At 32.3% G+C, this 62,130-nt stretch overlaps 4 protein-coding genes and 1 non-coding gene across 10 annotated transcripts; 3 read left to right on the plus strand and 2 right to left on the minus strand.

The window, feature by feature from the left end:
• Positions 1 to 31,594: 31,594 nt before the first annotated feature.
• LOC107855695 (uncharacterized protein OsI_027940) lies at positions 31,595 to 35,832 on the plus strand. Its single transcript, XM_016700707.2, has 6 exons — positions 31,595 to 31,752; positions 32,854 to 33,040; positions 33,303 to 33,462; positions 33,555 to 33,592; positions 33,682 to 33,823; positions 35,374 to 35,832. The coding sequence occupies exons 1-6, from the start codon at positions 31,748 to 31,750 to the stop codon at positions 35,469 to 35,471; spliced, it is 630 nt and encodes a 209-aa protein (XP_016556193.2). The 5' UTR covers positions 31,595 to 31,747; the 3' UTR covers positions 35,472 to 35,832.
• Positions 35,833 to 37,153: 1,321 nt separating this feature from the next.
• On the plus strand, positions 37,154 to 42,127 carry LOC107855699 (WD repeat-containing protein GTS1). 2 transcript variants are annotated; one of them, XM_016700711.2, is made up of 8 exons: positions 37,154 to 37,482; positions 38,141 to 38,348; positions 38,439 to 38,534; positions 39,389 to 39,463; positions 40,171 to 40,281; positions 40,845 to 40,936; positions 41,103 to 41,187; positions 41,507 to 42,127. In XM_016700711.2, the coding sequence occupies exons 1-8, from the start codon at positions 37,355 to 37,357 to the stop codon at positions 41,858 to 41,860; spliced, it is 1,149 nt and encodes a 382-aa protein (XP_016556197.1). In that variant the 5' UTR covers positions 37,154 to 37,354; the 3' UTR covers positions 41,861 to 42,127. The 2 variants fall into 2 exon arrangements, with proteins under 2 accessions (XP_016556197.1, XP_047265215.1); XM_047409259.1 differs by having other exon boundaries at positions 37,173 to 37,482; positions 40,171 to 40,275.
• Positions 42,128 to 42,467: 340 nt separating this feature from the next.
• LOC107855694 (DNA mismatch repair protein PMS1) lies at positions 42,468 to 52,681 on the minus strand. Of its 3 annotated transcripts, XM_016700705.2 has the most exons (11): positions 52,110 to 52,681; positions 50,413 to 50,736; positions 48,273 to 49,508; positions 47,824 to 48,098; positions 47,609 to 47,735; positions 46,538 to 46,606; positions 46,067 to 46,140; positions 44,866 to 44,931; positions 43,712 to 43,815; positions 43,155 to 43,336; positions 42,468 to 42,797 (listed from the first exon to the last, which is right to left on the minus strand). In XM_016700705.2, the coding sequence occupies exons 1-11, from the start codon at positions 52,347 to 52,349 to the stop codon at positions 42,672 to 42,674; spliced, it is 2,823 nt and encodes a 940-aa protein (XP_016556191.1). In that variant the 5' UTR covers positions 52,350 to 52,681; the 3' UTR covers positions 42,468 to 42,671. The 3 variants fall into 3 exon arrangements, with proteins under 3 accessions (XP_016556191.1, XP_016556192.1, XP_047265214.1); XM_016700706.2 differs by lacking the exon at positions 44,866 to 44,931; XM_047409258.1 differs by lacking the exons at positions 42,468 to 42,797; positions 43,155 to 43,336; positions 46,067 to 46,140.
• Positions 52,563 to 52,636, plus strand: TRNAV-AAC. Its single transcript has one exon. It is a non-coding gene; the product is annotated as a tRNA-Val (tRNA).
• A 1,105-nt stretch (positions 52,682 to 53,786) lies between the features above and the next one.
• On the minus strand, positions 53,787 to 59,214 carry LOC107855698 (thiamine pyrophosphokinase 2). Of its 3 annotated transcripts, XM_016700709.2 has the most exons (7): positions 59,006 to 59,214; positions 58,568 to 58,815; positions 58,337 to 58,433; positions 56,751 to 56,823; positions 55,719 to 55,817; positions 54,545 to 54,794; positions 53,787 to 54,313 (listed from the first exon to the last, which is right to left on the minus strand). In XM_016700709.2, exons 2-7 carry the CDS (start codon positions 58,716 to 58,718, stop codon positions 54,195 to 54,197), a joined length of 789 nt encoding a protein of 262 aa, XP_016556195.1. In that variant the 5' UTR covers positions 58,719 to 58,815; positions 59,006 to 59,214; the 3' UTR covers positions 53,787 to 54,194. The 3 variants fall into 3 exon arrangements, with proteins under 3 accessions (XP_016556195.1, XP_047265216.1, XP_016556196.1); XM_047409260.1 differs by having other exon boundaries at positions 58,568 to 59,161; XM_016700710.2 differs by lacking the exon at positions 59,006 to 59,214 and having other exon boundaries at positions 58,337 to 58,438; positions 58,568 to 58,710.
• Positions 59,215 to 62,130: the final 2,916 nt, after the last annotated feature.

The following is a 62,130-nucleotide window of genomic DNA, read 5'->3' on the forward strand; positions in this document are numbered from 1 at the left end:
GTTAATGTATAAATGGCTTATATGTCTACTTATGAACTGTCGAAGGATGATGAATTCTAGATACATGTTGAAATCTCAAGGGATCACATCTAATTATTCATTTATTATTTCGTTATTACTATTTGTACATTTCTTCTCTACCAATAAATTCGTAGTTGTGCTTGCCTTATTTTTGAACAGGAATGTATGCTATGGTTGTTGGATTGTATTGTGTCCAGAAAGGAAGCATCCCCTTAAATAAGGTAAAAAAAAAAAGATAAATCTTACTTCAGTCATGTCAATTTAAGATTTTTATTGTGTTCACTTACTTTAGTGTAGTTGAACGTTTTGGTTTGAGCTTGTTTTGGCTGTTGTATCATTGAGTACGTCAAATTAATCAACCTTATAAAATGTTTGCTGAATGTTGTTTTTCGAGTGTTGGTTGCTCAGATACCAATCAATATTTTTCATCTCGTCTAAATTCATCTCCACTCTACTATGAAAGAAAGTTCTGCATTTGGTGTAATGCTCCTGAGTTTCCGAGTCCTTAGTCTGATGTCTAATACTGAAATTCATCATATGCTTGATAACCAAGTTATGCAAAACTGAATATTCTTCTTTATTGAAAAGTTCAGCATAAATAAATTTGTCATAATCATCCGATGATGTTATGTTTTATCCTTGTTTCAGTATTAACAGAATATGAATGTGTGGTAGGCCTCTTTTTTGAAATTCAATCACATAAACATATGCTGCAACAAACCCAAATATTTTTTTCTTGAAGATTTGATCTTTTAAATCTTGCAACTTTGATATGAAAACTCTAGTCACCAAGTCAGGTCAGTCTTGAGCAAGTTGTCCTCCTGTCAAATTCTCTTGGATCTCTGGCCAATCGGGATTACATGTCATTGTAATAAATAAATCTAGCTTTCCAAAATGTTGAACCAAAGTCATTGCATCCATATATCTACGACGCATATCCCTAGGTCCTCCGACAACGATGCAAGAAGTATTACTCTTTGACCAACTTTTAAGCCTCTACTTTCTCTAGCCATAGTACTATCAACTATGCCTTGTAATATTTTCTTCTAAAATTTGATTGCTCAAACCTAAAATATTTAAATCAAGTAGTTTCCAGCTTGATGTACATATCAACCACAAATTATTGAAATAATTGTTCACACAAAAGTATTATCGTGTTTTCTCCACTGCATTTTTGCAGCTTATAACAGTAGTACTCTGTACAAGAGACACAATTTTTAGCTCCACGTCATACACCTATAAAATATTTATAAATATATTGATATGAGAGTTGTAACTATACAATTCTAAGGTCAATTGTAATTTTGTTTTTAAACTTTTCCGTGCTCCTCATTGTGAAACACTTCATTAGCGGACACAAATGTAGGAATATTCTGGTTAAGGCCTGCAACTTCAGTTCCATGCTTATCTTTATTTGTTTTATGTTGTTTTCATATTCCTTGGTGCCAACCTAGTTTACCACTTGAAAAAGCAAAGGATATTATAGTGGGTCGTAACAATCGTGATAATATTTAACTCTATGAATATTGTCTGAATGTTCATGAACAATAATCTCTCGATCAAATGGTACATTAGGATTGTTTCCGTCTATCCAAATGGCTGCAACTTGATCTACTGATGGTTTGTTGTAGACACGTTAATATAGTTTAGCAGTAGAAGCAATTTGGATTACTAAATCCTTAAAGTTTGAATGATCATAAGGATTGCCATTCATTATCTATTTAATTATTGCGACAACTTTCTTAGATAAATTAATTTTTTTGACTTTCAAAATTCTATTACGTGACTCATTTTCTGTGTCAAAAAAATACATCTAAAAATAACATGAATTATTATCATGGGGTATTAATGAGAGGAGATAATGATATTTTTGATCCTTTGCTCAACTTGCCAGATCATTGTCAAGTTTACCACCAAAAGAAGTGAATTCAGATATGTTGTTATATGCTCTAATGTGTCTTTGAAATTCTTCTGCTACTTTAGATTTAGAGAAGAATAAATCATATAATTAAATTGGAACGTCAGTATTTGCAAGTTTTATTGATTCACAGTCGCAACAAAATGTTGGAGGTTTCATGAAACCTCATAGCATGACAGTTTGTGCATTTAAAAATATTTTTCAAATTTGAATACACGATATTAATGATATGTAGTCAATTTCACCAAAATTTGTTTTGAAAAATATTAGAAATGTTAATAGATAATAGATGTAGCACAAATATAATGCAAGTAACTTTAATTGATAAATTAGTATTGCATTACCTTCAATTTCACACCTTTATGATAGAGCCTTTAGGAATCAATGTATTCAGTGTCTTTTTGTTGGCCTTGTTTCTTTAATATCCATATCTTGTATAGACTGAATCCTCTTGTTAGCTTTAAAAAAAATCAATACTGCATTCAGTTTACTTAAAAATTGGAGCGTCAACGTTAAATTTGAGTCTCTGTGAAAGAGAATGAATGAAGAAAATTCAGGATGCTAGTTATGCAGCTTCTTTTCTACTAAAACTTATGAAGAGAATACAACTAGCATGATCAATATGCTTTACTGGAGTTACAATCGTACTGTAGGGGTTTCGATGATGCAAACAAAAATATTCCATAATAAAATAGCATATGCTATGTTTAGCCTGCTCTATTTACTAAATTCTAACCCTTAATATTCGTCTACTAAAATATTTTATTTTTCTGGTTGCAGTCTAATATGAGAATTTTGGTTACTGGTGGAGCTGAATTTATTGGTTCTCACCTAGTCGACAAACTGATGGAGAATGAGAAGAATGAGGTAACTTGTTGTTCTAACTTTCAATCATCTAAAGGCTCATCGGTATCTTCTAGCTTATAATCAAACTTATATATTGTCTATCAAGACTTTACAAAGTGCTCAGTGATTAATTCAGGTTTCTTCGCTTAAAATGGATGACTACATAGTGTGATGACTAACTTCTAACTGTGCTTCTTTGCTTCATATCTTTGACATATTTTTCCTACCTACTATTCAATTAATATGAAAAAAATGCATAGTTGTTGAGCTTTAATATTTCATGATGTGCTGATCAAAGTCATGGTTGATCTTTCTTCTTTCTCTTTCAAAATTCATATGAGTCAGTGTAAAAGAAATGGTTTCCTAAAAAGGGTCAAATTGAAAGAAGGTAAAGGATGCAATATGTATGAGTTCTTGGAGGTCAATAAAATGGCTATAAATTTTCACTTTACACCCGAGAAGAGTTTTCAGCAGTCAAATATTCATGTCCATGATTTGCTCACATTTTAGGAGGACAGTTATAATGTAAGATATTTTTGAAACTTGATTCATCTGTTCATACATGTGTATTCGTGCCTTAATGTAACTTTATGAAAAAAATACTTTCAACAGATTAGTCACAAGATTAATAGATTAACTCATGGAGAATACTTTCTAGGTGTTGTCAATCCTCTTGATGCGTACATCACTTTTGCTAGTCTATACTTTGTTCTCTCGTGTCTTTATATGATGGATATACGAGGACATTCGTAAATCTTGACTATTCCTCTTTTGTTTTCAATGCAAATTGCAGTGTGACATGGATACAAAAACACCCTATGACATGTATCAGTATTTTATCAAGGTTGACATTTTTTCATGCGATGACCCTCATAGTTTTCCTTTCTTCCCTGTTTCTGCTATTTACATGAAGTTCAGTGAGTCTGAAATTTTTACTTGATTTAGTATTTTCTGGCTTACTTGCCATAGAGTGGTCAGGGATAATCACAATGCCAATGGTAGACATGTTCGAAACATATGCCTCTTTGTTTTTATCATCTATGAGTTTGGCCTATATCTTAATTGTCTAAATTTTGATTTATGGGCTACGCAGAAAAATCTGTTTACACTTTCACATCCACGTAAAGACAATGACACCACAAGGAATTCCCAGATATCAAAGGAGGATTGCCAACACTAATGTCAAACTACCCCAAAATAATGATGGATTATCTCAGAGAGTGCAAGCTTTAAGTTATTAGAGTGACGATGGTAATTATCCAAGTGATCATGGAGTATCTCAGGGATTACAACCTATTAAGACAGATCATGATGTTGATATCTTTATAAAGATGAAGACAATACACAAAAAAATTTAGCATTAATAGGCTTCTAAATTTGAATGCACGCATCAAGCAAATCAAGCAAAGTGATGCGGGTCGGTTTATCCAATTTTATGTGAATTTTTTGTGAAACATGATATATTTTTTTATCTTTTCTGATCATTCTAAACAACTTGTTTTTAATTTGTCGTATGTTAGAGGGAGCTAAGTCTACTAATTTTTATTTGTTTTTTGTATCTGGTGAAAATTATATTAAAGAAGATTTAAATTATAAGTGGGTACCTAAATTTTCTGGTTCATCAAAATTGCTTATTTCAACATCTAAATTTGTTGTAATTGTAATGATATATTTATTATGCATTCGAATGACTTTATTAACTGTGACTTGATCTATATAGAAAAAACAATAAAATTGTTTATTAAAGTGATAAAAAATAATTTAAAAAATTATGTATCAATTAATTTAATAGTTACCTTGTGCCATGTGCTTAGTGAATAATAACCTGCGATACAGAATAAGCAATTAAAAATTATTGTAAATAAGTGAAAATAAATATTATACAGCTAGATCAAATTATAGACAAATCAACTAACCAATATTATTTGTTATGCCAGCAAAATTTGCTTAGTGTTTAGAATATGAAAAATCTAAAGAATGAATAAGTATCTTGACTTTGACTATCCGTTCTTAACCTTAACGATCATTAACTATCTAGATTAAAAAAATATGGAGGTTCTACTTCCTAGAGAACAAAACATCACTAATTCTTTTCCACTTTGATTCTTTTATGAGATAATGTGTCATCAGCATTTTCATTTTTTCTAGTCTCCTTGACTGAATTCTTTGAGTTGACTTCTTCATCTACTATGTCAGTCGTAACAATCTTTTTAACTTATTGGACTTCTTCTGCAATGAAACGTCTGTCCGCTCGATCATCTTCACTTCTTGCATTGATTTTGATAAGAAATGTGTACATTTTTCACTTATTAGCATCAAGTTACGATAAAATGAGGATTTCTTTTTCTGTATCATTAAAAAGGATGTATTAGTTAGCAAAGGATAATCTGTTGAATTCAAAATAAAGTAGCCAATTGTAATACTTAATAAGTGTTAAAGGATAGTTTAATATGACCTTTTCCAAAATTGATTGCCTATACGTTGTAACATCGCAACCAATCAAGTATTTTACAGCCTCAAACAATGTAACAGAACAACATTCATTCTCAGTTAAGACATCAAATTTTAGAAGAAATCTACGAAGTCATAAAAAAAAAAATATTCATATTATTTTTTTAATTTGGGTGAAAAATAATTTGATAGTTGTTATGTGTGTTACCTATCCTTGTAAGTAATTTTTTCGTGGGGCAGCGAGGACATTTTGCAATATTATCATTAATTTTAACTTTTTTATAGCAGTTAGTGCAATCATCATAGTAGAGGTCATCACCATTCGCTATAGCTACGATAGTTGCAGTAAATTTATCATATTTAACCTAAAAAAAAATAAAATTTAGGTGTCATATTAAGGTAACAACTAAACAATTTCTTGTCATAGTTGAAAATAGTATCCCTTTATCACAGGATAAATAATCTGCAATTTTACCAATTATCATTTCTTTGATCCTTTCAATTTATTTACTTGGCAATAGAGTAATATCGTTGTGAGTTTTTTTCTGAAAAAAGACATGTGCGTTTGTTAGTTAGTATATTATAACAACAATAGTTTACTGTTATTTGTTTACATAAATATGAAAACACATATTACTATTGTTGGAGAAATATTGCTTTTTCAAATGTGGGGTCTATCCACATACTACTGATATAGGTAGAAGATAGCCCAAAATTTTCTGCAACGTAAAATGCTAGGCGCAAGAAAAAGAGACAGAATTTACTATAAACACCATAACTGCTAAGATAGTACCTTAGTATAATGTAGTCCTTACATCACAAAATGCTACGATAAAATTTTTTGTAGATAACTTTTCTAGCAGCGCATCTTCTGTATCTAAGAATTTTCCCCATAATGTGATAGTTTTTCAATCATACCTTTATTTTTTAATTATAAAAATAAAGTTAAATTATTAAATTGATAATGCAGTTGATGTATTAAACGAAGACTTCCTCTTCATGAAGCTTTTTAAAAAACTAAGTTCCTCTTCATGAAGCTTTTTAAAAAATTAAGTTCAACGTACTCCTCATTCATAAGTACCATCTCTCTTCGGATTATGCCTTTTGTGAAGAGTTTAGAACTTATGAAGATGCCAAATATATCTGCAAAGATTATTAAGTATGCATGATTAGATACATAATAGTAAAAGATCGAATTTACAGGGAATGTTATTAGTTTATGAAAGCTAAAAAAATTACCTAAAATTATTTTCTTGGTATGTAATCTTTTACCATTGAATGAAATGAATTTGTTCGAAAAAGAAAGTATAGAAAAGGGATTGTGACATTCCTGAACTATAGTGGGGTTTAAGAATCCAAGTTCAATTTTCTTATTGACTGATTGAAAATTAGGATCAGCTCTATCAATGCGACTATTTGTGATATAACAAATTTTGGATTGCTTCAATGAATGTCTAAACGTTTCAATATCTTCATTAAAAAGCGTAACATTAACTTTTGTACCCTGAAAAAAATATAATTTAATGACTAAAGAAGACACGAAAAATTATAAAACATGAATGTACAAAAGAATAACAATTTTATAATTTGAAGACAATAATTCTTATCCAGCCTTACAATTACTTATATGCGGATAACATTGCTGCAACGGAGAAGTAAATATGAAAAAATATAACGTATCCATGCAGACAGGACAATTTCAAGGTAAGAAATTTTTCTTTTGCCAACTTTTGAAATAAATTTTAGCCTTACAACTCTCTTACGATTACGCATATGCAGTATTATTGTTGCAATGGAGAAGCAACTATTAAAAATTATAGTAAAACATGAAAGGTACTGAAGTTGCATATTAGCTGCAAATTGTGAATAGTGCTAAAGATGGAACCTCTTGGTACATGGGTTTTCAGTTTTTTTAATATTTTTTGGATTCATGCACAAAATAACACACTCATACAGGCAGAACAATTTCAAGGTAAATTTTTTTTTTTTTGCCAATTTTTGAAATAAATTTTAGCCTTACTACTCTCTTATGATTACCTATATGCAGATATTATTATTGCAACGGAGAAGTAATATTTCATATTATAAAATTTGAAAGGTACTAAAGTTAAATATTATTAGTAATTCTTTCTCTATCGTATTCTTTGATTTTACTATTACCTATTTTTCTTTATTTTATATATCGTACTATTTTTAGTTTTTGTTGTTCTTTTCTTCCTTATTTTATAGGATCTATGAAAAAAGTTTAATATTACCTCCTCGTTAACTGATATCACCATTTTTCGGAAGCCACCTCCATTCTTAAACGCTTTCTTTGGCCTGTTTTTGATGACCAAGACTTTGATCATTCAGATACACTTGTTTGGCTTCAAGGTGTTGATTCCCACAATTTCGATAATAGAATCCATTGTATGATAATCTTTAAGAAATCATTCTGAAAGTTAGAAGGACAAGAATGTATAATTTAATAGCAGAGGTAAATTTGTGAGATGAAAAGAATTATACCTGAATATATGAATTTTACTGGTATGTGGATAGATGAAGAAGGTTAGTTATGAGCAATAGAAATTTTAAAAATATTCAACAAATAGGACACATGAAGGTAATAACAGAATCGAATGAAAGTTAAATAGATTAATCAACTATAGACTAATGAAGACTTCAATCTAAGTAGATTAATGCACACCAGGATCAACTGAAAGTTAAATACATTAATAAATTATACACTAATGAACACTTCGATCTAAGTAGATTAATGCACACCTCAAGCTAAGTTAACTAAGTAATTAAAGCTGACATAGCAAATAACATTATCTTCAAATTAATTTAAGTTGGCATAGCAAGTAATATTATCTTCAAATTAACAATGAAAAAAAAAAAAAAGATGTTGTGAAGACAAAATTTGAAAATAAAATTGTCGAAGCAGTTGCTGGAAACAATGGAAAACAATGAATAATAAAAAAATCACAACCGTTTAAATAGAAGGAAAGAATGTACTAATCAAATAGAAGATGAAATAATATTTGTACAAATCAAATAGGAGACGAAATAATATTTATGAAAAAAGTTGGCAAAGGCGGTGATTTTTTGTGAAAAACGTTGAGAGAACCTTGAAAAAAAAGACGACTTTTATAAATTTGGACAAAAAATATTAGATAGTAGGACAGGAATTTGAAAAAAGTCAAATTCAAATTTGGACAAAAATTTTGGAACCTTGGATAAAGATGGTTGTTACATATTTGGACATAAATTATTGGATGATTTAATTATAGAAAATAATTGCTATATTTAATTGTAGGAAAAGCTTAAATAACTTTTCTAAGGTCTTCATACTTTTAATATATTATAGATATAGATTATAGATAAAGCCATATTTTAAATGATTTTTAATTTTTTGTGTCTCAATTTATGATATTGGTATATAGGATTCTACAGATAAATGATGTATTCTTATAGTTGTTTTTAGTGTATGAAAATAGTATAGTACATAATATAATATCCATGAATTATTTAATAAATTGCATTGAAATCAACTTATATACTCATTTCATACTTAAGTAATATTTTTTTTTGAGTTTTCAATGTATTAAATTTATATAAAAATTGGTATGAAGTTTCGCAAATGTCACATTTGTATTGAATGAGTTTTATGAATATGACAATCAAAAAGAAAAATTGTATTGTATGGTACATAATTTTTTTAATGTATGCAATGGATATTGCATGAAACACTATCACCATACATATTGAAAAAAATAATTGATAAATGTTTGATATCAAATAATTTTTTGTTGTAATAAAAAAATAATCAGTATTAGTTGTGGTTGATATTGGTGTTTGCTTTCTGACAGAAGAAGATGGAGTCAATTTCAGCTGAAGAAAGAGTATAAGTGGTGAAATCAACGCATAACAAGAATATATACTAAAATTCAAGTACAAAAATTCAATAAATGGAACGAAATTGAATCCTTAAAGATAAAATTGTTTGATACATATCAAAGTTGATACTCAAATAATACCCCAAAGGAAGATATTTATTTATGAAGATGATTTTAAAAAAAAAAAGTATAATTAAGATAAAATGTGTGATATTGACCAAAAAAATACTATTTTAATAAAGTCGTTTTAGGAAAACTGTGAGACCTTTTTTAAAAATGTAACAATAATAAAAAATGAAGATATAATAATGTCCATAGGCAAAATGCATGATTATTCCCCTATTCTATCATCATATTTCCAATCACACTTTTCTTTAAAGGGTCTTGTTACCCTCCTAAGCTTTTGGCAAAATGCATAACTACCCTCTATTCTATCATCATTTTTTCAATTACATACCTTTTCTTTAAGAATGTCTTATTACCCTTAATTTTTTTTTCGTAATTATTTTCATCTTTTATTTTGAGTTGGACAAAAAATACAGTTATAATAAATGAATTACATACACGTGTGTCAATAAAATGACCCCACCCCATTTTTTTTTATTTTATTATTATCTAGTCTTTAAAAATTAAAAGAAAGAGAAACAATATATATTTTTCAAATTTCTATATTTATTCACTTTCTCTTTCGATGGAAGTCATATTTGCAGAAGAAGTCAATCAGTCCTAATCATTTGAGGTTAATTTCTCCTAATAATCACCGTCAATAGAGTGAAAATGAATATGTTGCTTTAAAGTTCAATCACTTGAATGTCTTTGATTTCACTCTAACACTATAACTAGGACTTATTTGAAGATACTGAATTGCTTTTAACTTATGATTTGTGTATTTCTTGCTGGCAATAACGTGAAACAGAAACTAATGTTAGAGTTGTTGTTGTTGTTGTGATTCAATTGTACATCTTATAGTTGTTTTCTAATAAGAAATTGCACATTTTAGAGTTGTTAAGAGTATTATAATATTTTTGAAAGTACAACTTGTGATTTGACCCTTTTTCGAATTTTATGCATAGCAAAAATTTTAGTGCACGAGACTGTCTTTTTTAGGTCTTAAGATTATTACTTTCAAATCTGAGTAGTTGATTTTTTGTTTTGAAAAGACGTGTTGCAGGATAATTCAATTAATATCGTTCATAGTGATGGTAGTAAATTTTACTCTCAATAAGAGTAGTCTGAAAAAACACATTCAAGAAGTTTCAGAGCTCTTTGAAAATGATCAAAAATTGTTTGAAAGGTTTTGAAGTGACACGGACTAATTAAAAGCTTTCTTTTTGGATCTTACGCACTAAGAGGTTTTTTTTTACGCTTTTATCCAACTTAACATAAAAGGTGAAAATAATTACGAAAAAAATTAGGGGGTAATAGGACCTTCTTAAAAAAAATGTGTAATTGAAAAAATGATGATAAAATAGGAAGGTTGTTATGCATTTTGCCAAATAGGGGTAATAGGACATTCTCAAAGAAAAGATGTGTAATTGAAAATATGATGATAGGAGAGGAGCGTAGTCATGCATTTTTTCTTGTCCATATTTTACTCCTTCCATAATTATCAATACACTCGTGACATCTGACTCGTGCTAAACCCGAGCCCAAATTAATATTAAAAAATAAACTTATAGATATTTTAAATTTTTTCTCATTAATTTTTTTGATTTTTGTAACGTCAGTATGATACTTTTTAAGGAGTTCTAAAATAGTATAGTACAAAATGGTACTGGAAGTTAAAATATTAGACTTTAGAAAATATCAAAACAAATGCATGCATAAAAGTTCTAGTTTCTATCTTCCTGAAATCTTTTGAGATTCTAATATACGATGATTTAAATTGAGTGTTTATCATAAATTATTTGGAGATCAAATTATATTTTCATAAACTATAGCCTCTTTTTAAGTATTTTTAGAATATATACAAAATTAATATTTTATTGTTCATCTTTTAATATGGTCATTTATTAGGTAAATTTTATGTTAAAAATATGCGCACATAAAATTAGATTACTATCATATTATGTATAATATATTTTTCGACTGAAATAAAATGATTATAATCAACATTTTTGATACATTTTAAAAGTATTTAACAATGATATGATTTAAATGGAGTTATTCTTTTAATTTAAATTTTAATTTTATCTAAAGTGAAATCTTTGTTAATTATTTATGTTTGTCTGTATGTACGACATAAAATTATAGGTAGAATTAAAATAAAATAAACTTTACTTATTAACCTACAGCTAAAAACTTAAATTACAAATGAAAAATTATAACTAACATAAACAAATAATATTATCAGAAAATATTTTAATTCAACAATTAAGTTTGTCTCAAGATAGAAATTGAACAATGGAATAATCATTTGTGTCTATAATAAATTCTTAAGATAAAATATGATTTGAAACAAGTTTAATAATTTTTTCTCATAAAATAAAAACTCAAATATGCATGAATATACTTTGTGCGAGTCTCTATCACCTTTTTCATTTTCACTGACATGTAAAAGATCTTAAAGTTCTTAAAATTTACTAAAATTTGTGTTACTTTATGAAGTAATAAAAACTCCAATTAAGGGTAAAAGAGATCAAAATAATCATGTGAGGATCATTTAGTTTTAGTTGATCCTCTTTCTAAAAATATTTGTTTCAATTTAGTTGTCTCTTTGATGAAATGAAGAGGATTTTATTATGTTGTTTCAATAATATCCTTATCATTAAATGACTAAACAACATGTGTATACACAAATTTATAATTTTAAAGTATAATTAATAAGACTACTTTAATAAAATAAATTATTAATAAATATTTTCTTAAGGGGTGTATTAAATTAACAAGGATCAACTATTTTAAAATGAAAGAAGTATTTTAAAATAGCAAAAGGCAAAACATGAGATTCAATTTAATCCCTAGAAAGAACAAAACACTATAAATACACACACCCAAAGGCCTACACAAAGAAAAGAAATGATGTACTACAGACGCCTTTAGTTGCCACGTGTACCACATCACAATATCATTTATGTCCCAATGAGGACAATGTCATTAGGAGATTCTCCCTTATTATTATACTAGTGTGGTGGGCTCGAGCCAAGTCCAGGCCCAAGAAAGATTCAAAAACTGTACCAGAATGAAGTGTACAGTATCAACACTCAAAACTTCTAAAAGCACTTGCGTCCTATAAGTTTCGCTGATCTTACATAATGAACACTGAAACTGTAGTAAATGAGATAAATTTTATGCATACATGTCCATAAAGTAATTTGGAGGAAAACTAACATAAAGGATAGTTCTATTAAGAAGTTTCTATTTTCCACTTAAGGACAGTTCCATACTAAAGATAGGTTGTTCAAATGGGACATTAATACAGATCAGTCTTGTTCATTATGTAAAGTAGCTGCAGAGAATATGTCTCACTTGTTTTCTAACTATTCAGATTTCCAAATTACTGATGCAAAAATACTTTTATGTGGAGTGTTATTACCAGTAGTATTTCTATTAATTACAATTGTCTTTGAAAATGTATAAAGCTAAAGATGGTATGTGGAGAGTGTTTTTGTGAGCAAACAAATTCTCTTTGAGCTTATGCAATCATTTCTCTTAGAACTTATGTAATGTTTGTTATTTTTAATATATCAAATTAACCAGTGAGTAAGAAAAAAATATCAACAGAACTAATTCTTATATTATTAATCTCAATATTACTAATCATACACCCTACCAAACCATCTTAATTGTAAATATATATGGAATGATAGTTATTTGACTATCAAAGTATTATATCGAAAGACACAAAAACGAACTTCTAATTCTATAAGGTCGGGAAGGTTGGTGATGATAGAAATAAAAATTATACTCCACCAAACAACACTTTTTCTGTTGATAAACAAACTTAAACATGGACTTAAAATCATTATCTGTTGAAAAATATCATACATCAAATTATTGAATATTTCAGTGTCCCTGCCAGGCTACCACTACATATTCTCTAGGGAGGGTAGAGTATGCGCAAACCTGACCTCTACCTCAGAAGTAGAGCAGCTATTTCTGATAAAAGAACCCACATCACTAAGTCCCCCAAAACAATTGAGTCAATTATCAAACACCTTTTTTAGTTCATCCTAAAAAATAATCATCCATATCAAAGTTGTAATTAAACATGACCAAAAAACTGAATTTTTTTGCAATTTTAAGAAGAAAAAACATCACCAACAACAACAAGAAAATACCTCGAGTAGTCCCACAAAGTGGGGTTTAGGGAGGGTAGAGTATACGCATTATATATGCAAATGAAATGATGAAGAGTGTGGTCAGGCAACATTAACTCTCAAACATGCAAAACAAGAAAATTGATAGCTATTGTAACTTTCAATAGGAAAAAAAAATAGAATGTAGATACCGTCGCTACAATATTGTGGAAACAATAGCAGTGAAAAGGTTCATTAAGTACAAACTGTGGAAAACAGTTTCAATTGAAATCGTTTTGGTTATACAAAAGGGAAGCTGAATACCTTGCAAATGCTTCCGGATGAAAACAATCAACAAAAGCAAAGAGAATGGAATAATTTGTTCAATCGACCGGGTAGCTTGTTGTGTATCATATCTTTGATAAGAAGACTCTCTATTATTAACACCAACACCATCTGCAGATAATTGTACTCCATGCTTTCCAATTATAAAGATGTCATGTCTAATTTTTTCTAGAATATAATATTAGATCACAACCTAAATTTTTGAGTGAAATGGTAGCCAAGATCATATACAGAGAGATCTTTTATATTTCCAAAATCACAATTAGGCGTCTTCTTACATTTTCAAACACCAACTTATAGCTAGCATCAATTTGTACACATTGTAAAAAATGATCAATCAACTAACTTGAATCTGTTGATCAGAGTTCACATAGCATCTTTAACCTAAAGGTCTATTTCATTTTTTTACTATATAGACCTTTTCGGTGGATTCTATTTCATTCAATAGAATGCACTCTTATCACTAAGAGCTATGTTGCTCGGACTCTTCAAAAATGTCAAATAGGCATGTGTCGGCTACTCTGAAAGTAGCGCATCTTGAAGAATTCGACACACCTTGTTTTTAAGTACAAATTGTAGGAAGTTTACATATCTCAAGAGCTAGTAATATAATTTAAACCAATACATACTAACTATGTTTTCAGGAACTAAGTTAGATTATAATATAGGATTATCAAGTTGTGCGTTGCTAGATAAAAACAAATTTACAATGCGCAAGGCTACTCAACTATCAAGTTGTGCACTACTGGACAAAAATAAATTTACAATGCACAAGACTACAGTGCACTACTAGACAAAAATAAATTTATAATGCATAATACTATAGGACTCTGAAGTTTTGCGCTACTGGACAAAAATACATTTACAATGCGCAAGTTTAAGGCTAAACGTTGAAAACACCAATAGTACTGTATATTATAACTATTAAGTATTGATCCATAAGCATCTGGTCCATCAAAAGCTTAGCATGTAGAAGCCAACAAAAGACATATATACAAGGCAGGCACATAGACGAGCGACCTGTGATAAGAAGGTGAATTTATTATTAGTATCAAATGTAAATAAGTAAAATAGATAGAAGAAAAAATTGATTTCAATCCAATTTTAAAAGGTGATGTTAAAGTTTACTAACCTTTACTTTATCTTAGCTGGAGTGTTTGGCTTAGTACCCCCCTTTTTTGCTAGAAGAGACATTCTTTTTTTATGGAGTTGTGCGCTCAAGCTATTGTTTCTTTCTAGATGAGGTACTTCCAATAGTTGGCTTTTTTGGTTCATCTGGCGATGATGCATTGTCAAGTTCTATTTACTGCTTTCTCCAACATCTAAAGAAACTAATGATGTTGGTAACTGAAGAGCATCATGCTTCTTTACACATGATGAAACGAATAGTTTCGCTAGTGCATCATCAGAATTCCTACAGTATGAATTTCTCAACTGTATTTTAAATACTTTATTGGCAAGATCTTGCTGGGTACATTGGAGGGGCAATGGATCTTTCTACAGTTAAAAAGAATGTCATCAAGTTCTAAGATATCAGTTGAAGTAAGAATTTAACTGAATTATAATTTTTTTTTGTACCTTTATGTTAATTATGTCATAGATTTGTTCAGCTCTCATTGAAAAAAAATTCTCCCCAAGTTCACCAAGTAATGTTGCAGTTGTTGATCCACTTCCATCTGTCATTTGAACTTGAAAATGACACCTGTCATATAAAGTCAACAATCAAGATACAAGAGAAGAATTAGTTGTTTAAAAATAATTACCTTCACAACACAAAAGAGTAATCTTTATGACGACATGTGGGTGGCACGTATGTGTCATGTATGTGCCATGTAGGCAATGCAAAGTAGAAAGAGAAAACAGAGTGATCAGCAAACTGAACAGAAGATTGAGATAGATGTCCAAAGAGAAGTATGCTATGACGACCACTACTTTCATATGATTCAAACACCGACTTTGCAACTTCAGATTGAGTAGATACATACTTAAAAATGCTTGTGTTTGTTGTCCGTCTTCATGCCAAAAGGAACAGGGCAAGGAATAAATTCTTCATCAATTTTTCCCATGTGATCTTACAATTCCTAACACCTAATTTCTCACTGGAATTTTTATTGATAGCTGTAATTTACATACTATCATAGAGACTCAGCCTTTACGAAATTACATTTATGGAGGTGAAATGTACATATACTCTAGACATAATTAAAAGTAGTTACTGCACACTAATAAGGTGAGTGAATGAGATGAGCATTAAAAATAGGGTGTCATAAGTCATAACTGAAAAGAAAAGAAGCAAAATAAAAAAAAGTAAGAAGAAAGAAAAGTAAAAATACAGACAAATCATGAAGGAAAGTTGGAGTTAGCTTAAAGTTTGGTTTCCACATTACCCTCTATTTTAATTATTCTTGTATGATTTTTTTTTGTTAATTTATTATGGCTAACTAACTAATTTGTCAGTGAAAGTCACGAAGTAGATTCGAGTATCAAAGCAAGTGAGCATTGCACATCAAAAGCACACTCTACCTTACTAACTCCATATACTCTTTTAGACTCAAAAGAAAGTAGTAGTAGACGAAAAGATGTAACTATAAATTAGTAAGACAAACTTCCTAGATTCCATTGGCTTTCAAGCAAACCCTTCATTTTTTGTGTATACCGTTTTATTTAACGAGTTGTTAAGTTGATTTACAATAAGAAGTAGCTATTTTGTAACAAAATAAGTTAAATTTGAAAAATTAAGTAATCTCATGTGATGGAGTAAAGAAATGTATCTTGAGTTTAACTCAATCTCAAGAGCTAGTTCAAGAGGTGAGGATTAATATCCAGACTATATTAAAAAAATACTCATCCTTAAAAGGTAATGTGAGACTCTTCACACCTTCTTATACCCAAGAATTATTATTTAGTGTGTGAGCAATTTAATATAATGCAAATGAAAATTGAAATGGGTATCACTCATCCTTTAAAGAGATTATGTTTCCTGATAAAGTAGTTGAGAAGGGGCAGAGTAGTAAAGGGGCTCTGATCTCACAGCAACTTACTATTTTTGTCTAGATGAAGTTAGTTTCTTAGATTGTTAGGCACTTCAATAATATTTAGGGAAAAGGGAAAAATAAAATGGGTTATTTTGGCTCAAAACTAAAAGACGGGCAAAATTGTCCTATTTCCAATAGTTGAAGGCCAAAATAAGATCATTTTTCTTGTTGTGAAGCAACTGTTAATAATATGACCCTTCTCCCTGAAATTTATAAACAGAAAGAACAAAAGACATTCTTACTGGAGAGTAGAGTTGATATGATAGCCATAAATAAAGCATAGAGTGATCAAGAAAATCGCACTAAAAGTAGTTATTGGTAGATGAGAAGTATCTGTATGGATGCTACGGAATCCTAGACATTGTTGACGCAAGTGCATGAATAATACATTTATTATTTGGGAAAAGTTTATGCCACTAACAAGACTTTATACTTCATTGGTGTATATGGCATGCTCTAAAGACCAACAAGCCAGGTAAAGTTATGGTAAAACAGCCACCCAGCTGTTCTGATCACAGTCAGCAAAAGCCTAAACACCCAAGAGTGATATAGTAAAATTATTATCCTATTTTTAATAGTTGAAGGCCAAAATCAGATCATTTTTCTTATTTTAAAGCAACTGTTAATAATATGACCCTTCTCCCTAAAATTTATAAACAAAAAGAACATAAGACGTTCTTACTGGAGAATAGAGTTGATATGATAGCCATAAATGAAGCATAGAGTGATCAAGAAAACCACATTAAAAGTAGTTGTTGGTGGCTGGGAAGTATTTGTATGGATGCTACGGAATCCTAGACATTGTTGACGCAAGTGCAGGAATAATACATTTATTGTTCTGGGAGAGTTTAGGCCACTAACAAGACTTTATACTTCACTGGTGTATATGGCATGCTTTAAAGACCAACAAGCCAGCTAAAGTTGTGCTCAAACAGCCACCCAGCTGTTCTGATCACAGTCAGTACAAGCCCAAAGACCTAAGAGTGATATAGTAAAATTACTATTGAAGCAGCGAAATAAACAAGTCTTAAACACTCAAAAACGTAGGTTTCAAGCAATCCATCAACGGAGACAAATGCCCGAAATTGAGGATTATCCATAGTCAATGAATAAAAAATTACAGAGACGGCTAATGTAACCACAAAGGACAATACACTTGTAGGCTGGAATTCAATTGGCACACACAATATCATGTCACATAAAACCGCTTCATAATTAATCAATGTAGGAGTTCAATTGACCTCAAGAGTGGTTTTGATTTTACATAGGCAAACTTTTCAATGAAATCACAATACACTTGCAGGCTGGAATTCATTCAACACACACAACACCATGTCACATAGAAGCACCACACAATTAATCATGAGAAGTTCGTTATACCTGGGTGTTAACATGGTATGTTTTTGACAATTACCACAGTCAATACCCTTTATTATCTTTGTTCTGACAATGTTCTTACATTTTGGACACATTAACTCATAAAATGTCTGCTCTTCATCATCCAAGAATGATATTTTACCTTCAACGTAAAAGGATTGCATTCTGCAACTTGTGAATACACAGAATTTATCAATATTGTAGAATTGTATCTTGTTGTCAAAGATATCCCTGTGTCATAAAGTTATAAGTTAAGAAAAATTAATATTTTTAAAAAACATACATATAATAGGAAAAATTAAAATTTTGTTCATACCAGCATATGAAGATCGTGTAATTCATTTTGCTAGAATTACGGGATGATTTTTAATTTGTGCAGCTAGCTCACTTCCATCAATCTCAGCAAAATATTCCCATAAAGTGAAAATACAATGGTGCATGTTGTAAGGAATAAATAATTAGTAATACAATGATGCAAAATTTTAATAAGTTAGATTCAATAAGCATGACATTTTAATCTTGTTGTGATATTAATAGAAAATCAGCTAGTCTAGATATCGAAACTCGAATGTTAATTAACTTACTTTGCATCCATGATAACGATTTATCGACATTTATTTCCATGGATGCCAGCAAACTTAATAGCACCATAACTCACAACAACAATGAGCACATCTGTTTATAGAAATATTTTAGATAATATTTTATGAAATTACATCTGAGCATAGCTTAAAATATATGTAAAGTATTGCTTACCAAATTCTACATGCCATGGTTCTTACTTTAAATTTGCCAAAGATATTGTGTTTAATGTTGTTGGAGCTAACAATGGTGGATCATCTGTGTTGTCTTCTTTGATTTATTCAAGAACAGTGAATCTGTCTACAACCCACTCAAATGTATTGACAGGAAGTTCATAGGAAAGTGGTGCTCTAACTTTTACAGTTGATATCAGGTATGTGCTGAAAGCAGTGAGCTTGTTTTGATATTTATCTATGTCAACCCCATACAAAATAATCGCAATTTTTTCTTCCTACATTTGCAAATGTTAAATTATTCAGTAGTCTAAATTAAAAAATAATGGGATATCCTATAATAGATCGACTACAAACATGTTAATAGAAGGTAAAAAAAATGAAAGTAAAAAATACAGTACAAATAGTAAGGTGAAAAATTTAAGGAGTACATTGAATAAAAAATTACCGTCTCATCTTGTGCAATTGCGATTTGAAATCGTGTTCACCCGTCCTTACTCTTTCTTTCTCTTTCTTTTTCAATAAGTTGGACTTTACAAATCCACTCTTTTATTTGTGGAGTTATCCTACTAATATTAAGTCTATATTTCATATCCTGTAATAGATACCGCACAAGAGAAAAAGAGGAAAAATAAAGATATTGTTAGTATTATATTGAACAATAAAAATAAATAAAGGAAAAATTAAACAAGAAAAGGATAAAGCAATACATGTTTGTGTTATGTTATGTTTGCAAAATAGCTTTTTGAATGATTTCATCATAAACTATATTGTATGTTGAGTGATCGTCATGATTAGCAGCTATTGGGGGTCAAATCAATATTTTTACACATTTTGAATCTTTTTCTCTTGATAAAGCAACATAAAGTTGACCATGTGAAAAGACAGGCTCGCGCAGATAAATTCCAACCAAATCTAATGTTTGACCTTGTGCTTTATTAATGGTCATAGCAAAACATTATCGTATAGAAAATTGGGTCTTTTTAAAAGGAACAGGCATTTTTTCATCTTGATATGCTATTAACGGTATTCTTGAAGTAAAGACATGTGTATCTTTGAAGTCACCGGATGAGATCTTAGCACTTATAACATGTGTTTAAAAGTTACAACAAGTTAATCATGTACCATTACATAAGCCCTCGCATGGATTTAAATTTCTTAATAATATTATTAGATAATTCTTTTTCAAAGACAACTTATATGGTGGCAAACCAGCAGGATTAAGAGTATGTAATAAGTTCTCAAATTGTGCTTGATCATTAGGTTCAACGGTTTCATTAATACCAATGAATGTTTTTGATGGTCCTGTAAATTTAGTGATAAGCATGTCATTTATTTCATTTACAAAATTATTTTTTGTTGTCAAAATGACGAGTGAATCTGTGGAAGATGATGTTGACAAAAATGTGTACATATTAGGATATGTCATTGTAAATAATTTATCTAATGATTGTTTTTCAGTTGTGAAGGGAATAATAAAACATTTTGAAATTTCAATCTTATTTGCAGAATTAACTTTTTCCTGTTCATTTTCTATTCTCATTAAATAATCACAGAATAAAGGATCTGCTTTTGCTCGCATATTTTTGGACAAGTGTAATCTTTTAAGTTCTTCCCAAATGTCCAAATATAATAAACTTTTATTGATGAAATCTTCTTTTTTCCATTTTTAACGACAGGAAGCGTTTGTCTAAAATTACCTCAAAAAATGATCACTTTTCCACCAAAACGTATATTTGTATTCATAAGATTTTTTAGTAGCAAGTCAAAAGCTTCAATTATTTTTTTTTGGTCATTGACACTTCGTCTCAGACAATCAATTTTGCATCTCTAATTAAGCATGCAAATGCACTTTTTTTTTTGCTAATATTGCAACTAAAAGTATCATCAACATTGATAGGAATTTTAAAGCATGAATGTGCAACCAGGAAGAATTGAAGCAGCAACACCAGAAATAGATGTCGCCAATGCTATATAACCTTTCAATCGTATAGTTGCAAGTAAAGCACGATTTAAGAATGTTTTTCCTGTTCCTCCTGGGCCATCAATAAAAAATGCCCCGGCTCTATGTGATAATATTCTCTCCACAATAGTGTTATACGCCTTAAATTCATCTTTATATAGCTTTTTATATAGTAAATTATCTTCTTCACTAACAATGATTGTTCTCTCAAAATAAACTTCCTTTGCTTCTTTTGCTGTTTTGGAAGGCTTAATTATTTCTTGCACAAGATTATATTCATTTAAGTCGGCTCTCATAGAATGTAATATGTCATTAATATAATTCAAAACTTGAAATTGAATATCTTTTCTTTCAATATTTGGTATTAGGGTTCACTGGATTACAATATACTAATAATGTTGTAAACAAACGCCTTAAACTATGTGACATTTGATAACTTGTTGCTTCTAACATGCATCCAATCAAATCGTTATTAGAATGTAAAAGACCTTGTTTTTCAATAGATTCTCTAAAAGTACTACATAGTTGTCCTTCAACAGTTTGTAAATCTTTATAAGATTTTGGACCTCTAACATTCATTAGCAATAATATTAGGTAATAGTGTTCTTCTTTTGTAGGATGACACGTTACAACACGTCCAATTGTACGTCTTTCTTTTCGACGTGACCACATTTTTGCTTTGGCAGATCATACAAAATATTTGGGAAATTCATGATACAACAAATTAAGCTCTATAACATCTTCATTAGCACTATTCATATGAAAGAATTCAGTTAGCATGGTTCTTCTGATCATCGAATTATTTAAAATCGAGTGTATATTAGCATTGCTTCTAAATGAAACAAATTGTTGTCCTTCAAGATGAAATTGAAGGAAACATACACTTGGTGACATTTCACAAATTGAAAAATCAAACAAGCGCCATGTAACTTCTGGTGGTGATACCCATCTAGCGGATTGATATTCTTTTATTTCATCTATTTCTATATTTTTCTCATTAGCATGAACAAAAAAAGCAATTTTATCATGTCCTTTAAAAATATATTTATAAAGATACTTAACAACTTTAATGTCAGAGCACACCTCAACATTCAAATGGCAATCAAATTTTTCAACCAAAAATGGATTGTATGGAACAACCTAAGAATTGTTCAAGTAGTATCCTCTTGTATTTCGTCTTTTATAAATTGGATAAGAATCAACTCCTTTCAAGGTATGATTTGTGAAACTTTTGGATAGTTGAATTTGCAATAACCATATTTCTTCATGCAAGGACTTGTAGGATTAAGATTGCCACAAGGACCATGCATCATGTGTTTAAGAATATGTGAATATAGATATGGTTCTGCATCTATGTCAGGTATTTCAACATTAATAATATTATCATAAGCTTCCGGTGTTAGAAGCTTGTGTTCAGCAGTTAGTATAATAAGAAAATGAGCATGAGGTAAGCCTCACTTTTGAAACTCTACAGTATACATAAAGGTTGCGACTTTTTCAAAAATAGTTCATTTAAGGATATCTATTTTTAGCTCTTCAATTTTTGTTCTAAACACTCTACTAATAAGATCAGGTCTATTTTGTGCTTCATCCACATATGCTAAATATTCCTTTATTTCAGGCCAAGATGGGTTACACGTCATGGTTATAAATAAATCAGGATTATCAAAATTTTGAACTAATACAATAGCATCCATGTATCGTTGACGCATATCTCTGGGCCCACCAATAAAAGAATTTGAAAGAAATCTTCTTTTTCCAATATTAGAAGCATCTCTTTCACCCAATCTCAAAATATCAATAACTCCTTGCAATACATCCATTCTAAACAAATCTTGATTACCTGAATAAAAATTCAATCGTTGAGTTTCAAGTTTTATATATTCATCAACAGTATATTATTAAAATATTCTTTCCGTGTGTAAAATTTTATCTCCTTCATCATCTCTCATTTGTTGCTTATAACAATAATATTCACGAACAGATACTGTATTTCATTTTTGCTTTCCTTTATCTAGAATATCATGTTCTATTTCAAGATATCCGTCGAGAGAACAAACATTTTGTATATTTAGTATCTCATAAATTTCAAAAGTTTTAGGATATCTAGAAACATTTTTTATTCCGCAAACTTTTTTAATACCACAATACCACTTTGACCATATGAAAATAACAGTGGATACTGTAAGGCATCATAGCATCCGTAATAATAATTTACGCTTCTTGTACAATTACTGCAAGTATATATTTAAATATGAGGTGCCCGAATAGCATTTCCATCATTCTCCTCTACCCACACTGCAACCCGAATAGCATTCCCATCATTCTTCTAAGTTAGAAATGTTTAACAAAGATCGAAGAAAAATAGAATATGAATTATTTGATAATATATCCATTAGTTTCTTCACTACTGATTCATGAACTTTGTTGGAACAAGTCATCCTATATGCTAGCTCGTTATTATTATCATAGAAGTAAAATTATAGATTTTTTGGTTTTTCATTTTGTGGATACAAATCATTTATAAAATGATTCATTTGTCCTTGAACTTTGAATGTATATACACCACAATCTCTTTTAGCCAATTTTTTATCATACTTTGCACCAAGTGATGTAAATGCAAATAGATTATTATGTGTCCTTATGTATGTTCGAAAGTGTAAGGATTCTTCATTTTCTCCAAAATATAAATTTCGTAATTTCATTGGTATTTTATGTGAAGTCAACTTGACAGTACCGTTGACACGACAAAATTCAGGTGGTTCATATTGAAATATCTTTGCAGAACAAAATTTACAGTTTGATACTTTTTTGAGTGAAACATAATTTGATTGAGGATATTGATCAAATACATTTGAAGTTGAGCCTAGAATAAAAAAAATCAATATCAACCAACACCTATAAACCATTGGTATAACTAAAATAAGACTATGTACTTGCCTTTTTCATATGTGTATGGTACCATTTCAATCGGTCGGGAGGAAGTATTTTTAAAAAATCGACGTCTCTTTGATTCTTGATATTTAGATTTGCGGTGCACCAATAAAACTTGTTTTTCTTCACTTGTCAAGTTATTATATTTTTCACGTCGCTTGATGTTTCTATTTATTATTGAAAGAGATCGTTTACTTTTTTCACGATCCATCAGAATTTATTGTTTCAATAGATGTCGGTCAAATTATGTTCAAACTATATTCTGTCGCCATATGAGAAACACAGTAATATATAAGAATAAAATATATATCATAGGACACACTTGTGATAAACGCTACTTCACATAGAAAAAAATAAATTATGCTAAAAACTTATATACTTACATGTACAATGTTAAATCCTTCTCTGAATGCCTTTGCTATTTCTTTCATTTTGTTCCTCCAAAAGCAATAGTAAAATAACTTATATCAAATTTAGTAGTCAAACACCCAACAGAAAAAACAAAAATTCTATCACATTTACAAATTCAATTTGTACGAATAATACTCCAAACAACAAAAGCCAATACATCCCTAACTAGATTCTCAAAATTGTTCATATACTCACAGAAATCACCAAACACGATTAAAATTTATACAAAACAAGCATAAAAATAGTATTGGTTCAGTTAACATGTGAATTAATTGACGATACTTTTACAATTAAATTATCAGGAGAGTACTTAGACCGCATCTTTGAAAGCATCTAAAAAGGAGGAAAAACCAACAGAAGAGTCTCTATGATATGAGATATGATATATGATACATCGAGTGTGATGGCACACGAAGCAGCATATAGGTGCATGTAGATACTTTAGTTTTAATAAGCTCTTTGAATGATATGTACAAATACTTATCCTATGCCATACCTGTTAGACACTGCTATATCAAACAAACAGTCTATGCGATAGAATAGATGATACAATTAGACCAAATTCATTCTTTCAAACAAGATAGTGCTCACACTGTTAAATTCGGTGTACAAATCATTAAATCTAGAGTATTTAATACATATTTCTTCTCATATCATGTCCTTTATTGTTTTGGCTTCTAATTCGATTATCATGTAATTCAGCTAGTGAGCCTCTAAAAACTAAATATTTCATGATATATATTCCTATTTTAGCCTAGGGTCTATCAAAAACAACCTCTCTATCCTGCAGGGGTAAGATTTACAGACACACCACCCTCCTCAAATTCCCACCCACTTGTGGAATTCCATTGCACATGTTGTAATTGCAGCTAGATCCTTGAGTGACATTCGATCCAATTAGCATGAAGAACTCTGTTATCTAGTAATCAACATTCAGTAAGAGAGGAAAAAAAAAGATCATAGAAGGAGAATGACTGAAAATTCTTATTTAGTCTCATGATCAATATGGTTACAGTCATACAGTTACATACTACTCAACTTGAACTTAGTCTATTATAACTAACTACTCGAAGGCTGTAACTAATAACCTGAATACATAGACAAAGACTTAAGCCCTTTTTCCTTCCAACTCTTTTAACTAAATCTTTATTCTCAACAGCTAATTAACTAATTGTCGTTAAAGGCTTACTGGGAATTTGTATTGCAGCTAATGTATATTTAACACCGCTAAAGATCTTTATAGTTATAGTGAAGTTGAATTCTAACATCCATCTCGATCATAAAATAGCCTTATAATGCAAAGAGGATACCAGTAATTTGCATTTTTATGTTAAATTCTTTAAATTGTTCTCTACGAGTAGCTTTATCAGTACTCAAATACACAAAAATGTATCAATAAGGCATAGCTTTTGACACAGATATGCAATAGAAACGGCCACAAGACATAGATTTTACATGACTGTTCTGATAACTAAGAAGGTTAAGAAAACCCCAAATTTCAGTAATTTTCAGGTTTGAGGATTGTTAGGAACTTTGGTTCAGTAATACAACAACAAATTAGGAACTTGGCAGAATTATCAAACGGAGCTAAGAACTTGGTGATTCTGAACGAATAATTTTTCCAAAGTACAAAAGAACTTTACAATCACAAAATTCTCAACAACTTGACTAAAAAAGAAGAATTAACCGGTGTGTAAATTATTTGATTGTATACTCAAACAACAATTAGCACCTCATGATTCAAGATTTAGAATTTAAAAATAAATAATTTTTAATCATCAATTTACACACAAAAAAAATACCTCAGCAAGATAAACAAAACTGATAAGGAAAATACAACTTCAAAGCTCTGAAAGAAGTAACCATCAAACTATTTGGAGCTTTATTTATAGAGAGTAAATCACCGACTTTTTATGATAATTTGATGAGTCATGCTTAATTATGACTTATTTCTGATTTACTGTGATGAGTCATGCTAGTAAGTACAAGATATTTCAGATTTACAGGATGAATCATGCTAGAAAGTACAAGATAAGATAAGAATAGAAATACATATTTGTAATGATCTTTGAAAAATTTTTGTGAGTAATTTCCATGAATAGTCACTCATGTTTTGACAATTGCCTACAAATATCACTTTTATTTCTTTTAGGACAAGAATATCACCCAAATATTCCTATTTTCCTCAAAAAATACTTAACACTTTAAAAACCTCATTCTCTCCTACTTGGCATGCCATGTTGTTAAAATCTTTTATTTTCTTAATTATAAATCTATTTAATTCTTCATTTCATTTATTCAAACCCACTTCTTATAAACAACAAGAAAAATTTAAATTACGTAATATTTTATTTTTTAAAAAAGAATTTGCAAAAGAATTTACCGGTAATCTAATTTTCTACAAATTTTTCAACCAAAATAATTTGATGAAAAAACTAAAAAAATTTCTATAAAACAAAATTTGAAGGAGAAAATCTTAGAATTTTTTTTGGCAAGTAAAATTCAATAAAAAAAATCTTAAAAGTAATTATCACCTGAAAAATTTAATTCTTATGTAGATCACCTGCAAAATTTTAAGCAAGACCTTTTTGATAAAAGGATGATTAAAAAATAAATTCTTTTACCGGATTTTTCTCAAGTAAATTTCATAAACAAATCAAGTAGATCCGCAAAGTTAACGAAGACAAAAATTTTATAAAATAGAAATTTTTTATTTTTTATTTTTATTATACTATATTTTATCTTATTATATAAATAAACACCAATTTATATCCTTTCTCATACTAAACTCACAAAAAGCAAGCGATTTTTGGTTGGGTACTATTTTAAAGATTCATTTATAATATTAGATTATTTTTTTAATATTTTTTTTGAAAAATAATTTATTTCATGACTAAATAATTTTTCATTCCTTCAAAATAGTTCATTTAATACATATATGAAAATCTGAAAGTCATCATTTTCATTTCTTTTACATTTTAAGAATCTTTTGTTTATGAAATAAATAACAAAAAAAATATTAAATTAGTACCAATTTATATAAATACCTTGAGTTTTAAAAATATTATTATTAAGTGATAAAATAAAGAAATTTTAAAAACTTTGAAAAGTACCAAATAAAATAATTCAATCCTTTAGTTTTATGTATACACTTGGACACATCAACTACTTCATTGATGAGTAATGTGCATTGCATTACCAAAGAAATTATTTTCCTTTAAGTTGTGTGATTATCTAATATTTTTATCATGTGATGTAATTTTTCTTATATCGAATAAAGAATAAATATAATTTATTTTTTATTTTTGTAAAAAAGATAAAATAAATATAAAATTTAAAGTATATAATTAAATTATTCTTCAATAATAAATATATCATGTGTATTTATTTTTTTAAAAGAAATAAGATCAAATTTTAGTTAAATAAGTTTGATAAGTTAAATAGATCTATTTCTTGTATCTTATATATAAAAAAGAAATTTTAATGACATGTCATGCAAACTAGGAGAGAAGAAATATTTTTGAAGTGTTAAGTATTTTTTGAGAAAAATAGGGGTAGTTGAGTGATATTCTTGTCCTCAAAGAAACAAAAGTGATATTTGTAGACAATTATGATAACATGGATAACTATCGATGGAAATTACTCAAATTTTGTAGACCGTAAAATGATAGGCAATAGTTTCAGAAGGAAGGTTTCGGAAAGAAGGGTGAATAATGTAGAAAATTCTTTGAACTAAAATAATATTTTAATACTAAAAGCTTTATAGATTAAAAAATAAAAGAGAAAACAAAAAGCAGTGCACACACGTGATTGGACTTCATGGGGCTCACAATTAATTGCAAATACGTAGAGTGTCATCTTTAAAATTTTCATGAATTCATTAATCCTTTTACTATTCATAGGGCCCATAACTAATTGCGCATATGTAGTGTGAGGACGACCAAACTTGATTATCCTCCCTTATAATATGTAGTAAAGTAGTAATTTATTTAGGAGATATTGAATGCTAAAAAAAAGAATTATTTTTTTTAAAATATTTTTTCAATTTTTTTTAATAAAATAAATAAATTAAAATTTTAAAAAATTGTTACAATTTGTAATTAAATTATTAATAAAATAATTATCTAAAGATATTGCTATAACTTACTATAAATAATTTAATAAATGCATGTGAAATAATTTTCTCCAATAACAACAATGAAGCTTTTAATCAATTACTTTCCCTCAAAACATAACCTCTTAATTATTGTAAGAGACGCGTGCAGTGATTATGTGGAGCATGACTATTGCATGACTTGCAACATTTTCAATTGCTAATACATAATATTTTTAAGGTAAAATGCTTTTCTGGATCCCTGCAATATGTTGGTTTTGTAAGTTAGACACTTCTACTTATATATTTGTTATTTGGACCCATGAACCCATTAAAAAATAATATTTTGCACCCTTTGACCGTTGACCTTGCCTGTGTGACATTGAAATGATGACTAGAATAAAGGAAGTGTAGTCACTCGCCTGAAGGTGTGAGTGGGGGTTAATATTTGACAAATTTTATATTAAAATAATTTTTAAAAAAATATTAAAATAAAAAAGGGTCTTTTTTTTCCCTCCATCTTCTTTAATTTAAAAATATTTTTAAAAACTTAAAAAAATAAAAATATTTTTTCCCTCCCCCAGCCCGTTCCCACCCCCACACCCCACCCAGCCCCATCCCACCCTACCCTCAGCCCCTCCACCCCACACCCGTCCAACCCTTCCCCACCCCAAGCCCATTCACCCCAGCCCCGTCCCCACCCCACCCCACTCTCAGCCCCCATACCCCTCCCAGCCTCGTCCCCGCCCTACCCCAGCCATGTCCCCACCCCACCAGCCCCTCCCCACCCTCAGCCCTCACATCTCTCCCAGCCCCGTCCCCACCCCAGCCCCTTCCAACCCCCCCACCCCAACACTCTTCCAGCCCCTCCTCCAACCCCTTCACTTTTTTATTTTTTATTTTAATTTTCCCTCAATTCAATTCTTTTCATTTTTTTTTGAATTAAAATTTAAATTTGAAATCTTTTTATTTTTTGGGGATTAAAATTTAAATTTTAATTGAAAGTGAGTGATAGTGAATATTGAAAAAAAAATAGTGAATTTTGCTCGAAAAAATTAAACCTTTTGTGAATTTGGTAAAGATATTCAAATTTAAAAATCGAAAATTTATTATGTTTGTATATATGAATTTATAATTAAAAGTTTAAATTAGTTGGAGAAGAATTTTAATTATTTGGAATGGATTTGATGTTTAATTTGTGAGCAAAAATAAAAACATGATTATTCAAATTTTTCTACAATTATAAAATTTTCTTATTTAATTAAATTAATTTTAATATTTAATTTGTTATTTAGCATTTTAAAAATGACTTGGAATTTAATGTAATACTTTTTTTTTAAAATAGCGTGGCAGGTGTGGCAGACGTGGCAGCTGACGTGGGGAGAGTGTGTTGCACTCACCAAAAAAGGATTTAAAATATTGCTTTTTAGTGGGTTTAGGTATCCTAATGACAAACATGTAAGTAGAAGTGTCCAACTTATAAAACCGACATAGTACAAGGGTCCAGAAGAGCATTTTGCCTATTTTTAATCACGATACTGGCTATATATATGTGTGTTTTGGATTGTTAATTTTATTTTTAAATAGTTAGGTCTTAAGCATAAAAATTAGGGTAAACAACATAAATATCAACACTTTGCTACCTAATTACCCTCTCTCCCAATTTTTATATTAATTACTTAATATCCCAAATATGATACATAAGTTTGGTCCAGATACATAACCAACAGATACATAACTACCAAACTATTTTACTATAAAGAGGAAAATAATGGTACGAAATTAAATGATAGAGCAATTAATGGGATTTTGATTGAGATATGTCTCTTGAATCCCTAAAAATTAGTAACAACTTCATAATTAAAATTTGAATCACCATAATTAACATTCTCCAATCATAATTCTCCCAAATGCTCTAAAATCAAAATGCTGCACAAAATACAAAATTAAATCAACGAAAAAGGTCAGAAACCTTATACTATGTATCAGAAAATACTGCAATGTCCTATGTATCAGAAAAATATTGCAATGTCTTATGTATCAGAAAAAATTTCAATGTTTTAAATCAACAAAAAAGGGCACAAAAAACTGCAATGTATTATTATGTATCAAAAACCTTAGACTATGTATCAAACTCAGTAAAGTGAATGTATTAGATGTTAAAAAAGAACCTAAATCACCTGTAAATATCAGTATATATTGGAAAGCATGCAATGTCTCTGTGCATTGTACTTATGTGTCAGATTCATAACATGATACATTACGTTAACAAGAATACGTATAATTCATACCTTTGATAAAAAACTTTTTTTTAACAAAACAATACATTACGTTATCTTTGATGCCAAAACGATGGGCTCCTAGCATGTCCCATAGTTTCTTATTGCTACGTAATGTATCCTTGATGCTAAAACGATGGGCTTCTAGCATGTCCCGTAGTTTCATATCTTTGATGCCATAACGATACATAACGTGCTATCTTGCACGTCGCACTGATGGACTTATTGACGTTATTCATGGATTATGGGTGCTACCATTTCCACCAGTAATGACAACACATGATTTTCCTAAATCATCATTAGTTGTATTTTCCTAAAAAGAAAAGTTAATGGTAAAAAGATGGAGTTGTTATATTTAATTTAGTAGACGAGAATATGGTGAAAATTCAAAAGAAAATTAATGAAAATTATAACTTGAATATTGAAGTAGAAGATGAAGATGAGAACACGGTGAAAATTCAAAATGGGTAAGTTGAGAAAATTGTGGGATATATTTTCTGATTTTCGGGCTTGATTTATGGCACAATAAGGGGTTGTGGGTGATGTATCAGAAAAGAGACTACTATTTTGAGTAAAAAAGGAATTTTTGTAATTAGTTTGGTTGGATGGGATTTTAAGTAATAATAGAAACTTAAGGTGTGGTTATAAGTAATTAATCCTAAAAATTAAGGTGCATAATTGACTTTTCAATATTTCATGCGTTTCAAATAAAATGAACTACTCTTTTTTTTAGTTCATTTCAAGAAGAGAAATTCTTTGTTTTTTGATAATTTTTTTATTTTAACTTTTTACGTGACATTTTTAAGACCACAAAATTAAATGTTATTTTGATATATTTGACATAATTTTAAGTGAAGATCATAAAATTCATTTTTTTTTTATTTTTTAAACTTTGTGTAAATTAAAATAGTTTGTTAAAAAAAAATAAAAATGGAGAGTACAAGTTTATGGGGGCAATTTATGTATTACTCGAAAACAAGTGGTCATCAAAATAATAAAAGATAAAAAAATTAAACCTAATTCTTTTTTTCCAAAAAGTAAGAGGGTATAATTGGAACACTTTGGATAGTCTCAGGTAACATCATAAAACTACTATTTATAGGGTTCTGTATTTGCTGCTGTGCCGATTAGGGTTTTTCAGTATCTCTCTTCCCTTCCTTTTATCGCTTTTCCTCTCAGTCGACACCAAACAAAATTTCAGATATGAGGTAAAATCTATATCTTTTCACCTTCCTTTTACTAATTAGTACTGAATTCGACTTGTTTGTTTGTTTGTTTTTGTTGATTTTAATTTGTATTTTTGTAAGATCTCTTTTTGTTATTACTCTTTTTTTGGAGGATTTTTTGGTTTGGCTTTGATGAGTATTTACGCCGAGTATGTTGTTGATGATATATTTATTGATTTACGTACATATAACGGTGATTTGTTTGAAATCTAGAGATTTATTCTGTGATGAATCCAAACTTCAGATATGGATATGTTGATTTTTCACACATGATCATAGTTTTTTTTTTTTTTTTGTTTAAAATATGGTGTAAATAGAATGCATAATATAATACATTAACAAACACTCAAACTTGGCCTCAGGCCTGAGTTGGCAAGTAAGCACCTCAAGTGACTCGTCTATGTTGATGTGACACATTTGAAGGTGTTTTAGATGATTATTTTGTAAGTTGGGAGTGTTCGACTTGCAATATAAACAAAGTTTGAGTGCTTACCAGCTGGCTGAGATCAAGTTTGAGTGTCTGTTTATGTGTTATGCCAAAAAAGAAGCTAACCCTCTCATCACTTGTTACCCCAGAAGAAGAAAAAGAAAAAAAGGTAGTGGTATCTGTAATAATAGCATGCCCTGTTGAATTAGGATTAATCTGAGTAAATATTTCATTCTCGGGGGCAAGTAGTTGCACCACATGTGTTTTATGATTTCTTGTAGTTGTATATTTCCAGGGATTAGTCAGTACTCACGAGCAATTTATATACATGCTTCCTAGGATAACCTACTACACATTTTTCGTTATTAATTCTCCTTTGCTTACTATCTAGTTATATAGTAAATAGTAAATTTGCTATCTTAACTATGTTAGGTTTAGATGAAAGCTGACATGGTAGTTGATCTATTAAAGTGATAGAACGAATTCTTATTTTAGTTCGTAAATTGTTGTAGTGATGCCACATTGCTTATCTGCTTAAAGAATTTCTTTTGTCATCATTTTTATGTGAATATATTGTGGCATTTAATTTGCATAAGACCCTACATATATATTGAAAATTCCTTTTTTGCTAAAGATCAACTTTTCTTGGCTGACAGTCTCCATCCAGAAGTCAAGTGGGCACAAAGGCCCGATGTGGTGTATCTCACTGTGATGTTGCCAGATGCTAAAGATCCAAAAGTAAACTTGGATCCAGAAGGAATTTTTAATTTCTCTGCTACTGCTGGGGCGGGAGACCGTCCCTATGAGTTGAAACTTGAGCTCCAGGATAAAGTTAATGTCGAGGTAGGAGGCCATTATTTGATTTGGCAACCCATTGGATTTACTTGTATTTTAGTTATTCATACATGCTTGTTTGTATTATATTCCCCGTTGGGGTCGGCTAGTGTGGAAATGCTGTAAGTCATGCTTATTGAAACCAAATCACAAGAGTTATTGGACCAATTCGAAAGACAAACTTTATGAGAGTTATTGGATCACTTAATTGCTACACTTCTCTGTCCCAGTTATATAAATTGTATTGTAATTTTGCAATTTTGTTTTGAAGGAGAGCAAAATTAGTATTGGCGTTAGAAGTATAGTCTGCGTTCTGCAAAAAGCAGAGCCGAAATGGTGGACTAAATTATTGCGCGGAGCCGGGAAAGCACCACACTATGTGAAAGTAGATTGGGACAAGTGGGTGGATGAAGACGATGAACCTGATGCTGGTACGTCTATATTATCTTCTGTCAAATCTTTTACCATAGTTGTTATAACACATGCAGAAAGTGACTTTGTTATTGCTTCTCACCTTTTTAAGGTCCCGGAGATATGGATCTGAATTCAATGGATTTCTCAGTAAGAGTTTACGGCATTACTATATTTGTTTGTTGCATATTTAATTTGGAATATCTTTTGATTTTTCTCCTCATTGGTGAAATTTGTAGAAATTCGGTGATATGGGTGGAATGATGGGTGGAATGGGAGGTGATATGGCTGGAATGATGGGTGGCATGGGAGGCATGGGTGGCATGATGGGCGGAATGGGAGGTGATATGGGGGATGACCTTGATGACAGCGATGATGAAGGTAATTTGACAACTCTGAAACATGTATAGATTACTGATTCTGGTTATGTTGATGTATTGTTGTTTTTCTATCCCCATGGAGCTTGAGATTACGTAGCACTACTACTTTTGGCCCTTCTTTCTCCTTCTTTCTGCTTTAAAAAAAAATTCTCTTTGTTCACTTCTCTCCTCCAGAATGCACAGGGTGGGATAGAATTCAATAGCAAGCAATTCTAGCATGTTGCTTTTAAAGAAAAATAATATCAAGTTTTATAAGTGATTGAGGATTTTATGCGTTTTCTGATATAAATTCATGCTTTGTATCACATGTGATTCTTCAAGTTGGTACGGTTGAAATGGCAAAACTTAGCCAAATCCTTGTTGTACCAGATGTTTCTGGTCGTACCCCAATTCAGACCTCTGGAGTCCTATTCGACAATTTCAGACCTCCAAGTACGGCTATAAGTAATATTGCTGCTGCAAGATCAACTAATAATTTGACATATATTTAACTGTCCTCAATTTGCCCCTCTTGACCTGCTTTGGGGGAGGGGGGGAGGGAGTTTTTGGAGTAGAAAACAAATTCGGGCATGGCGCAATTGTATCACTTGAGAGGATGATCAAAGAGAGTAGACCTTTAAGGAATATAGAATCAGGCTTTTGTCATAAATTAGATTCTTCGAAGTAAAAGGGAATGTAAGTTTTAACTCGTTAGCTTTCTTTTGAAATAATTTATAGTGACCATCAGCAACCTTTTAATATCAACCATATTCACTTGAACTGTCACATTAGAAACGACAGCAACATACCTAGTGTAATCCCACAAGTGCTAACTGAGAAGGGAGGGTGGTGTGTACACATCCTTAGACCTTGTGAAGGCAGAGACGTCGTTTCAGGTAGACTCTCAACTCAAGTAAGCTATCACATCCAAGGGTCGTTTGGTTGGGAAGCAAGTTATCCCGTGATGCTATCCTGGGATTAGTTATCCCACCCTCAAGAAGGGATAAAAATAACACTACAATCCCGGGATAACTAACCCCGTGATGAGTTATGGGATAAGTTCATCTTAAAATTAATCCCAGGATTAGTTATCCCTTGTCTGTCATACCAAACAACCTCTAAGATGTATACAAAGAGTTAACAATTGTATTGTTTTAGTTGATAATATTAAGGTAATGTACTTAATTTTAAATTGTTAATCCGAGGACATTTCAAAGACAGTTATAATGAGAAATCAAGAACTAGAAAGATTCTATAACTTGAGAAGTAGACAACAAGATTTCTCTTTTGGTGAGTTTCAGGCTAAAGTTTGACTCTCAGTGTTGTCTTCTTTCCAAAAGTTGATGGTAGCGAATAAATTTGGAATATATGCTAATCAGGATATTTCCTGAAGGAAGTATTTGTGTACTTCACTTTAGGTTATTAGTATCTAAAGGAGTGTCTAACATGTTTATGTTGTCTAGATGCTGTCTGAGGGTTTAGTAATGTTATGAGAATTCTCCATCTACCTTGGGGTTTATAGTGTTCCTTTTTAACTTGTCATAAAAAGTCTAATATCATTCTCTTATGCAGAGCAAGATGTGACCAAGCCTTCAGCTAAAGCTGCTGAGACGGTAGATGGGAAGCCAAAAATTGAAGAAGTCACCAAGGCAGGAGGTGAGACTGCATAGGGAAGAAGTGGAAGCTCAGCCAGGCTCTTGAGTGCATAAGTAGTAGACGTTGCTGAAGAGATCCACTGGCTTGCATTCTAGAGTGGCATGGTTATAAGTTGTCCCTTTCAGTTCATTAAAGTAAAGAAGCTTATCGCTCATGGGAGTTCTTCGTGAGGGGCATTATTAACATTTTCATCCACCTGAGCTGGATAACATACCTCAACTCTTCTAATTTGTGGGCTTCTGTACTATTGTTTTAGTTTGACTGATAATGATGTTTGAATGACTTGGATCAAATATCTGTATCTTCCTGGCCTGCCATATCTGTTTTAGATGCTTCTGCTTAAACTAGCTCAACATGAATGATCTCCGTCTCCAATTTGTTTCAGTTTCCTTATCCTTAAAATCCCCAAGTATTTTACTAGTGGAAGTAATTGAGAGGGGAACGAGCCGACTGTTTAGTTTCGAATTGGTTCGTACTTTATATATCAGGTTGAGGGGTTGGCTTTCATGTTTAGTTTTGAATTGGTTTATACTTTATATATCAGGTTAGAGGGGTTGACATATGAAAGCGTCCTTGTGGTTTCGTTGATAAAGTTCAACTTAAATCTTGTACAAGTAGATTAGAAGTAATATCAGGCACAAAGCAGCCAGTACTTCATGGATTTCCCTCTTACGTAAGTCTTTTTTAAGTTTTTTTTGGTTGTGAATTTTTTCGAAGCATAATTCCAACTTCTCACTTAATTGAGGAGAAAACTTGCAAATGTTAGCATAATCCAGCTATGATAAAAACGCTGATGGTGAGGAAGCTATCAACCCGGTTGGTCCCGGTCCTCTAATTAGTTATGCAAAAACAATTACTAACAATAAACTGGTTAAAATCAAAGCTTACAGTGTAGTTATGTATTCTATTTTTTGTGTCATTATTCTTTTTAATACCTGTTCATTGTAGTCATGTGTGTAATAAGATTCAATGAGAACCCTCCCAAGTGACTTAGCTTCCACAAATGTATGCGATGCGCCCATACGTACCCCCGTAAGCCATGACGACGATTCAAATTAAAATAGAACGTGCACTTACAACTAAAGGGAAATGAATGTCGACTCCAGAGAGAGAATTTCTGGAGATAACAGAAGCCTCAACAATGAAAGAACTTTGCACCACATAAATCCACATATCAAAGTAATAACTACTGACCCTTAGTATCAAGTTCACAATGCTTCCTTTGATGTCTCCCGTTCATTGTTCCTCATTTCATCATTTTACTATACTGTTTCTTCTGTTCGTTCTTCGTTCCCTTCATCATAAAATTATTAAAATAATTTAACTTCAAATTTCATATATTACCTTTAATTATAATCTTTGATAGCTAGACATAAGATACCCCCTCCATCTCATATACTTTTATATTTTCGTGCAGAGAATTTTCTCTAAATAGTTGACATGTTTAAGGAATTAAAAAATAATTGAATATTTTTTCCGAACTTCACCCTTAGTAATTTAATAAAAATAATTAACTCAATTAGATAATGATAATATTTAATGTGAATTTAATATAATCATATTAGTCAATTTATAACTTTCATAAATTTCTCCTTTTAAAAACTGTGTAAAAGACAAACATATGAAGTAATTTGAGAATGGAAGAGTAGAACACGCCGAGCATAAATACCCTCTTTAACTTCTATTCTAACGGACTGAATAACATGTCCAAAACCACAAATTTCACAAATATAATTTCTTTGTTTTTTTAAACTGAATGAAACTAAGGATGTTGTATTCAGACAGAGTCCAACCTTAAACACTAATAAACAAATACTCTAAAAAATAAAAGTTCAACCCTAAACCCATGTTCACTATTTTTCCTCCTTAACACACAAATTGTTAGCAGAGGAAGAAAATGGGTGAGGCAGAGGAGATGGAGATAGAACAACAATCATTACCCGACAACACTACTAAGCGTTTTGGTATCAGAAACTCCATTCAGACAAACTTCAACGATGATTACGTTTTCCAAATCGTTCCCAAGTATCTCTTCCCCCCACCCCTCCCTTATGTTCCTTTTTTTTTTTTTTTTTTTTTTTGAATTTTTTTATTATTACCGTTGGGACTTAACTGGCAAAGTTGTTAGTCATGTGATCGTGATCGGGCGCCATGGGTTTAAACCTTGTAATTAGTCTCTTGCAGAAATGTGTAGGATAAGTTTTGTGTATAATACACACTTAGGGGTTCGTTTGGTTGGAAACAAGTTATTCCGGAATCACCCTCAAGATGGGATAAAAATAATGCTACAATCCCGGGATAACTAATTCCTGTGGAGTTGTCTCATGCATTTTATCCCAACCAAACATTTGATAAGCTCGTCCTAAAATTAATCTCGGGATTAGTTATCCTTTATCCCTTGTACCGAACAAGCCCTTATGGTTCAGTCCTTTCCCGAATCGCACATAACTGGAGCTTTAGTGCATCGAACTACACTTACATGGGGTGTGAGGGAAGGGGAAATGTTGGAGAACATTACTAGGTTAGAGTTGAATAACTCACCAACGAGGTGAAAGTTCGAGTAGCCAATTAACTGAACTACTATGATTTTCCGTGTCTTCCCTTTTTTCCTTCTACCTTCTCCATTGATTCCTATTTATTAATATTTTGTCCTGAAGTTCTCACTGAGCATATGTGTTTATAGGAATGACTGGACATCAATGGCGGTATCACTCTCAACCAATGCAATTAAGTTGTACTCTTTAGCTACAGGACAGTACATTGGTGAATGTAATGGTCATTCTTCGACCATTAATCAAATTTCCTTCTCGGATCCTTCATCGCCACACGTCCTGCATTCTTGTTCTTCCGATGGAACTCTCCGAGCTTGGGATACTAGGTCCTTTCAACAGGTTCCAATTTTTAACTTTTATGCGTATTTGTGTGCTTCCTTTCGGGATTGTGTTGTATTTTTGTTTTTATTTCAAATAGATGCAATGCAGGTTTTCTCCTTAAGTGGTGGCCCTTCTCAAAAGATATTTAGTTTCTCCTCTGGTGGAGCTAATCACAATCTGCTTGCTGCCGGGTGTAATTCTCAGGTACTACGCCTTGTGGCTGCAAATTAGAAATGGTAGATTAGTTGAATCTTAATTTGTACATGTAGGGAACCACAACGCTTACTTAGCCGGGCATAAGCTCTCCCCTTGCGTAGCGAAGCACTACAAACAGTAATGCAAGCAAACTTAGACTCATTTGATAGAATGTAGTAGAGAACATAATACATGTATTATTTTTGGTATTATTTTCATTTTTTTAAAAAAATAGTTATGGTATTTTTAAATCCTTTTTTGGTAGGATTTTCAGCCTATGTATAACTAATACACCTTATTCAATATTATAGGGTGTATAACTAATACACAACAAACTATGGTATTAGTAATACAAGGGTTATTAATACATGGATAAGCATGGTTAAAGATCGGACTGCCTTTAATACACCAAACCAACTAGTGGATAAGAAATAATCTCCGTGTAACTAACCCCAACATTACTCTCAGTACTATTCTTATAGACTCTACTGAACGACCCCTTAGTGTCTCTCTCTCTGTATATTTAAGAATGAATGTTTTAACTTATATATATGATGCAAGACACGGGAAGTGATTGGCACCTGCTGGCTGGTGCCCAAATACTATATCCGACCCTGGAAATTAGTTAGCTTGGTCTGTCATAAACTATTTACTGCTTTCTTCAGCAGTGAATCAAGAATTCAAATTGCTTGAAACTACAAAAAGAATTCTACTTTGCCAGATATAATTCCTAAGAATCGTTTTGTTATATGAGAGATGTGATTGACTTATTCTTTGGAGTGAGGCACATGAAATTACTTAGCTCTATTAAGTTGTATGAGATATGTGGCAAATGACATTGTATTGTGGTTATCTTTGTACAGATACTCTTTTGGGATTGTAGGACCAAGCATCAGGTTGCGTGCTTGGAGGAATCTCATACGGAAGATGTTACTCAGGTGTGTTGCTCTACTAGTTATTGACTCATTTCCCATGCATTAGATAGTAAACCATTGAGTTTATTGTGTTAATTCAATGCTTTATAAGTTAATACTCGTTTTTCATCAGTGCTAGAAAAATTCACACCCATGTTAGTACAACATTGCAAATTGTTTTTCTAAGAGCAGAATAATCTGAAATTTCTTTTGTAGTAGCATGACTGTAGAGAAATTTCAGTGTGGTCAAGTCCTCTGAATTATAGTTTAATACCTGTGGTGCTCTGAGTATTTTCTTATTTCTATTAGTACGTTTGTATTTTAACGATGATAGAAAAGAAAGGTGAAATATAAGCATACTCGATATTATCTTACTGTAAATTATTTGCTTCTTTTGAAGTTAGAGTGCATGAGATATAATTGTACTCTTAACTGCTGCCATCTCTCTCGAAGTAGTTGGAAGTTGTGCTGAACCTGTTATGACCGTCGGTCACTGATTACTGCTCCACCACCATTCGCAGATATGTTTGTGGAGTTCATTGCATGTTTACTTAACTATCTGAGAAAGAGGAGGAAAAAAATAATGACTGGCCTAGTTTGGATGCAGCGTATTTTATGCTTCTAATGATTACTAAATGCAAAAACTGTTGGTTTCTTATCTTCTCCTTTTCTCATTCAGAAGTACTGCAAATTGTCTTGAAGCCTTTTTTGTTTCTTGTGTTCATTTTTAGGTGCACTTTATTCCAGGCTATGATGATAGACTCATTTCCGCATCGGTTGATGGATTGATGTGTTTATTTGATACTGGTGGAGACATCAATGATGATGATCAACTGGTATCAGTACGTCAAATATCACAACATTTGCATTTCATTTTTTCTGTTTACTTCATCTAAATTATAACCACAAGTACATTGAGAAGGTGCAGCCTATTGAGCACTTAAGCTGGAAAAGTGTACAATAACTGTAGCGTGATAGTATGCCTCATGTCTTGCCCCACTGTTATACTTTTACTGAAATCCATGCTGTTATACCTATAATAAGGATATGCCAGACTGCTAGTGAAAACTTTCATGATCTCAGTTAACTTGTACTCAAAAGAAAAAATGGTAGTTGATGTGTATTCTAGTTGTAAATTTTTGCCATTGTTGTTATGAGAACACGATCTCCATCCACGCTCCGTATATGAAACCTTGTCTTCTCATGATGATTTTGATTTTCGTTTTTCTCTATTTCTGAATTGCTAAGTTTTGACATCAGTAGAGTGTACTTTGAAGCAAGAGCCTGGCATATTGCAGTTTTATTGATTAATGAGCAGTGCCTGTGTTTTCATATTTCCATCTTTCGTTAAGTAGATATATGTTCTTTCTGATTCTATGCCACTTATACCAAGATATAATTACAGGTATTCAATGTGGGAACCTCTATTGGAAAAGTGGGATTTCTTGGGGAGAAGAATCAGAAGCTTTGGTGTTTGACACACATCGAAACTTTAAGGTTTTAAAAACATCCATATCATCCTAATATGCTCCATAGCTCCAGCTGATTTGTCTTTTACGCTCAACTTTTTGTCCTTTTAGCACAGTTGGTGTATTGTGCATCTCACCTTAACATGATCTAAGCTATGTTTTGCTTTGCTTTTTTACGTCTTTTTCTGATGTAGTGTCTGGGACTGGAAAGAAGAAAGAACCGAGGCCAGTTTTGAGGATGCTAGATCCTTGGCCTCTAAGAGCTGGATGGCAGACAGTGTATGTGACTTTTATGCCTATTCATTTCTCTATGCAGGGAAACCTATTACTCTGTTCTTGACTTTTACGTCTATTCACGTATGTGTTCAAAAAGATGATAAACTACTCCTAATTTGGAGTTGGCTGTGATCTTTCCATACTTGGCACCTGCAATGTTCTGCACACTGGAATTTTTTCTTGAAAGAAAAAAATTAAAAGATTTATCAGATAACACTAGGAAAATCGGTTGTATTTAAGGTGCTGTGCTATTGAAGACGATGATTGTGAGTTTAGAGATAAGAGTGCGAACTGACCACTCCGGCTAAAAATTTGATGGCAGGTTGACTATTTTGTTGATTGCCACTATTCAGTGGAGGAAGACCGTTTCTGGGTCATTGGTGGGACGAATGGTGGTTCCTTGGGCTACTTCCCTGTAAATTATAAGGAGACGCGAGCCATTGGTCCTCCAGAAGCAGTTCTGTGTGGCGGACATGAAGGCATCATTAGGAGTGTCTTGTCTGGGGTACCAGGTGAGACCATGGATAACCATGGTATCTTTGGCTGGACTGGTGGTGAAGATGGTCGGCTTTGTTGCTGGTTGTCTGATGGTTCTGGTACAAGCCAATCATGGATCTCAACTCCTGCTCTGAAATCAGAGAAGGCCCGCAGAAAGAGCAGACATTCTCCGTATTAACAATTTTTCCTTTGGATGGAAGTTTATGTTGTATATTAGTTGTCTTATTTAAGTGTTGTCTAAATTCATTGGTCGGACTGGCTTCATTTAAAATGCTTTCTTTCTTGGTTACTTCGTTTTTCTTGCTTGAGCTCGTATAAGATTGTGAGGGCTCACAAGAGCTGAGTGTAATACTAAATTCTTGAAATACCCTAATGGAGGCCGGTGTGTAAATGCGATTATTGACAGGCTGACAATAACCGTGAAGATGATTAATCTCTTATTAAATCTTCTCAGTATTGAGTAACAAAGTGAAAAGTTTACATAACTGATTTTGATTGAAGATTTGAGGCATTGGTTCATTGACTCTGAATGCTGGCACAGTATTTCATCCTTGCATATTTGCACATTTTGAAAAAAAGCTGGATTGAAAGACACTGCAAACTGGCAGGTACTTCACCCTCCTGTTCATTATGGAAATGGAGAAAAGCTACCAAATAATATTACGAAAAGACAACAAGAACGTTAAATTAACCGCAATGTATCATTCTCTCATCACCCAAATCCTTCCCTCCACTTCTCTGAATAGAAAGAAACACAGTTAAACGCAACAAAACACAAAAAGGAGTTTTGTGGGTAAAGAATAGTGTTCTTAAAGTAAATAGAAAAAGCAATCTGTAAAATGGATAGGCAAAAGAACCCCCTTTCATGTATTCTCACTTTAGATAATTCTATTTCCACAGGCAAAATGCAATCTCAATGTACAAGTTTCCAATAATTTACAAAAAAAGGTCCCTGCTTCAATTCGGTAGGCAATATTACCAACTGGAGTTTATAAGGTGGTCTCATCCGCTTCATGTCTTTTATGTACAGTCCTCAGATCAACCAAGTGACGCATTGTTGGTCTTCCATGTGGACAATTCCACGGAGACTTGAGGCGTGACAGATTATCAAGTATCTGAAACAACGAATTTTATAACTCGGGTCATAAAGCAAGCCAGAGGCATGCAGGAAACTTTTTGCCCCCCTTTCCCTTCAAAAAGAAATACTTTTGTAACATAGCTGATGATCATGCACCCTCAAAATCCACAGTAAGCAGGCAAATAAATGGAACACTTTTACTTGATACAGTGCATATTTTCCACCAATTGATGGTTGTGCACAAATTCTATATTAAACTAGAGAATTGCTGAAGTACAAAGCAGAGAGAATGATTTCTTTTGTTTCTTTTTGATGAAACATAAGCAGAGAGGATGACATCTAAGATATCATGATATGAACATACTTTCAAGAAAGGCAAAATGAACCAAAATACCTTTTGCATCTCATTTCTGTCAAGTGGATCTCCAACAACGACAGACGATTTGCAGGCACGCGATGCCAACATTGCACGAACTCTAGGAGGACATAATGAATCGGCTCTATCATTCCTATAAGTACCCATTACAGAACATTCTTCCTCGCTATCGGCGAGAATGGAAATGAGTTCTTTCACATCTGCAAGAACAACAAATTCATGAAAAGAATGAGCCAAAATTCTGTAATGCAATAAAGCAGAGGCAAGATCTTAACACGACTTGTCCTCCCTTACAACAGGACCAACTAACTGCCAATAGAATGACCAAAGGGAAATTTGTCCAGTAATGCCAAGTGCATTCCACATTCTCATTTTATTTTTCTACGACGCTCCTCTTTAGCTATCATATCACGGACAAATCTGAAATCCCCACCCTAGTTACTTATAAATGGTGTGTATCAAGAATTGACAACTTGTGTGGTAGTTTCTGAAGTAGCGACTCAAAGATGAAACAATGATCTATGTCCTACGGACCTTCAAGTTCATAGAAGTATGGAATGCATCTGAGTGATTACCTGCAATTCCAAACGTTATATTTTTGCTGAAGGGAACTGCTTTTAGCTTAAAACGACACCCTGGAGGAGCACACATATCCTCTTCCAATAGAAATCCATTTCTCCTGTGAGCCCAAAGAAAGAAATGATATTGTCATGACTCTAGGAAAAGCACAAATGGCACCAAAGAGTTTTAAGCTAATACGGCTAGTAGTTCATCTAACAGAAGTGGTGCCAAGATGTTTTTGTAGACTGCAGTTGGCTGGCTAAATTACAAGCTAAATTTTATTTTGCTGTCAAACTATTTGATAAAGCAGATAAAGAAACTTTTTTTTTAATTATTGGAGTAAATCTTACAGACCTTTTTTACTCTTCTTCTCATTTGAAATTTCTATTCTTTTTTTTTTTTGGGCTCCTTAATCACCGTAGAGAGCTTACGGGATTTCACTTTCTATTGCACTTCCAATGTTAAGTACTTAAGATGATGGAATCTGGCGAGTTAGGAGAGTAGTCATGGCTCAATCTTGCCTAGGGGAGGGTGATTGCAGGGGATAGGGAGGGGAGTTGATGAGGTCTAGAACACTGGGATTTATAGGTAAGGGTTGAGAAGGGCAGACTAGCTAGGGGTTAGAAAGCTGGTATTAGGGGCACTAAGGCTGAAGAGCGGCAGCTATCTCATTTCATACATAACGGCATGACAACAGAAAAAACAATGAAGTTAAAACTATAATATAGAAAAGGAACCACACCACAGTGTAAGGTGCAAAAGAAGTACAGTTCAAATTCTTCAAAATTTATAGACCAATTTGGTGAAAGAGTGAAGACAACAGACGTCTCAGAATTGGATTAATGTGTTACGGGTGCAAAGAATGGGAGGACAGGATAATCACATGTCAGACAACTAATTATCATCGAAAGTAGAAAGTAAAGGACTACTTATCCCTGTCAACTAATTGATTGGCTTAAGCATGCATCAGTACGGCCATGTTTTTGACTTTTCAAACAGGTTGATAAGGTTAAGAAAAACATGCAAAGGTTTGAGGACATGGCATCTTAACCTCATAAGTTGAACATAACCATACTTCAGATCACTCAGGAAGAAACAAAACCAAATGATGAAAAGAAATGCCAATAAGAAATCACAATAAACAAGAGCAATAAGGATTCTCAAGCACCTGAAAGTATCATTGTGGATGGAAATAACTATTTCTTCTTCAGGAGATAACTCCATTGTCAAGGGCCTTAATAAAGAAAGAAAAAAGAATTACATTTGAAGCCAAGAACAACAATTCTCGAGCAGTGCAGAAGATAAATATTATAACTTCATCATCCCTTCAATTTTCCATGGTTTGGTTCATTAAATGTCTCTACCTAACAATTGCAGCTCCAATCCACAAAAATTCTAAAATGTGTCTACCTAACAATAGCAGCTCCAATCCACAACAATTCTACAATGTAATATAGCCTCACACCTTCATATCGAACTGATATTAATTACACTAACACCTACAACCCACTGTGCCGTCAGAAGGAGAAAAATATGATATGGGAGAAAGATAAAGGTTTTGTAATCACAGCAATTATAATTATCATCCATTAAAATCTTATAAACATGTACTGAAACAGATTACATGACTCTCAATATATCAACAAGTCAATGGAGTATGCCACATAGAGAACTTGCACCAGTATAAATAATAGAGACAAGAGTCTTGAGACTTCCAAAGGCCGGAGAACATAAAATGAAATTGAGAGATATGTACTCCATTTAGAGAGGCCAATAAAAATGCTGATTTACCATTTTTAGATGATACGAAAAAGGGCCAGTTAGATCTTAAGTTCTCACCTTCAATAAATATGGAGAAGGTTGAATTACAAGGTTTAATTTTGATAAATCCCTTTTTTTTCCAGGTCTTACCTCCCCACATTACAGGAGAAATATAAAAGCAGAGATAATCACAAAATCATTCAGCAGTTGCAGCACCAACTCAAACCAGTGACAACTTACTACTGCAAGGTCAAGATAGGATTGGACATGAAAGACGGTTTAGTCACTTCGAGTAAAAGCAGCTTAAATTCCATACAAATCAATCAAAGAAACCAACCATAAGTTTAAGGCACCAAAATAAAGTCTTCTCCTAATCCCTGCTTGTAACAACTATGTTGCTCTTTTTTACTGCACAAACAACTTATTTAAAAGGAAAAAGAGAAGGTATTCCTTTATTCTTTTGATCGAGTAAAGTAACATCCTCGGCTTAACAAAAACATTTCACTTTGCAGCTACTATTGTGCTGGTGGGGATTGTATCTATCTAGATATAAATAAATTTACAATAGCTTAAGATAAAACACATAGCAGGAGAGTTAAGACCCTCACCGAAATAAAGGTTGCTGATTCAAGATAGTTGATTGTGACAGACGCTCAAAATTATACTTCTCGTCAGCGGCATGCTAACCAACCAAAGAAAATGAAGAATAAAAGAGGGAGAGTCCAATGCAAATCACATAAGCAACTTTCGAAAACCAAAATCAAATGAATGATTAGTTTACTACTCCCTCCGTCCCATTTTATGTGTCGCCATTTCTTTTTTGATCTGTTTCGAAAAGAATGTCATCTTTCCTTATTTGACAACTATTTAATGATATTATCCCCATTTTATCCTTATTGAGTCCCACTTAATAAGAAAAGACAACTAAAAAGTAAACATCAACATGACTTTAAGAGGGGTAATTTTGTAAACTTTACAAAGTCATCATTTATTTCTTAAACTCCGTGTCCGGTCAAATGGCGACACATAAAATGGGACAGAGGGAGTATTAACTATGTACACAAGCAAAGGAATAATACCTGATCAACAATAAAAAGATCTTGATCAAGTCTGGCTATAATGAATCCAAGATTGAATTGCCCAATCACCTGCGTAACCAACATAGAAGTTGAGAATTTTCAAATGGTGCTGCTAAAACTCTGCATTTCTGCTGAAACTGACGATGAAAACTAAACATCGACAAGGAGTAACTAACTATCAATTGAATGTAAATAAACTAGTGCTTGACCGAATTTAGCATTGGAAGTATGACAACCAAATAGCATACAAATAAAACTCACATTTTGCAGATGTACAGCACAAATATTGACCTCTGGAAAAAATACTCAGAAGTTCAAAAGAGCAGTTTTTTTTTTTCTTTTTTGGAATAAAGGTAACATCCAAAGAGTGTGTGTGTGTGTGTGTGAGAGAGAGAGAGAGAGAGTAAATTTATATCAGCATATCCAACAGAGGACGACAAAAAACACTTATTATGGACTAAAGAATCTGTTACAATATTTTAAGTCAGAATGCTTAAGGTTTCTTGGTGTAAGGAGAGGAAAAAAGAGAATAGAAAAATTCTGCAGTTAAAAATATCAAAACGCAAATGGTAACTTCTGTCATGTCTTGAATTGGATAGTGTCTCAAAAGAACAGCTGAGAATGAGTACTATCTAATGTTAAAGGAGGAACATGTTCAGACTATCCCTTATCCAAAAGGGGAAAAAAAGATTTGAACTGTCACCTTTAAAGAAATAGATGTTATTATTTATTAGGAAGAAGTAAGGTGGACAAAGTCAATTTCCTGGCGGAGTATATAAGTGTTGTTGACTAGAAAAAGACAATGAAGCACTGAACATCCCCAGTACCACAAGATCCTCAACTGAACCAACTAAGCCAAGATTGAACAGTAACATTCACATGCAAATTAAAAACAGATTTGAATCAGAAGCACAGTCTATTAAGCTAGGGGTATGGATAAAAGAATAGAATGCCCCAAGGAGATCATGAAACAGCCTCACCTTCCAGCCAGAATCAGGAAATAAATTATTGCCGAATCAAAATGATAATCCAAGTTTGATTTTTAAACACTATAAATGGATGAGTTTGGACCTTCATTCTAGTAAAATCTTCTTTCTTGAAAAGTTTTTCCAACTCATTGGTAGCAGCAGCCAATGCCCTTGCCTTAGCCTCTTCATTTTCTGATTCAGAGAGCTCCAGGGTTGCTGCAGCATAATCCCTACAGAAACCCATTAAAGACCTTTTATTAACTAATTGAAAGGCTAAAAGCTCTTTTCCCCAAGCCAATGGAAATTACCATGTAGTACCTCTTTGTTTTCATTCTTTGAGATATAGGATTAAGGAGTTGTAATCTTGATAGTCTTTGCTTTCTTCTTGATATAAGTTCTTTCACACTAAATTGCAATGTCGAAACGATCTTTAAATCAGATGAAGCCTTAGGAGCATCCAGAGTCAGACTAACAGGCTGTTCAGAAGAAGCAGCATCTACCATATTTTCTGACACACCATGGATGTTGTTGCATGTAGAATCAAGAGGCAGTGGTTCAGCTACACATAATTCATTCATTTGAACCTCATGCTCCTGAAAATAAAATGGTTCAAACCTAAATGGACTAACCAAAAAAACATAGAGAATGAATTGAAATTTTCTTCTGTGGTAACTATCATTCCTTATCCAATTCCACTGAACAACAATCCAAGGACAGTTAAAACTCAAATCCATTCAGAAAGGTACTTTCTGTTAGTTTTTTCTTACCTCCTCAAATTTTCCATTTTGTATACTATTTCCAGGTGGAGATAAATTATTTGTTTGATCAAGGACTGTACTGATTCTTGAGTGCTTCATTTGATGAAGAAATTTATCTGTCTTTGAGAACTTGGAAGATCCAGACTCATTAATGGTCACTCCATCACACTTATCATCCTTTACTGGATTATCTGGGGATCTTCCAGATGTGGTATCCTTCAAAGAATTGTCTTCTCCTGATGGATACACAGACAATCCATTTCTCAGGAGAGATACCTCAGATAACATAGTACTCATATTCTCATGCTTTCTCTTATTTACTGTAACAAATTTGGTGAGTGATGACTGCACAATGCTTGCACGATCAACATCACATGCACTATCGATACATCTTTTCTTTTTTGAGCCTGGGTTGAGTGCATGTCTGTCGGATATAGCAGTAGTCAGACCTCCGACTTCCTGCCAGGGACTTCTGGAACTGTTATTGTCTTTCTTCTTTCCATGGAATCGAAGACTGAAGTCTTTCTCAGTTGACCTGTTTCTGTCATTTAGCATCACCTCCATGACAGACGTATCTTTTAATTCCTGAGCTTTGTTGAGAAAATGACCATCTTTACGTAGTTCTCCACCACAGTCACCTTCCTGAGTGTCAGCAGTATCTGATAATAATTGCTTGGGTTGAAACTGAAAGGCCTCAAGATGGGAATGAGTGGATGTATGTTTTTCTTCAACCTCTTGGAGACTATTAACAGCATAACTAGCATAATTAGATGAGTATATCTTTTCTAAAGCTTCTCTCAAAAAGCGCAATATGGAACCTTCGTCACTCAAAAATATTTTTCTTTTATCAGGAGTTACATTGACATCAAATGCTCTTGGTGGGATCACAAAGTTCATGATTGCAATGGGATATTGCCGAGAGTTTGCACCTCTATACAACTCATTTACAAGCTTGCCAACTTTTGGCATATCTACTGGCCGTCCGTTCACAAAAAAGTATTGTCGATCTCCTAAGTTGCGTCCACTACCATTGCCAGGCTTGGAAATGAATCCTTCAACAGTGCAACTATCAGACAAACATACTTTGAGAGGCTCCAGACAAGTAAAGGTACTCATACCAAATATTGTAATAATGTTGTCTTTCAGAGATCCACTTCCCTGAGTTTTCAGAACTACAGATTTTGCATTTTTTAGAGCTGAGTTGGTGCAAACTAGTCTGATTCCCTTAGAAATAAGAGCATAGGCCTAGAAGTGCAACCAAAAAAAAAAGAAAAAACTAAATAACTTAAACAACAAAAAGCATAAAAATACTTCAGCAGCAGGAAACCATTAAGAATCGTGATAAGAACAAATTATAAAGCAGCCTAACATCGCTAATCTGGTAACCAAAGTTATAGCACAATACGACTTAGAATCGCCAGAAGCAAAAAGTTTTTCTGATGAAGTAAATCAATTTCATTAAAGAGGGAAATTTTCCTATACAAAAAGTATACCCCAAAAAAGTGGAGAGCTTACACAAAGTATGATTCTCTACAAATTGCATTACAATTTGCACCAATCTTCTATTTAGATAGGAACCTCATTTTCCTATGAATATCTATATTTTTCACCCCTCATAGAGTTCGAGTTTAAAAAGGGGCTCAAATTCACTCAGGTAGGTTTCCAACTTACTTTAAGCTTTTCCAAATGAATAAAAAAAGAATTGGCAGATATTATAGAATCTCCTGAAAAACTACAGAATAACTGCTATGACAAACAAATTCATCTACAACAGTGTATTTTAGATAATATTCATTACCGAGATACTTCAAAGAGAATCATAAAAAGAAAATTTCAATATGGTGAAGAAATTCACTTTTTTACCTCTTTCTTTACCTTTGGTTGCAATAGTGGTCAACAAATTTCTAAATTTAGAAAACAATTTCCTCCAAAAGGACAAAGACCAAGATAGCTATTGTAACACAAATTGACTTTGGAAGTTCGAACCAACTGGAACTGAATCGGATTACACCATCACGAAGTGCCCTATAGATTTGAAGGCACCAGTTGACATTCCCATCTTCAATTCTTAAGTTTGCGTATAATTAAACCAGTCTAAGAAATCAATGGAGAAACACGAGTAAGATAATACAGATTAAAGGGACCATACATTCAGCAATGTAATAAGTTTTCCATATTCCTTCCGGATGTTGCGGTGGAACTCTTTACTTCGCACTGGTAAAGTGGAGAATAACTTCTTAACAGTGACAGTGGTACCAACTTGGCGAGCTGTGTTCCTTTCGGCTATCAGAAGGCCCGAATTATCAAAAGTCAAGTGTGTCGCAATTTGCTCATTCTTCGTTCTTGTTTCAACCGTCAAATCCCCTAAAGCACAAAGTGAACTCAATGCCTCCCCTCTAAATCCAAAAGTCGCTAATGACTGAAGATCAGGAAAATCTGATAGTTTTGAGGTATGATGTTTTAGCGCCAGTACCTTCAACACCAAAACACACACACTAATTAGTACCAAATTAGACCAATATAATATGGACACGACAAGCAGTTAAATTAATCAACAAAAACGAAGAAACATAAACAAACCATGGAAATTAGCAGCAAGTGAGCCACAGCAGAGCAGAAGCAACCTTGACCAGAAATAGAGATTATTCTGGTGACAATTTACACGTGAACGTGCATGCACATTTAACACACGTATATACACATCGACAGAGTCTTGATCAAAAAAGTAAGTAGTATAGAGAAAGCCACGCCCGCATACAAATGTAGAAGTGTGTGTGTCCATGTATACATATTACACACACATAAATATATTTATAGAGACACATCCTTGATTAAAAATAGATAGTCTATGGAAAGCTCTTACACACACAACAGCATCAATAACATACCTAGTGTAATCCTACAAGTGGGGTCTGGGAAGGATAGAGTGTATACAGATCTTACCCCTACCTCATAGAGATAGAGAGTCCCTATAGACGCTCGGCTCAAGTAAAGCATGTCAAAGAAATTTTTAAAAAAGGGAATACAGAAACCAAAGCAGTAACATCATTGAAATAAAGCGCTAAGGGAAGCATAATATGATAACTGAAGCAATGAACACAACAGGTAATATTAAAATCAAAGACTACTATAATAGGGGAGTAATAGCAATTCTAATAAGGGAACTTGACAACGGTCAACTACCTACTAACCTTCTACCCTAATCTTCAACCTCCACATCCTCCTACCTAGGATTTTTAAAACGTTGGTGCTGAACACACAAAAAAAAAGGAAAAAAAAAGTATTTAGTGGGAATTGATCCCTAGTCCTAAAGCTCAATAACTCAACCTTCAACTATTTAGTCTTATTGTAGCATGGGTGCCAGCAGATAATACAAGACTAAATTTAAAAAATATATAACAAAATACCTAGTTTTACAAAGAGACCACAGCTTCACATGCCCCAATTTTCCCTATAATTCCACCCTTGTGTGCCACGTCCTGCCTAATCACCTCTCTACAAGACTTCTTCAGCTCTATCCCTCCTCATAACCACTATTGCCAACCAACCTCTCACACATCTTCATTGAAGCATCTCTGCATCTTCTCTTACACACACGTACACACAAAACGTTACTCCCCTTTGTCCCAATTTATATGTCACGCTTTCCTTTTTAGTCAGTACAAAAAAATTTAACTTATAAACGTCAATTTCACCCTAAATGCGATAGATTTATAGCCACATATACACCTATTACTTATTTCAGACCACATTTTTCAAAACTCTTCCCAATTTCTTAAACTCCATGCCCAATCAAACTACGTCATATAAATTAGACCAGAGAAAGTACTAATTTAGGGCAAAGACCTTGAAATTATGAGGAGGGATGCCACAACCGTTATCGATAACCTGGAAGGATTCAGCACCGTAGTCTTTGAGAGAGACTTCGATGCTAGTGGCGCCGGCATCCAAGCTATTCTCAACCAATTCCTTGACGGCGGAAGGAAGGTCTAGAATAACTTGACCAGCACAGATTCTGTGTACTACACCTTTGTTTATCGGCTTTATAGTCGACGGTGAACCTCCTGTTGCTGCTGCTCCGTCCATTTCAATGGAGCGGATCAATTGTAGGGGCAATTCACGGATTCATGTGTGCAATTTCTGAGCTTCAACAGCAAGAAATTACTCTCAAAGAAAAAATGGAGGAGAAAAACCCTATGAGTTTCAATTTTTGTTGTTTAGAATATTAGTAGTACTTATTTGCCGCCAAAACAAAACTGTCTTGTATGAAATAGTGTGTTGGAGGTGAGGGGACACAACGGTGTCGTGGTGTAGTTGGTTATCACGTCAGTCTAACACACTGAAGGTCTCCGGTTCGAGTCCGGGCGACGCCATACTTTCGTAAGTTCAATTTTTTTAATTTTTATTTTTGAAAAGTTATTTGGAATTGAAAGTTCGGATGAAGAATCCTTTATTAAAAAAATAGAAAAAATTGGGGTAGGAACACACTCTACCTCCCCAAACCTCACTTGTGGAATTTTATTGGGTATGTTGTGATTGTTAAAATAGGTGGAACAAGGTGAGGACTCGAACAACTGAGCTATCGAAATTGGGGGTAGGAATACACTCTACCTCCCCAAACCTCACTTCTGAGAATTCATTGACATGTTGTTGTTGTTAGAGGAGGTGGAACAAGGTGAGGACTCGAACGACTGAGCTTGGATTACACTGACTTGAATAAGGTGAGAACTCGAACAACTGAGTTTTGATTGCACTGAGCTTGAACAAGGTGACAATTAAGAGAGTGTTTGGATTGACTTAATTTTTTTTTTAGTGCTTTTGACTTTTAAACACTTTTTTATTATTAGAGGTGTTTGCAAAGACACAAAGTGTTTACTTTAGGCTTAAAAAGTTTTTTAAAAAAAAGCCTCATCTACTTTTGACTTGTACGCACTTTAAAAAAAACTCATCCACACCCCGCTAAGACTTCTTTTTTTGGTTTATTTCCGCTGCTGATTTTTTTTCCCCTTCAAATTTTCTCTAACGAATCAACTGAAGGAAAAGAGATGATAAAAATCAACGAATGGAAAGAGATGATGAACTGACCTTAGTACTTGAGGGATAACGGGCACTTGTATCGGATGTACTTATTACTTTCATTCTTTTTACTCTCTGCTATTTTTCGATACAAGAAAATAGAAATATCATAAAACACATCAAAGAGAGGGACACGCATTGGGCGTTTTGCCAATGCAATAACCCTTCGACATTTCACAGAATCAGATTTGAACTTGATTCATCAGCATTACATTTTTTAAAACGAAACTATCTATTGTCTTATAATCATTCTAATCTTTTTGACAAATGAAATACCAGTCGTAAACTGATGAGGTTCTTTGGGCTCTTAATAGGGCTTTAGCAATACTTCCCTATAGCACTTTTAGCAGCACATAAGGCAAGTTTGTCTTCACCTTTCCTCTCATTTATCATTTATGTAAGAGGCTTCCGTGATTACCACCCACATAACTTTTGACAGAAAAAGAATAGTAATAACAAGATCTCCTTCATATTTCATTTTGTTGTTGCAAAAGAATTGTGTAGTACAAAACATCAGATAACAGCTGCAAATGTGTCTTAAGGAATCAAGCACATGAGCAGTAGTTTACAATCAAAATTAATCTGCTACGAGTACTTTACTCTTAGACACAGTGTTGTTTGTTTCCCCAAGACTCTACTGCAACCAGGCACTTGATGCCAAAGAAATCTGCTGCACACAACAGGAATGGAGAGAGTGTCTTCACAAAAAGTAAAGAACCACTCCCACATTTCTCAAACTATGGTAAACATTTTAATCTGACAGAATTGAACAAATGGAGGTCAGCGTCCACTATTCATCTAGCAAGCTTTTATAAAACGTTCATCTTTGACATCTGCCAGCTGCAACTGCATCCTTCATTCTTTTTTGATTGAAATTGTCCATAGGAGGTCAGAATCAGATTGCACAGTTACTATGTTTTCTTTTACTATATTTGATGTACTGACTAAGCCACCAAATCTCATTTCTGTATTATCTGAATAAGTCAAGTAAAAGTAATCAGTCTATTAGGAAAGCTAGATGATCATAAGTACAACGGCATCAACCATGATGTTAGCATTGGATACCTGGAGAGAATCTTATCCCTCTTGTAAATGAACCAATAACTAAACACAGATAGATGTCCAGGGCATAAAGCATTAGCCCATAACAAAATGAAGTTGGCTGAATCTGAACCACTCATAAAATTTTAAATGGAGCTACTCACCCAGATTCCATTTGAGACCCGTAGTAGTTGTACTTCCCGCAACCATTCCAATGGGTATGAGTCCGCAATGTGGGCCCTCAACTGAGGAATGTATATGAATCTTGTGATGATGAGTACTTGGAAGAAGTTGGATTAGACAATCATCAGAGAGAAGGATAATCCGCATAGATGGGAAACGGCATAAGACATTAATATTTCCCATCTCATGGTCAAACCTTCCACCAAGTGCTCCAGTGACTAGAATACACAACTGTAATTACACACAGATTAAGTTAATCCCCCTGGAACTCCATCAGGCCATTCTTTCCAGCGAACAGAAAACTATATTCATCTCACTATGTTGACTTGTATTACAGCATCAGACTATTAATCTTCACAGTAGTCTCTTTTCTCCAATGTCCATAGATGCACTCGAAATAGTAATAATAAATAATAGAAAGACAACAACAAATATATTGCTCCATTTAATACCACTTCATGTTCTAAAAGTACTATGCCATACTGCAAAATGTTTATCACCAAAACCCAATGTGTCAACTTTAAATTTGACATTGTGTGATGATTTAGGGTCGTGGTAGAGAGGTTGAATAATTGAATTGTTCAATTTGTCATAACACTTCTCCTATATTTTGTAGTAAAAGTAATAGAAGTTGGACAAATCATGTTCATAAATAGTAAAACTTCCACCATATATATACTAATGCATATCACATTCTTTTTTTCCATAAAAGCCTTACGACAAATCCTACAAGCAAGAACAGGCAAGAGGTTAAAAGGGTTATTGTATTTACTGGCGACAACTTCACCTTGCAACTTTATATCCACACTTCAATAAAGATTGTGCATGTAATGGTGTTCCAGGTAAATGCCTCCAATTTTATTTCAATCGAATGAAGAAAGACTCAACAAATGTAGCTTAGCATCAACACAATATGAACAATGACGGATAACCAATACATCTGATCCACCATTGAGTGATTTTTCTAACGAATTGCTCATTTCTGGTATCCATTCTAAAACCGATTATCTTAATTATTTGGAGCAATGCAAAACAATTAGATTACAGATATCACACAAGGAAATGATGGAGATACTTTTAACAGATGTAAACTACAATACCACATATTGATAGCCATGAGAAAATGTCAAAACTACATTGAAAAGCTTAACTTACATTCGGATGTTCCAGGCTTAGTAAGTCACGAATACATGCAACACATTTATGAAGATCTGTAGTATCTTGATCCTGAGATTCATCAATTATCTTGGTCCCCTGCATGTGGTTAGCCAGCAAATCTTCAACATATGGTTTTTCCCTAATCGTAAAATCTTCAAATATGATTCTAATATGCTTTGTAATGAAATGAACAAACATATTGCACAAGAACAATACCACAGAAAATGATCTTGAGCTACATGCAAATTATATTCAAAAGTTTAATATCCTATTCCTATGTATCTAGTACCGAAAAATGAAATACGTGCAGACTTAGCTAAGCACCCCATAAATAGGGTTCTAACATGCTTCAAAATGGAAAAATTGCCCATGTATAAATGTGTAATAGACTAGAAAGAAATTTAAACAAGAGCACAGAAATTTGACTCAATCACCACACAAAAACTAGTATCGGAACGGAAAGTGCAATAACGGCTGTAAGCAAATTTCTCACTTTCGGATAGAGAGGAAGACAGTAAAGCACTTAACACATCATACACTGGTAAACTGTTAAATGGAGTTCCGCTCCATTGCATATCCAATATGATCCACACCACACAACAAAAGATCCACTGTTACTTCTCTCTAAAAAGATACAAGGCCAGGGTTTCGACACCGAATTCTTTGAAGGCTGATCATCCTCCCTGGAGGTGAGCATTTAACTCAAAGCGATGATTCAATTTAAAGCAGGATAAATCCTTCTAGCCTCTAGGGACAATTTTTGAAATATATATCAATCAACTTAGGCCTTAATCCCAAATTAGTTGAGACCAACTACATCAATCCTCTGTATCCGTTCCACCGCACTATTCAGGTTTCATTTCATTTCAATACTACATAACTTGTCCTTTTAAGTCAAACTAGGGTTTCTCTGAAACCAAATGTTCTCTAAATTTTACACTTATTCCTACACAACTAACTTTTGAAAATATTCCATCGAGAAGAAAGATGCTAAGCAACAACAGGCACCATAAGCAAATTCTAGCTTACCAGGCTTTTATAATAGTCAAGAACTTCAGTTCGGATTGAATCCATATCTCCTTTTATAGCATGTGGCTTGTACCTTCAATATAATCAAGATTTAGTCCAATTCAATCTATAATAACCACTAAAATTTTCTAAATATAAGGAAATTGTGGCTTTAGCCCAACAAAAAAAAAAATGTGAATGCTTTTATATACAGTTGGAATGTTTTTAGCTCAAGTAATCTAGCATGAAAATTTTCAAATATTGACAAACTGATTTTTTCCTATTTTACCCATCAAAGTTTTGGTATCCTTTTGTCCATCTTGGTCCAGGAAAAAATTAAATGAGGCTGACCATGATGAAGTCTCGTAAAACCTAAACAAATACGAACTATGTTGCTTGGACTTTTCAAAAAAAAATTTATAGATGCATGTCGTATACTCCAAAAGTAGTGCATTTTTAGAAAATCCGACACAGGTGTTGCAACATTTTTGAAAAGTCCGAGCAACATAGAATAAGATAAAATCTTTATAGGGGATAAAACTTATGTCCATCTTCGTCCAATAAAAAAAATGAAGCTCGCGCATGAATAAGTATCTAAATATATAAGATTCACTATGTTGCTCGGACTCTTCAAAAGTGTCTATGTGCGCGTGTAAGATACTCCAAAAGTAGTGCATTTTAGGAGAATCCAACATAGGTGTGGCAATATTTGTAGAGAGTCCAAGCAACATAAAATAAGAATAAAATCTATTTAGGAGCTAAAACTTTTCACGCGGTGATTCAAACAGTTCAAAGTTAATACTCCCTCCATCCAATTTGCTTGTTTTACTTTCATTTTTAATCCGTCTCAAAAAGAATGCCTCGTTCCTTTTGGCAACTTTTTAATTTCAACTTTTCACATGGCATGTTTTAAGTGGATAAGGTTCAAGGACACTTTAGTACATTCCACATATATTTAGTTTAAGACCACACGATTCAAAAGCTTATTTACTTTCTTAAACTCCGTGTCAAATCAAAACATGACAATTAAATTGAAATAGAGGGAGTAAGAACTATGCTGCTCGGACTCTTAAAACAAGTCTATGAGTATGCATCATATAATTTTTAGAGAATTCGACATAGATGTGACAACATTTTTGGAGAGCCTGAGCAACATAAAATAAGAATAAAACTCTCTAGGATCTAAAAATTTTCACGAGGTGATCCAAATAGTTCAAAGCTAATATAATTTTTTTGGTATCGGTGGCTAAAAATATCAACAACAACAACATATCCAGTATAATCCCACAGGCCACAGGTGTGGTCTAGGGAGTATAGTATGTACACAAATCTTAACGCCATCTTGTCACATAGAGTAAAGGCGTATCTAGGTGACCCTGGGGTCACGTGGTTCATGTGAACTTATGCTTCCCTCACTAGATCATATATAGTAATGTTATACTTTTCTAAAAATATTTAAATACAGATATGTCAATCCATCCTGTCGAAATCATGGATACACCTGAGTCATAGAAACATAGTTGCTTAAAGTATCCTTGTCCTATTACTGTTTTTCTTTGAATTTGCATAAACAAGTCTAGAGAATTGGTTAATGAATTAAGAATCACCTTTTACGAATATCACAAGGCTCCTCATTAGGAAACAAGCCGGGCAATTCATCAAACACCCTATTAGCTCCACCATCAGCGCAAATATGAACCTGTGCTGTTCTAAACAAACAACATACACAACACCTTAGCAAAAATAATTACACTCATAAAGGTAAATTTTTTTTATATACTCATATATATAAATTTTGAATCCCGCAAACACAAAACTAAAGGTGATTATATAATTACCGTGCTTCCAAAGCAGAGGAGTAAATCGAGGGAGGCGTTGGTTAAGGATAATAAGGGCGTACGTTAGAGGAGGTCCGTCGTTGTTGTTGTTGTTATTGTCGGTGGGAAGATTTGGAAGGAGGAAGGTAGATGAATGAGATAGCAAACTCATCGTTGCTAACTTGCGCCCCCTCCAAAATCAACCCCGCTGTTTCTCTTTTCTCATCAAATTAAACAAGGAGTAGCATTCCCGTACTATTATTATATACCTGCCAATCAACCAGCTACCTCTCATTGTCCCCATACTATATTTAATTAATTTCTATAATAAATAATAAATATTCAATTCGTTAATTTTTATTTATTCAGTATTAATTTAACATATTTAAAAAAAAAAAAATCATACATCCAAAAAAAAAAAAAAGCCAGTTCATATAATAAAATGTTTGCTATACGCACAGAATTTATCGCACTGACTTCATCCCTAACTTCAACACACTGCCTCAATAAAAGTGAACAGACAAATATGAATACTTCAATATATTGACCAAAAAGAGAAAATTCTAAACCCTTCCAGAAATAAATGGAACCTTAGTTAGTTAATTTGGATTATTTAGTTTAGCGGAAGAAACGGTAATTGATGGTTGATACTAATAAAGTCAAAGGATTAGGTAGTAGTAGAGATATGCTCCCTCCTCAATTAAATCACAGAAGGATTATTCAATTCGATCCATTAATTTATGATATTTATTTTTTTCAGACCCTTGCAAGAGTATTCTATTCGTCTCATTTTACAAAAACAAATTCATGTTTGAAGTGAAAATATTGTCTTATTACTATTATTAATTTATCAAATTAATTAATCTTTGTAAAATTATATATATATATTTATTAAAAAATAAAAAAATATAATTAATTTTTTATTAAATATTATTAATTTTTTATTAAATATTATTAATTTTTTAATACATAAATGACTTATAATTTAATCAATGCCTTTTTTGATTTGGTATAATGGACAATTAAGAGTTTTAATTGTCCATTATACTAAACTCTTATTTATACTAAGAGTTTTGTGATGATCTAAGAGTTTTAATTTTCTCATATGTGAAAACTCTTATTTATCTTTTATATAAAATCTTTATGACAGCAAAATGTTGATAAATCAAGACGTATTGATCATTAAATCAATTTGGTATAATTTAAATTTATTTTGACACGGAGTCACTTTTTTTAGAGAACGTCTTTCTCTTTTGATGTGGACCTTTCGATATAGACTCCAATTTAATAAGGGCGATTGAAGATGCATTAATTTTATTATTTCCTAAAGAATCATGTTTTCAAGTTAGTTAAATTAACTACATTTTGATGACGCGTAAGTAGTGGTACAATTTTAAATTGACAAAAGAAGATATGAATTGTGAATTATTTATACTTTTGGGAGTGAAAGATAGAAAAACTTAAGAATTCATATTAAGAAAATAATATGAGAAGTCTCTCATATCATAAAAAATTTTATCGCTGCATTATAATTCTAAAATATGGTATTGAATTTACAAACAAAAGCTTGAATTTTATTTTTCGTTAGTGAAATTAAATAATAAAATATTATAATCTTTTTAAAATTAATTACTATTTTTCAATAGTTTATTCGTCTTTTATGTATTTTGTACTGATTGATTTATTTTTCACCATTTAAAAATAAAGAGAAAGAGAGAGAGAAAGAGAGAGGGGAAATTGTAATTGACAAAAGTAAAAACATTAATATCTTTATTTGGAAATTCTAAAAGTTTTAAAATATTTTAATTTTTTAAGAGCTCATATGTTTTTTGTATTTATTTTTAATTTAAATATATTATTAATGTATTTACAGTCAAACCTCTCTATAGTTGCAATATTTGTCCGAAAAATTCACTGCTACTATAGAGAGACGTTGCTATGCAAATATAGTATGTTTGATATTTAAATCTCATTTAATTGTTACTAATAAAAATATGAAAATTTATTAACCAATTTAACAAAAATAATAGAAGAACAAGGAGGTTCCAAATATATTTCTAAGATTTTTTTTTCCTTCTTTCCTTGTGATTGTCCGAATCTCTACTCACAAATGATTTCTCATAAGACTAAGGAAATTTTAGGCATTGAACTTATGTTGTCCTAAAGTATAACGGTTGAAGAACTTAAAAAACTTACAATTGATTTAGTTTAATGATGATTATCATTAATATTTGATTTATACAATACATAATATATTTTTCTAAAATATAAATATTTGAATATATTATTATAGATAGGTAATTTTACAAAGAGTGTAACACTATAATAAAAGTCATTGTTGTTATAGGTAGAATGTCATTATAGTAAAGTAACATGAGAAAATTGAAGGAAAGGTGTCTTTTAAGTCTTGAATGAAGGATTGATGACATTGACCAACAGATAGGGTCAAACATCATTCGAATACTTGATTAAGTTAATTGTGGACTTGATTAATATTTTTAAAACTTTCTAATCTTTTCAAAAATACTAATCAACCCAACCTACACCCCTCTTCAATCCAAATCAACCACTCTTTCCTCTCTCTTCATTTTCTCTCAACTCTCTCCCAACCAACAGTTCTGCAAAATTTCTTTCTTCAACCTCAGACGACAAATAGTCGAGCGAGTTCCTTTTCGACTTTCAACTGTCAATCGACGTGAATACTTCTCTGGCGACATCAACTTCGAGTTTTTCGTCCTCCCATTTCTTTTCTCACAGCTAAAAATTATGAAGAAACAGAGAAACTTGAGTCAACTACTCTTCTGGTATTGAAATGTGGACTGAATAAAACTCTAATTTCTGGTATTTCTGCATTTCTTCTTCTTGTTGTCGTACTGTTGATTCAAATTTGTTGGTGATTTGTTATCACAATTGATGTTCTTAGTGTGTGTGTGTGATGTGTTAGTGTTGTTGGGTTGATTTGTTGTTTATCTTGGTAGAAATGGTATTGCAACAGTTGAAACATCTGATGTAATAGATGAAACATATGATGCAACAAATGAAAATCTGATGTAACAGATGAAAAATCTGATGCAACTATGAAAATCTGATGCAACAGATGAACAATCTATAGATCATTCATCTGTTGCGATAAACGACTCTTCTGTTTGGAAGAAATCTAAATAATATTGATCCAACAAATATCTGATTAGTGATCTATTTTTATTCTTTCCAACGGTTTACTCATCCGTTGCAACAAGTCGGTTATCTGTTGCGACAGATAACATACCTGGTGCAACAGATTAGTGATCCGTTTTTATTCTTTCCAACGGTTTATTCATCCGTTGCAACAAGTTAGTTATATGTTGCAACAAATAAAATACCTGGTGCAACAGATTAGTAATCTGTTTTTATGATTTCCAACAAATTACTTATCCATTGCTATGGGTCAGTTATGTGTTGCATCAGATAAAAATATCAGGTGCAACAGATAGTGCTGTTTTTATGGTTTCCACGAATTACTCATCCGTTGCAACAGGTCGATTATATGTTGCAACAGATAACATACCTGGTGCAACAGATTAGTTGTCTGTTGGAACTGTTAT

The sequence above is a fragment of the Capsicum annuum genome, chromosome 3, assembly GCF_002878395.1.
Source record: "Capsicum annuum cultivar UCD-10X-F1 chromosome 3, UCD10Xv1.1, whole genome shotgun sequence".
In the NCBI taxonomy this organism is placed as follows: Eukaryota; Viridiplantae; Streptophyta; class Magnoliopsida; order Solanales; family Solanaceae; genus Capsicum; species Capsicum annuum.

Coding starts and splice junctions, on each gene's coding strand:
- LOC107855695 (XM_016700707.2), top strand. Junction 33,463..33,554: donor AGACGATGAACCTGATGCTG/GTACGTCTATAT, acceptor CACCTTTTTAAG/GTCCCGGAGATATGGATCTG. Junction 33,824..35,373: donor TGATGACAGCGATGATGAAG/GTAATTTGACAA, acceptor TCTCTTATGCAG/AGCAAGATGTGACCAAGCCT.
- LOC107855699 (XM_016700711.2), top strand. CDS start 37,355: ATGGGTGAGGCAGAGGAGATGGAGATAGAACAACAATCATTACCCGAC. Junction 38,349..38,438: donor ATACTAGGTCCTTTCAACAG/GTTCCAATTTTT, acceptor GATGCAATGCAG/GTTTTCTCCTTAAGTGGTGG. Junction 40,282..40,844: donor ATGATGATCAACTGGTATCA/GTACGTCAAATA, acceptor ATATAATTACAG/GTATTCAATGTGGGAACCTC.
- LOC107855694 (XM_016700705.2), bottom strand. CDS start 52,349: ATGGACGGAGCAGCAGCAACAGGAGGTTCACCGTCGACTATAAAGCCG. Junction 50,737..52,109: donor TCCCTCCTCATAATTTCAAG/GTCTTTGCCCTA, acceptor TTGGTGTTGAAG/GTACTGGCGCTAAAACATCA. Junction 43,816..44,865: donor ATCCACAATGATACTTTCAG/GTGCTTGAGAAT, acceptor TTGGGCTCACAG/GAGAAATGGATTTCTATTGG.
- LOC107855698 (XM_016700709.2), bottom strand. CDS start 58,718: ATGAGTTTGCTATCTCATTCATCTACCTTCCTCCTTCCAAATCTTCCC. Junction 58,434..58,567: donor TCCTCTGCTTTGGAAGCACG/GTAATTATATAA, acceptor TGTTTAGAACAG/CACAGGTTCATATTTGCGCT. Junction 56,824..58,336: donor CCTTGTGATATTCGTAAAAG/GTGATTCTTAAT, acceptor ATTATATTGAAG/GTACAAGCCACATGCTATAA.